Raw genomic sequence first — 68,840 nt, 5'->3', positions numbered from 1 at the left:
CCCCAGCCACTCTGGGCAACTTCCAGCATATATAAAAACATTGTAAAACATTAAGCCTTAAAGAGCTTCCCTATACATGGCTGCCTTCAGATGTTTCCTAAATGTTATGTTTTCACAGGGTGGACACCACTCCTGATAAGGTCCTGTGCCTGGTTATTCCTCTTGTTTAGTTGGAATCTCCTTCTTTGTCACTTGGTCAAGTCCTCCCCACGGGAGCAGCAAAACACAAGCTTGCTCCATCTCCAGATGATAGCCCTTCAGATATCTGAAGATGGCTTCCATATATCCTCTCAACTCTTCTGTTCTGCAGGATCAACATGCCCAACGCCCTCAACTGTTCCTCATAAGGCTTGGTTTCCAGACCCTGTATCATTCTGTGTGGGTCTGTTAGCACTACGAGTCTGCCTTATGTCCCCTGAGCCCCAAGGAGACACCTCTGCCACCAGACTCTGATGGATGATCCACGGACTCTTCAAAAGAGCCCTGAGGAGGGGTCTACACACCGACAACCCTACTACACTGAACACAAGAACAGCCTGCTGGATCAAGCTAATGGACCATCTAGACCAGCATCCAGGACCATGGATAGCACTCCTGCAGCAGAAGCCAAACATCCAAGTTGTCTCAGCAGAGTCTTGAGATATTAATTGATTGAGTTGTATCGGAGGGCTATAAAACCAGGTGCTCATGAGAAACCCTCAAGCAAAGTCAGAGCAGAAGAGCCTTTTCCCCTCCCACAATTTCAGAAGAAGGCATTGGCCCTTTCACTGGTGGTGGCGCTGTGGGTTAAACCACAGAGCCTAGGACTTGCCAATCAGAAGGTTGGCGGTTCGAATCCCCGCGACGGGGTGAGGTCCCGTTGCTCGGTCCCTGCTCCTGCCAACCTAGCAGTTTGAAAGTACATCAAAGTGCAAGTAGATAAATAGGTACCGCTCTGGCAGGAAGGTAAACGGTGTTTCCGTGCGCTGCTCAGAAGCGGCTTAGTCATGCTGGCCACATGACCCAGAAGCTGTACGCTGGCTCCCTTGGCCAATAAACCGAGATGAGCGCCGCAACCCCAGAGTCGGCCACGACTGGACCTCTTCCCATGCTCAAAATGGCTCAGCCACCCCCACCTTCCCTCTCCTGCAGCAGTGCCAAAAGGACACAGGGTGGCCGCTTGGCTGTGCTTGGGGTTTCCTCCGCCACCTCGGTCTCCCCGCAATCGGAGCCGTTTATAGCAAATGTGTTTGCTTTGTTGCCGAGTTGCTTGCGACGCCTGCCAGCAACCGACACACCAGCTGTTAATTAGAGCTTAGCTTTTATTGCCCGAGTCTGCTGTGTTGATACGGAAAATGGGAATAAAAAAGTCATTTTGCTCATTGTGATGTGAAAATAAACGATGCCTCGTTGGTTTGATTAAATAATCTACTTATCCGGCCTGTCAAATAGCCTGAGTGTAGGCAAGAGCGTTGGCTTTGTTTCCTGGCATGAAGGGTCAGAGAGAAGAAGAAGGACTCTGGGGCGGCAACATAGGGAACTCCTAAACCCACATCCAGAAGTACTTTTTGCCTAAAGCCCCTTGCCGGGCAGGATATGTCCAGTTTACAGCAACTCAACTGGATCAGAGAGAACAAGGGCATCAGAAGACACTGGCTTCTGCATCAGACCAAAGGGGGCCCATCTAGTTCAGTACTTTGTTTTCACCGTGGCCAACCAGCAGGACATTATGGTGGCATCACCCTCCCTATCTATGGGACTGCCTCTCCTGGTATGCCCCGCAGAGGACCTTAAGGTCCATGAATAACCAGAGTTTAGAGGTCCCAGGCCCTAAGGAAGTCAGACTATCCTCCCCCAGGACCAGGGCCTTTTCAGTGATGGCTCCGACCGGGTGGAATGCTCTGTCCTATGAGACTAGGGCCCTTCAGGATTTAACCTCCTTCTGTCTGGCCTGTAAGACAGAGCTATTCCTCCTGGCCTTTAATTTGAATTCAAACTGATCTTTTATTTCCCTTCTCTTCTCTTCCCTCCCCCTCGCCTTTTATGAAGATCACCTGCTCTGAGACCCCACAGCTAATTCTCCCCTGGCCTCCTCGCTGGCCCAAGTAGGACCAATTCAGCCAGCTAGCCCTGGGGATTATCTAATTGATTTTTGAATTTTATTGTTCTTCATGTTTTTATACTGTATTTTATGCTGCTTTTATAATTAAGTGTTTTAAAGTGTTGTTAGCCCGGTTTTTGAACTGGGAAGGGCGGGGTATAAATAAATTTTTTTTTTATTATTATTAGCAGTTCCAAACAACTGCACTTCTATTGCAAGCAATGCTTAGTTTGGGGAAGCTTTCAATGTTTGATGTTTTGCTGAGTTCCTTTATAGTCTGTGGGAAGCCCCCCCCAGAGTGGCTAGGGCAATCCAGTCTGATTGGCGGGGTACAAGAAAATTATTATTATTAACATTATAAACTATGGAACTCACTTCCACATGAGGCAGTGATGACCACCACCAACCTGGACGGCTTTACAAGAGGATTAGACGAATCCATGGAGGAGAGGACTATCAAAGGCTACTAGCCATGATGGCTGTGCTCTGCCTCCACAGTCAAAGCCACCAATGCTTCTGAATACAGTTGCTGGAAACCAGAGAGAGGAAGATTGTTCTTGTGCTTGAATCCTGCTTGCAAGCTTCCCACAGGCCTCTGGTTAGCCACTGTGAGAACAGGATGCTGGACTAGATGGGCCGTGGGCTTGATCCAGCAGGTTCTCCTATGTCCTTACATGTACCAGCAGTAGCACTCTCCCCACTTGCAATTTTCGCTGCCTCCACCACCACCATGGCTTAGTAGTCACTGACAACCTTGTCCTTGGTGAATTGGTACAATTTTTCTAAGTCATCCAAGCTGGTTGCCATCAGATATCCTTCAGGAGGGGGTCAGTCCATTGAAAGGACAAGCAAACCCTGAAGCCTTGGAGAACATCTTCCAGTGCACACTAGCTCCAGATTAATCAGAGTCAACCTCAACCATGGCTCTGGTGGGACATCATCTGAAGGGGAGGTAGTTGGATCCTGTAGAGCTACACCAGACCCTGTTGAAGAGACCCCCTTGCTTGCCTCCCCACCCGCCCAGCAACCCCATAGCCAGCAGCTGGATCTCACCCCAATTCCACACTCTTCCCCTTCACCCTGGAGGACCCTGAATGTGGTCTGTGCCAGCAGGTGAGGAGAAGAGAGGCTTTCATGAGGACATTCTGGGGAGGAGGAAAGCGAACTGAATGTGCCAACCTGAATTTAAAATTGGAAAATGGGGAATAGAATTAACAGATCCATCCACACCTGGTATCCCCTCTGTGATGATGATGATGATAAATAATAATAATTAATAATCAATAATAATAGTTGATAATTTATTATTCATTATTTATACCCCGCCCATCTGGCTGGGTTTCCCCAGCCACTCTGGGTGGCTCCCAGCAGAATATTAAAAACACGATAAAACATCAAACTTCAAAAAACTTCCCTAAACAGGGCTGCCTTCAGATGTCTTCTAAAAATCAGATCGTTATTTATTTTCTTGACATCTGATGGGAGGGCGTTCTACAGGGCAGCGGCACTACTGAGAAGGTCCTTTGCCTGGTTCCCTGTAACGTCACTTCTTGCAGGGAGGGCACCATCAGAAGGCCCTTGGAGCTGGATCTCAGTGTCTGGGCTGAATGATGGAGGTGGATACGCTCCTTCAGGTCTACTGGGGTCGAGGCTGTTTAGGGCTTTACACATATTGCCTCTTTAGCTCCCTTCATGCAGTTCATACACTTCTGCACCAGAAGATGTCAGTGTGGTTTTTCAAATGTGTGTTTGTGGCTAGTTCTCACAGTGGTTTCTTTTGGCCCTGCTTCCTTGAAGGCGAGGAGCAAATGAGGGCATTGATGCCTCCAGATCAGAGTTCACCAAGGGAGCGCCTGTGATTTGGCCAAGCACAAAAGTTGCCGTGTCTTTGCAAGGATCCTGGCAATGTGCTGATATTTATTGTTTATTTATTTCATTGTGTATCTATTCCACCTTTTCCTCCAAGGAGCCCAAGCTGGTATATGTGGTTCACCTCTCCTCATTTAATCCTCACAACAGCCCTGTGAGGTAGGTTAGGCTGAGAGGCAGTGACTGGCCCAAGGTCAGCCAGGGAGCTTCATGGTTGAGTGGGGATTTGAACCCTGGTCTCTCAGAACCCAGCGCACACTGTTTCAGTTTGTTGTGGGTTTGTTTGTTTTTAATGTACTTTAGGTTAATTGCATGCCACATTGGAAGGATTCATATCTTGGAAGGCAGGTGAGAATCAATTATAATAGGCAACAATAATAATTACTCAGTTTCCCCTTTTCCTTCCTTGTCCCTTGTTCTCATCTCACCGAGATCTTCTCCAGCTTTATTTGCATGATCACCTCCTAATGTGGAAATGTCATTTCTTTTATCATCCATCCATTAACTAATTTTTATACTGTACAATCCTGCACAATATCTGATATAAGGAAATTTTGTATTTTCAGCTCCAACATGGTTTGAGTGTTACACAGCCAGGAAAATCTTTTAAGAAAACCAAATGTGTTCTGGAGCTTGGACATTTTTCTCTTCCTTGCTTTCTCTCAGGCATACTTGCTGGGCAAAACCTCTAATGAAGATCTCCTTACGGTGACTTTGCCATTACTTACAGTCCTGCAAGTTGGACTTGTTTAGCTGTGATTCCTGCATTGCAGGGGGTTGGACTGGATGACCCTGTGGTTCCCTTCTATCTCTACAATTCTTTCATTCTGTGATTGTAAAAAAAAGGTAAAGGTCCCCTGACAGTTAAGTCCAGTCACAGACAACTCTGGGGTTGTGGCGCTCATCTCACTTTACAGGCCAAGGGAGCCGGCGTTTTTCCGCAGACAGTTTTTTTGGGTCATGTGGCCAGTATGACTAAGCCGCTTCTGCCACAACAGAAAACCGAAACCAGAGCAGCACACGGAAACGCCGTTTACCTTCCCACCAGGGCGGTACCTATTTATCTACTTGCCCTTTGACATGCTTTTGAACTGCTAGGTTGGCAGGAGCTGGGACTGAGTAACGGGAGCTCACCCCGTCATGGGGATTCGAACTGCCAACCTTCTGATCGGCAAGCCCAAGAGGCTCAGTGGTTTAGACCACAGCGCTACCTGCGTCCCTCTGTGATTTTAGGGACCAGCTAAAGGGCAGAGGCCTGGAGCCTGAGGTTTCATGGGTCCTGAGTCCTTTACAGAACTAGGATTTCTGAGGCCAACCAGCACCAAGAATGCCCATTTTAAAAACAATACAGTGGTACCTCGGGTTAAGAACTTAATTCGTTCCGGAGGTCCGTTCTTAACCTGAAACTGTTCTTAACCTGAAGCACCACTTTAGCTAATGGGGCCTCCTGCTGCTGCCACGCCGCTGCTGCGTGATTTCTGTTCTCATCCTGAAGCAACATTCTTAACCTGAGGTACTATTTCTGGGTTAGCAGAGTCTGTAACCGGAAGCATATGTAACCCAAGGTACCACTGTATTGAGGCTTTCTTCTCAGTTTGGGGGCATCTGTGAGCTCACATTGGATCCCTTGTCCTCTTGGCAAGCATTCTTCCTTGACATATCCTAGCGCTGCTCGTTCGGCACTCAATTTAAGTGAAAATTATTGTTTCCCCAAACTTGCTGCAAGGTGGGGCACCGACACCCAGTTAGACTTTTTTGCCTTCTGGTTTTGCTGATGAGAGTTTTATCTCACTGGAGATTTGAGACTTTGGCAGTTTATTATCAGGTGAAACATGCCTGATGCAACTAACAGATTAATAGAGAGGAGTTGGGGAGTGCATGGGGGGGGGATGTTTAGCAACTGACTGTGCATGTCAAATATTAATTATGTTTCATTTCATATGTAGATGAAGCAATCAGCTGTATAGTGCCGAGATAATGCTTGCGTCTGGACTTGTTTTTTGACCTTGAAAAGGCTGCATGGCTCAGAAATCAGAATTCATATCTTAATTATACTATGTGACCGGAGTTAACACGAATCCTTCCAGGAGATAACAGGGTCCGTGGTACTGTACAGACTTTGCCTTCAGATCATAGCTTTCCGCTGAGCACCCTGTAATCTGTTTGACCTCGGTGCTGACAACAGCAATGTTTTTCTCAGCCTCGTTTTTTTTAATAATGGGCGGGAGGAGAGCCAGGGCAACTTCATTAAAGTTGCACTTTGCATGCGGAAGGTCCCTGACTCCATCCCTGGCATTTCCAAGTGGGGGCTAGGAATGCCTCTTGCCTGAAACCCAGGAGAGCTAGAGTTGCTGCCAGTCAGTGTTGGAACACAGAAAGGAGATGTAGACCAAAACATCTGGAGAGCACCAGGTCAAGGAAGGCTAGCCTATGCAGTAGCAAGGTGGACCCAATGAAAAGTTTAATTATAGCTGATGCCCGCCCACTAGGTAATCCCACCACCCCTTTTGGGAACCACTGGTGGTAGAAAGTAGGGGCAGGGAATCTTTTTCCAGCCCAAGGACTGCATTCCAGAGCTAGGCGAGGCCAGAGGCAAAAAGGAGGTGGACATACCTTCCAACATTTCACAGACGAAAATAGGGACATTTCTCACTCCCCACAACTGATCCCCCCCCTTGACCCCCCATTTTTGGTCCCTCCCACCCGCAGAGCATTTCCTATCAGAAGAAGGGCAACCACAACACCATTTTCCAATATTACGTTCCGGTTGCCACATTTCCCCATTAGTTTGCTTTTTTCAAAACGTCCCCATGATTTTTTTTAATTTTAATTTTCTCACTTTGCAAATATTTTAACAAAAAAGCAAAGTCTTAACATAACCAATCTGCATTTCCCTCGACTTCCCTCCCCTCCTTTCTGGGGTTACTTAGTTTATATCTTTTTGTTACTGCATATCCAGTTCAAGCCTATTTACTAATTTCCCCTTCGTAGTCCCTTTAATTATTTCTTTCTGCGCATGTTTATATCAACCCTGGTAATGTTTTAAGTTGTTTACTGTACATCTTCAAATAGCCAATAAATTTTCCCCATTCTGTTTTTGAAAGTATCTCTTCTTGAAGTGGATCTACAAACAGGGAAAAAACGCTATAAATAAGTCAGAAATAAAATCATTACAACAAAAGAAAAAATGCTATGTAAAATTGCATGTAACACATTTAAAACACTGGTGTTTTTCTTACTAATGTATCTGAGTCCTTGGTTTCTTATTCTTCCAGTAAGTTTCGCCATTTCTGCTTACTCCATCAGTTTTAATTGCCACTCCTCCTTCGTTGGAACTGTTTCTTATTTCCATCTCTCGGCATACATCATTTAAGCAGCTGTAGTAGCGTACACAAATTATTATTTTCTTTTCTTTGGTTATCTCTCCACCAATTATACCCAAAAGAAAAGCTTCTGGTTTTTTTTAAAAAACAAAAGTTATCTTCAACATATTTTCTTCAACTCATTATAAATCATTTCCCAGAAAGCTTTTGCTATCTTACATGACCATCAGAATGTCCTCATGAAAGCCTCTTTTCTTTTCTATAGGGTAGGTAGAACTGGAGATGAGCTTCTGGAACCCAAGCCGGAGGCAGGGCTCAAAAAAGTTTGCAAATCTAGTCCAATGCTCTAACCATGACACCGCACTGGCTTAAAAGGGCAGTGCTGTATGAGGCATGGTAAGAGTCTGGCAGTCCTCCTTGCAGTTTAAAATAAAATATGAGGCCGAGGGTTTTGTGCATCTGCTTCCATCCTCACCGATAACATGGTGAGACCAGGTAATGCTTGCAAGAAGTCTGGGAGGTAACTTTACCCAGCAGGTCACGGGGATGGCGGCAATTCCAAGGCATAAGCTAAGCCTGCCTTTAATTACCTTGGAGAAAGCATCTTGATCCACGCACGATTAAATATTCATTCTGTATAACTAGACGATTTCGTTGGATGCAAAGCCATATGAAATTTAGCTGGCACAAAGCCCTACCACCCAACACATCTAATAAATTCTTTGCGAGGCCTTGTGGCTTCGAACCAATCTTCTTTCCCTCCCCCCCCACCCCCCGCTTCCAACCTACTTTCTCAATCTTATTTAATTTTGATAAATTTGTCCCCCCCCCCACTCTCTCTGTGCCTCCTTCACCTTTATGTCTGAACAATCAGGGCACATATGGGATTTTTTAGACAGGAGGAAATGACGGAATCTGGGCTAGGCCTGGGAAAAATAAACAACCAAATTGTTCAGCGAGGAATAGAGGCAAGAGGAAAATGTGATTCTCTCTCTCTCTCTCGTTTTCACAAGCGTTGCCAGCTAACTACTTTGGCAGCCAGAGCCACGGATAATAATAATCAAACCTCTTTTTAAAGTCAAGGCAGAGCTGAGGTAAATATTTGTATAATATTTTATTACAATCTGAATTTGTTCCTTGATTGAGAACATTTCCTATGGACGGGCCCACTGGAAAATCAAATTGATATGTAATCGAAGTTGCTGGCATTTGTATTTGTTTTTTAACAAGGGATTCTAGCTGGGCTGCCTACAGAATACTGGCCGAGCCAGTATCAGGAGAGATTTCAAATTGCACTGCTCTTGGAATGAGAGGCAAAGAGGTGGGGGGGGGGGAGCCCAGGTAGCTCAGCAGATGAAAATCTCATTTTATACTGTTGTGGGTTTGAGGGCTCAGTCTGGATGATGCCCCACGCCCCCTTCCAATTCTTGGGGTCCTGTACCCAGTGAGGCTTATAATTTAACTGAAGAGTCTATTGTTTGAACTAGTCAGTTTCTTTGTAAGACAGCGACCTGAGCTGGCCACATAAGTGTCCTCATCAGTATCCCAAAATAATTAGCTAGGCTGTGAGAGCTGTAACTGAGTGATGATGCCCTTCAGGCAAAAGGGTGGGCTTTCCTCTACCCTCTCACCTAGCTTCTAGGTAGAAGAACAAGAGCCAGAGTAGATGCGTGTGAGCTGGAAGACGGCTTGGAAGCTGGAGCCGTAGAGACCTGCCTGCTCTGTGCTCCTACACTGCAACTAATGGAGAAGCAAGTTCTGCTGGGGGGGGGGGTTAGTGCTATGAGCCCTTCCAGCTTATTCTCAAGTTGTATATATGAATAAGTAAAATCATATATCCTAAAGACACCACAGTCTCTGTTAAGTTGTGGCTGAACATATCAGACGACACAGGGATTCTTCAAACAGCTCTTGTTTATTCACAGGCCAGAACTGAACTGAACTGAAGGGTTCAGCCAGCCTGCTTATATAGAGCTCCACTACAACGCAACAGTAACCACTTTCTGTAACTATCCAATCACTGAACGTCACTTTCGATCCCTTATTTGCATATGTGGACCTGAGTGAAAACTATCTACAGTATCCACCTGCTGGCCCAGGGTGAGAACTTCAGTACATAACAGTCTCCTCATTCCAAGGAAACTGAACCTGGGTAAGTGGCTGGAGCCCCTGCGTTCTCTCGCCACTCGGAGATTGAGATGGCATGTACCAGTATAAGAAGGTCCCATCTCCGATGGCATCACAAGGTAGGACTAGGGAGGACCCATTGGAGAGCTACTGCCCAGTCGGTGTGGAACAGTACTGACCAATGGTCTGGCTCGGTATGCGGCAGCTTGTCCCTAAAGAGCCAGTGAGGAAAGACTGTGACGACACACTTGTTTTGCTTCTCTGTAGGAAATTATGTTCATGTAGGCTTTGCCTGACGTGACCTGGGTTTCGGGTGTAAAAATGGCGTCAGGAATTTTGCTGAATCGGCAAAATGTCAGGGGAAACCCGGATGTGTGGTGAAGTGATGGAAAAAGCAGTGGAAGCAGCTCAAAAAGCTTTGAATCACTATTTTTGGGATAGGTTTCCCCAAGGAAGCGCAACAAATTTGGGGGCTTCTTTAAAAAAAAAGTTCAGGAATTTTACTTTTTGTAAATATGGCAACCCTAGTTCATGGCAAAGCAAACCTCTCTGTTTTTGAAAAATTCTGCACAGGCAGAGACCCTGGGAGATGAAAGCTCAGTGGAATATCTCCATGTGACCTTGATCCTCTAAGGCACGGGTGTCAAACACAAGGCCCGCGGGCCGAATCCGGCCCACCAGACCTCTTCATGTGGCCCATGTAGCCGCCGCTGGCCACCAGCCTTCACCTTTTATTCTCGCTTTTTTTTTTTGACACAAGAAAGCCGCCTCTTCAGCGTATGCGCGGCAGCCTACAAGCCAGAGAACGTCTGCCCTCTAGCGGCGCCGGCCGTTCTACACAGGAAACCTCCACTTTACATGCATTCAGGAAACCTCCTACAGATACAACCGGCCCTTTGAGGGTGACCAAACTGCTGATGCGGCCCCCGATGAATTTTAGTTTGACACCCCTGCTCTAAGGCAATGAAGACACTTTCTTCTTCTTCTTCTTCACATTTCTATCCCACCTTTGGTTCTTCCCCTCCTCATTTAATCCTCACAGCAACCCTGTGAGGTAGATTAGGCTGAGAGGCAGTGACTGGCCCAAGGGTCACCCAATGAGCTTCAGGGCCAAGTGAGGATTTGAACCCTGGTCTCCGAGGTCCCTGTTCAAGACTCTAACCACTACGCTACACTGGCTCTCATCAATTCTGCCAGGAGGCTGCAGCGAGAATGATGGGCAGATTTCAGAGAGCTGACCTACAGAGTCTAGGCAGAATTCAGTCTTGGCAGATTAACTGTTGGGCCTGGGCTCTAGGCGTTATATGTAGGGCTGCCTTTGAAGATGGTTCTGAAACTGCAGAGGACCAAAGTGTTGTGACACCACTTCCAATGGTCCTCCTCTCCCCCATTTCATACTAACCAATCTAACCACTACACCACCACTGGCTCTCCTATGGCCTCTGGTTGGGTTTCTGGTGTGTGTTAATGAGTCTGCTTCATTTACATCTTCTGGTTGGCAGTGAGAGGTTCCTGTGAGCTCCTTCAAAAATAATTTGCTTTTCAGAGGGGTGGGAAGTGCTTGGGAAGCATTATATTTTTACTGGTGTGTGTGTGTGTGTGTGTGTCCGTCCCTTGGAAGTGAGCGCACACATCCACCTGAAGCAAAGAAGCTTCCTTTTGAATTTGCTTACGTGCAAATTGAGGCGCCCTTAATGAGGCAGCCAAGGCTGGCGGATAAAGCACAAAGCCAATTAGCTGTCTTGGAAAAAAAAAAAGAAAAAGAAGAAAACCCGACGTGTTCATTAGCATGAAAATAAAGCTAAACTTTTAGAAGATAATTGCATCTCCCTTAAAAAAAAAGAAAAGTATTCTTGATCTATGACAGTCTCATAAATATGCATTCTTATATAAATACTCTTCCCGAAGGCAGGAATATGCGCCCCAGAAATATTTGAACCATTTCAGACAGTGACAAAACCAAACCAAAAGGAATTCTTCTTCCTTTCCTAAGCCTCCCTCCCAATATGACAAAAATCATTGGCAACACAACCCTGTTCTTGAGTGCCAAGCACGGGGAAGGGCTGCAGTTTGGTGGGAGAGCATCGGCTTGATATGAAGAAGGTTCAATCCCTGATGCCATTTCTAGGTGGGGTTGGCAGAGATCCCTCGTCTCAAACCCTGGAGAGCCTCTGCCAGTCAGTGCAGGCAATACTGAGCTAGATAGGCCTGACTCCAGAGGACTCCGCAGCTTCCTATATACAGTGGTACCTCGGGTTACATACGCTTCAGGTTACATACGCTTCAGGTTACAGCCTGAAGCTAACTCAGAAATATTACCTCAGGTTAAGAACTTTGCTTCAGGATGAGAACACAAATCGTGCTCCAGCGGCACGACAGCAGCAGGGGGCCCCATTAGCTAAAGTGGTGCTTCAGGTTAAGAACAGTTTCAGGTTAAGAACGGACCTCCGGAAGGAATTAAGTACTTAACCTGAGGTACCACTGTATGCCCATTTTAGACTTCATACAGCACCCTCCAGGCTCTGCAGGAGAACCTGTGTGGTGGGCCTGGGAGACCTGGGTTCAAATTCCCCTCACAGCCACCAAGTCCACCCTGGGCTTCATGCTATCTCTAGCCCAGTCAGTAGAGTATGAGACTTTTAATCCCAGGTGTCATGAGTTTGAGCCACACATTGGGTGAAACATTCCTGCATTGCAGAGGGTTGGACTAGATGGACCCTCAAGGCCCCTTACAAGTCTACGGTTCTATGATTCTATTCTGTGCCTAATTTACCTCACAAAGTTGTTGTGCAGATACAGTAAATGGTTGAAGTGTGTACACGCTGCCTTGAGCTCCTTGGAGAAACGGTGGGATATGAATATAATACAGTGGTACCTCAGATTACATACGCTTCAGGTTACATACGCTTCAGGTTACAGACTCCACTAACCCAGAAATAGTACCTCGAGTTAAGAACTTTGCTTCAGGATGAGAACAGAAATCGTGCAGCAGCGGTGCAGCAGCAGCGGGAGGCCCCATTAGCTAAGGTGGTACCTCAGGTGAAGAACAGTTTCAGGTTAAGAACAGACCTCCAGAACGAATTAAGTACTTAACCCGAGGTACCACTGTAATAAATAAAACAAACCTTGTGCCTTCTATAGAGTGCCGTGGGCGGGCGGGCGTCTCACCCTGAGCCAAATTGGGCTGACTGTTTCCTCAACTCCCTCATGAAACAGTGCTGCATCCGGAAGGTCTTGAAAAAGAGAGGCAGTGTGTCTAGAATGTTGGAGACCAGGGTTCAAATCTTCCCACTGGGCCATGTAGCTCTCTGGGTGAGCTTGGGCCTCTCAGCCTGACCTACTTCACAGGGTTGTTGTGGGGATTAAATGTGTTGAACTGTGGAGGCCACCTTGAGGTCCTTGGAGGAGAAGGTGGGATATAAATGCTAAAAATGATTATGACGGTGATGTCAACAGAAGGGGGCTGATGGGAAATGAAGTCCAAAACATCTGTAAGATGCCAGGTGGGCAAATGTTTTCTTAGAGAGTAGCTGTTAAGATGTCTGGCTTGGTAGCCCATAATAAGACCCCCCTCTCCCAGCTTGTTTCCATTTCCCAGCCTCAATCTCATCTTTCAGCTGTGGGTGTCAACACCGCTTAAATAGACTTTCCAATGGAGGGGGTGGAAAGCCATCCTGCAGTTCTCTTTCCTCTTAAGGTGTTAAGTGCTGAATTCTCCGACTCCTTTGCAGAACCCAAACACTTAAAAGATTAAGCCGGGAGAAGATCTGGGCATGAGCAATTGACGGCTTCTGTTGTGAGTAGCACCACCAAGAAAAGAAAAGAAATAACTTAGCTTTCCCCTGGGGCTTTGGGCATGATGTGTGAGAGAATTGGCCTGTCAGGCACAGAGTGGGAGTGGGGTGAATATACCAACAGCAGGAAGAACCCTAAATGGATATTGGAATGGCTGCTTAGGAAATGCTAGAAGATGGGCATTTGCTTGCTGGAAACTGTGGCATAGGGATGGGAAGGGCAGAAATCATGGACTTGTAAAAAGGTAGGGTTGGGAGAGATCTGAGGGGTCATCTAGCCTGACCCCCTGCAATGCAGGAAGTCCCTTGTCTTAGACTTCATTGATGGGCATCTTTTCACCCCTTCGCTGTTGGCTTGCTCGCTGGCACTCTCCCCCCAAGTATTGTAGGGGGCGAAGTAGATGACCCTTTGAGCCCCCTTCAGCTCTACAATTCTGTGATGCTAAGTAGCGATGAGGATTGAGTCACAACATGTACATGTCTGCGGACAAGCGGGGCCTTCTTCGCTCAGGCCCCTTGCCACTTGGAAAGCATATGCCAACATTATCTCAGAAGCAGAGGTGAGAATACCCTGCCTGGTGCTCAAAACACAGCTGATCAACAGCCATATGTATGAACTGAGCAACCATTTCTTGCAAGGATCCCAGGCTGTGCACACACCATATGTCTAAAGTCCACATACCCAAGGATCCTGGGGACTGTACTTTGCCCCTCACAGAGCTACAATTCCCAGCACCCTTAAACTACAGTTTCCAGGATTCTCTGAGGCCAGTGGGAGTCTTTATTCCCTGCCTCTTTGGTGTTCAGGGTGCTGCCACTCTCTTCACAGACATAATTGGGTTTGGCAGCTAAATATAATAGCCAAGCACCTGTTCCCCGCAGCTGTCATGAAAGCCGCTGCTAATGGCACCAGAGAGAGGCCTGAGGGATTGGTTGCAAATACTCTTTGGGCAGCAATGGCCGGCCTGCTTGAGCACTCTGAAATACAAGCAGCTAATGGGTAACCCAGGACAAGGGAGATTGGAGGGCCTAATGGAGGGGATTATCAAGGACCCGGGTTGGGAAAGGCCACAGTCAGGCCTTCTTCTGAGGCTGTGACAGCCATTTTGGAAAGTGATCAAAGGCCGGTCTCTCTCTGACAAGGGTCTGTCATCAGGAAATCACTGTCCACAGCCTGCCAGCTGGGTGTTAGGGACTGTTCTTTATGGGTTAGGGATGGCAAGAGCTACTCAGAGCTCCACTCTCTCTCTCTCATGCACACACGCAAACACACATCTCTTGTCTCACGAATACATTATCTTTAAGCAGATTTATAGCAGAATTCTTTGAGTTTATGCATCTGAGCACAGAATGAACCTTTAACTTTTGGTGTGGAGAGAACAATCTGGCTCTTAATACGGCTAAGACCAAGGAATTGGTGGTGGATTACAGGAAAAAAAAGGCGGACATTCAGCCCTTGTATATCAACGGGGAACGGGTGGAGAGGGTGGCGGAATTCAGGTTTTTGGGAGTGACTATCGATCAGGGCATGACTTGGAGCGCAAATACCACTGCTCTGGTGAAGAAGGCCCAGCAGAGAATTTATTTCCTCAGACTTTTAAAGAAGAACAATCTGAGTGAGAGACTGCTGGTGTCCTTCTACCGAGGCTCCATAGAGAGCATTCTCACATACTGTATTTGTGCTTGGTTCTCCAGTTGTACAGCTAGGGAGAAGAAGGTGCTCCAGAAGGTCATAACCACAGCCCAAAGGATTATTGGTCATCCTCTCCCATCTTTGGAAGAACTGTACGGTTCCCGTTGTCTTAGGAAAGCAAACAACATCCTGCAGGATTCATCTCACCCGGGATACAGTCTGTTTGCACTACTGCCTTCTGGCAGGAGATATAGAAACATCAAGTCAAGGACAAATAGACTGAAAAATAGTTTCTATCCAAGAGCTGTGGCCTTTTTGAATGCTGTAACTCGATAGTGTGACCTGGGAGTTTGATGGGTGTGGGTGTGGGTGTGGCTGGAATGTGGTTTGTTTGGTTGTTGTTGTTGTTTTGCTTTTGTTGTTTTTTAAGGGATGGCATCCAATTTCGTTGCACTTGTGCAATGTTGCACTTGTGTAATGACAATAAAGAATCTATCTATCTATCTAACTGACAGAGCTCTAGCACTCTCCCACCCTGGCCCTGCTATCACAGTGGAGACTACCTCTGTACAGTGGTACCTCGGGTTAAGTACTTAATTCGTTCCGGAGGTCTGTTCTTAACCTGAAACTGTTCTTAACCTGAAGCACAACTTTATCTAATGCCGCTGAGCCGTGCGTCTACTGCGCGATTTCTGTTCTCATCCTGAAGCAAAGTTCTTAACCTGAGGTAATATTTCTGGGTTAGTGGAGTCTGTAACCTGAAGTCTATGTAACCCGAGGTACCACTGTGTTATTATTGGGCATTTGGAAAATGGTACATATCAAGCCCTATGCCTGGTGCTTCCCCATCATAATAACATAAGCATAGCCTGCTGGATCAGGCCAATAAACGGTAAGTTCTCATGGAAGTTATTCATTCTTTTAGCACGAATTTCTCCTGATTTGTATGCAATTTTGTTTACTGTGTGCATTTTTTGCAAAACAATTTCTCCTGGTATAGTGCATGCTGATATTTTCACTAATATGTATATGCGTTTTATTCTGGTAGATGCATTTCCCTACGCATTGTTTGACTGAAGAACTGCGTTGCAAAATTCAAAGAATTGTGACTTTTGAAGGAAGGTGTTTTGATTTGCATAATTAGGCAGATTAGATCACCTCTCATTTAAATGCAGACTTCATCAAACTTTGGTCTCACCCATCCTCACAACTCCTTCCTTGGTCACCTCAAAAGCAAGGTAAGCGTGAGGTACCCCACCGATGAGAATTTCACTGAAATGTTTTTTCCCTTTTGATCATTTTGGAAGGCAGTTTCTTTTCCCATTAATTGATGGAGAACAGTTTTTTTTTTAAAAAAAAAAACAACAAGAGGGATTTTTCAGAATGTTGTGCTTCTAAAGACAATATTCATAACAATATGTTAATGTAACGAATTTCTTAAGCGTCGTCCTCTTTTGCGTGAATACTCCCAGTCCCTGTTGCATCCTGCATTTATCTCTGTGCCTTTGAAAAGGAGATGGGAGGCTGGGAAACTGAGCTCGGGGAACACAGGGTGAACTCTGTTGCTCCGATATAAAGTGCCCTGTAATTCTATATGTGGACAGGATGTTGGCTTAACATCGTATCGGCAAGACGGGCCTTCCGGGGGGGCCGTGGCTTTTAACATGCTGCTGACAGAGAGCAAACAGGCTGCCCTCTTGATCCAGGAGGGCTTGGGTTTCTCCCCCATCCATCACTCCCATAATAGCCCCGAGGACAAAAAGGGTTCAAAGACACCCAATCCCCAAATCTTGGGATAAACTGCAGGCACAGGGGGATGAATTCCAAGATTTAAATGTTCCTTAAAAATGAGTGAAAGTGATCTCAAATCTGGAATTATAATGAATTCTGGTGACATTTAAGGGCTGGGGAATGAGTATTTACACCGTTGTTCCCTGAGGGTCTTCATCAGTTACCACAGCCTTAAAAAGATTCATAGGATATATTATGTAGCTTATTAAGAATCAGTGCCTGAATTTGTTTGTTTTTCTGTTCTTGGCATCTGTGAATTTCAGTTTCAACCAGTTTCCCATTTTTTCCCCACTGGGAAAAAAAAAGGAATATCGTGCAGATAAACAAACAAACCAAAGAGCATTGCAGGAGAGGGGAGGGAGTCTTTGCCAGCCATATCAGCAAAATCCAAAGGCTCCTTTCCACAGTAGCTGTAGTCAAGAGGTAAAGTGCCCAAGGCTGGACACAATGTGCTTAAAATGTCATTATCCCTCTTAACAGGAGTAACGGTGTTCTGTTGAGTAAACCGTCTGTTTGCTTTGGAGTCAATACAATGGCTGGCCGGCGGGTTTGATGAATGGTTCAACGTACATATAAGTCACTTATTAATCCACTGTGACAATGCAGACCGTGCTTTTCCCATGTTCATTGTCTAGGGGGCATCATGCTACCACGGAGCCTCTGTTTCCACTGACACACACACACTCTGCACACACATCTCCCACGGCATGTTTCATAAACAGATCCCTCGGATTACGATCAGATAATTTCAATTTGAATGCTATTTGGACAATGGGACCATGTGATGATATTGTATGCCTTCATCCATCTCGACTGGCTTTGACGGCATCTGAACCTGTCTGGCTTGTGCCTCCTAAGTTCGGGGCAGCGTGGGAGGGGTTGGTTAAGGAAGATCTTGCCCCACCCCCAAGAAACACTCGGAAGTGGCTGCTGGGACATGGGACCACACGGCAAAATACATTTGTCAGTCTTTAAGATCCGAGAACCGTAGTTGAGTTGGAAGGAACGTCAAGGCTCATCCAGTCCAATCTCCTCTACGATGCAATGAATTGCAGCTAAAGAATCCTTGACAGATGACTGTCTGACATTTGTTTAAAATCTTCCAATGCCATCATCGCATTCTTGGTTCTTCAAACATTATCTTGACCCGTTGTAATCTGTCCTTGTTTTAGCACCAAAACAAGAGCAATCTACCTGTGTTCTCATGAACCAGACCTTTGGATTTAGTAAGTTAAGCATTTAAAGCTTACTTAACAGTGTGTGGTCTGGTCATTACAAGAGGGGTAAAGGGAGAGAGACAAGAGCTTTAAAGCAGACTAAGTGGGATATGCAAACCTATTTTCCACTCTGAAAGTGATTTTTTACTCTGCTGGAGGCTCTCTCACCCGAGAGAGTGTGCAGAGCCCTGCCTTTTGAATCTATGTACCCACATTTTCTTATGTTAATTACACACATGTGGGTCAGATCTGTTTTCCACCTCCAGGGACCCTGCACCACTTTCCTAACAACACTCCTGCAAGCTATTGAATTTGTGTAATGTCGTTGTTGTTGTTTGAAGGGTGGGATTTGGCTGAAATCTGAAATTAGTTTAGTAGATTTCAATAAGGGACCACCTTCCTTCCTCCACTCCTCATTTCAGTAACTCTTTGAGAGGTGAAGAGCACACAATTAAACTATGGAACTCACTGCCACAGGAGGCAGTGATGGCCACCAACTTAGATGGCTTTAAAAGAGGATTAGACAAATTCATGGAAGAGAGGGCTATTGATGGCTACTCACCACAATGGCTATGCTCAGCCTCTACAGTAAGAGGCAGCAATGCTCCTGAGTCACAGGAAGGGAGAGGGTTCTTGTGCACAGATCCTGCTTGCAGGCTTCCCACAGGCATCTGGTCACAGCCCCCCCCCACTAGATGGGCCATTGGCCTGATCCAGCAGGCTCTTTTTGTACTGGCTCCTAGCCCTGAAAAAAAAGGAGACCTATCCACTATCTCAACGATTATTCATTTAAATGTTAACCTCTTGACTAATCTGCCTCATTCTCACTGGAGATCTCTTTCGCTATCTGCATTGCAATGTTTATCCCCTGCAATTTCTGAAAGGATAAGAGGACCATCAAGCTTTTCCTAGTTAAACGCAACCCTGACATTTCAGGTAATCCAGGCGCTGGCCTCAAGCTGCTCTTTGCCCGCTCTTCTCTCTTCCTCCCTCACAATGATTAACTTTGCTATCCACACAACAAGGCCCGGCTAATCTCTGCACTGCAAATACGGTTGTTAGCAAGAGCAAGCTATAATGAGCGCAAAATGCAACCCTTCCATTTAAAACGCAGCCTATCTGTAAGCTCAGGATGAAGACCAAGAATGTACGATGCCTTAAGAGGTCTTCTGAAAATGGAGATGCCAGCGATTGAAACTGCAACCTTCTATTCAGGACAGATAGATGCTCTACCCCTGAGCCATTCTCTTCCCAGAAAATGGGACTTTAAACTTACAGCCCCTGGCAATTTTCCTGCACGCGTGAGCTAATCCTAATGTCTGTAGTGCACCCCCTGCTCACTGTCACCACTGGTGTGCTGCATCCCCTGCTGGACTCGCTTCCCTTGGGTTGGGACTGCTGGGGCAGGTCTGCAGGGTCTGCTCAAATTTGAGTGGGTGGCAATTGGAAAGTAGCTTTTCTTAAGGACGTAAGAAGAACCTGATGTTTGTGGGGGTGGTCTTGGGCTACTTCTGTGATGTATGTATGATGTTTTGTGGGGTGGTCTTGGGCTACAGGGCAATTTGTTCTGGGTCCTCCTTTCTCCTGCGTGTTGCATCAGTTCAATAAAGATCAGGCTTACTAGCTGCTTTGCTTCTCAATATTCTCTGGTTGGCCTCTGTTATTTTCTCCTACCGATGGAAAACCTACAAGAAGAGGTTCCGACCTTGGAAGAATGGAGGACAAAATTAACAGATTATGCAGAACTGGACAAATTAACTGGGAAAATTAGATACCAAAAAGACCAAAGATTTTTTGAGGACTGGGGGAAATTTACGGAGTATTTGAAAAATATATGTGAGGATTGTACAACGCTAGTGTGTTTTAAAGAAGCTTTGTGAAAATATAAGGAAATATTACCAAAAGGCAAACAAGAATAGAAATAAAAAATTTAATGGAAATATTGAAATAAAGGAATGTGAAGATAGGATTTGAACTACGAATGATTGTCAGAGAAGTTGAGGGAGGTCCAAATAAGATAAATTATGTGATATGTAAATGGATATGTTTGGTGTTTTTAATGGAAAATTTCAATAAAAAATTTATCAAAAAACAAAACAAAACAAAGGACTCTATAAGGGCTCTTGTGTCCCCCAGAAGGGAATAAGGGCAGATTTTGTTTACAACAGGCACCTGGTTGGCCAATGTGAGAGCATGAAGCTGGACTAGATGGGACACTGGCCTGATCCAGCAGGCTCTTCTCATGTAGCTATGTTAACACCGAGATGACTCAGGGAGGTGGGGAGTCTCTCAGGAAGCCTCAGTTAATTTTTATTGCTTCATGGATTTAAGGATTTGGAGGAAGATAAATTCCACGGAGCCCTCCACTGCCAGCTCACCCGGATAACATTTGCATGCTCTGGGTGTTTGCTGCCTTACTGATCCCTCTCAAATTCCGCTCCCTGTTCAAACTTTTTCCCCCTCCACCTTGCGAAGGATCAGTGGCTACATCAAAGGTTACGTGAAGGTTGTCCACATTCCTTCCGAGCTGTTTGCACAGCCCTCTAGTTTGCTCTGCTAACACCCCAGGCAGCTCTCCTTGCAATCGCTCTGTTTGCCCAGCATTAGGCCCCTGTTTGCCCAAACACCTCAGAGAATCCGAGGGGGGCGGGGCGGCGGGCTTTCTAAACATTGGGTCCCATCTGTCAATCAATAACACCAATCAGTTTCCTGATACAAACAGCAAACTCTGCCAAAGCCAATATTTGCCCAACTTTTACTAACTCTTTGTGTGTCATTGGGTTTGGCGTGGGTTTTTTTTAAAGCGTAAAATGCATCTGAGCAGACGTTTTGTACACAGAATTGTCCTCGCTTAATGGTTAACTCTGGGCAAACAGAATGTATGATTTCAGTTAACGGAAGGGGCAAAAAAAAAGAAGAAGGGGAAAAAACAACCCGCATTTTTATTGCCACCTTTTAAAGAGGAGAAGAAAGGACTGGGGGAGGTGATTTGCATAAATACAGGGGTTGTTATCTGTTACCATAGGCAATAATGAAAAAGGGCAAGAAAAAGGACTCCATTGAGTCAGCCATGTACACACCCAACCCCACAGGCTCACCTTTGCCTGATGTTTGTTTCAGGTGATGTTTATGCAGGCTACAGACCCATAAACCCACTGATGTCATTACTGTGGAATGGGAACAGCACGACACTACAAGACCCATGCACACATCTTGCAAGGGACAAAGTGCTCCATGGTCTGCCTTGGGAGTCCAGGGGTGCCAACTTGAATAAAATATTGGGGGGGGGGAGAGTTCCAGGTAAGCCTTGCCCTACATAATCAATCACAAGATGATTCATTGGAGGTGGTGTCCACCTGTCAGGAATTCTTGACTTGTGATTCCTGCATTGCAGGGGGTTGGACTAGATGACTCCTGGGTGTCCCTTTCAACTCCACAGTTCTATGATTCCATGACTTGTTTACAGGCTGTGCTTCAGTCTTCGGCTTTCTTCCTCCTTGCCCCCTTTTAAGTTCTTAACATTTCTTCCGTGCCTTTTCAATATCCCTCCTGGAGCTCGGCTTGCGTCAAAGCGATTATATCTCACAGCCCCCCTAAGGATGACAATACTGCTTGTCTTGTAAAGGTATTTCTTTATTATATCATTTTTTTTATTTTTGCTGGAGGTTTGTTCAGAGAGAGAGAGAGAGAGAGAGAGAGCGTGCTTCTAGCAGCTCAGTTCATGTTTAATTCATTATGTTTTGCCAAGAAAAGGAAAACCCAGGAAGAACTGGGCCAGATAATGATCTGCCAAGAGGTGTGTGTATGTGTGTGTGTTTAATATATCACGTTTTGGTAATCAAATAAATCTCCTTTTGAGATAAATGTCAGAAGTATTTTAAAAGCTTTTCTTCACAGGGAAGGAGCCTTTCGCTGAAAGGGGCATCAAACAGTCATTTTCACAAGGAAAAGATCCCTTAATTGGGTCTGACACGGATGGAGAGAGGAAAGAAGGGATACCTGAACAGTAGCCTCCCCCAAGCTGGTGCTCGCCAGATGTTTTGGGCTGAGGCTTCCATCAGTCCCAGCCAGCTGTTTTCTTCCCCTCGTGTCTAAATGCCAGAACTTGAACTGCTCTGTGATCACCCTCTTAAATTTTGTAGGGAAGGTAAAATCAGCAGGAGGCAAACAGGTTGAATCATAGAACTGCAGAGACACCAGGGGTTGTTTAACGCCCCGCAATGCAGGGGTTTTAACTAAAGCATCCATGACAGAACAGCTATCCAACCTCCAGCTGAAAAACCTCCAGTGAAGGAGAGTCCACCACCTTCTGAGGGAGTCTGCTTCACTGTCAAGGAGTTCTTACCATCATAAAGTTATTTAGTCCAGTGTTTCCTAAACTTAGGTCTCCAGCTACTTTTGGACTGCAACTCCCATCATCCCTAGTTACAGGACCAGTGGTCAGGGATGATGGGAACTGTAGTCCAAAAAAATCTATATTATACAGTGGTACTTCGGGTTACAGACGCTTCAGGTTACAGACTCCGCTAACCCAGAAATAGTACCTCGGGTTAAGAACTTTGCTTCAGGATGAGAACAGCAGTGGCACAATGGCAGCAGGAGGCCCCATTAGCTAAAGTGGTGCTTCAGGTTAAGAACAGTTTCAGGTTAAGAACGGACCTCCAGAACGAATTAAGTTCTTAGCCCGAGGTACCACTGTATTACATTTATATTCAACCTTCTCCTCAAAGAGCCCAAGATGGCAAACATAACTTCCCCTCCTCCTCATTTTATCCTTACAACAGCCATGTGAGGTAGGTTAGACTAAGAGACAGCAATTGGCCCAAGCTCACACAATGAACTACACAGCTCATTCAATTGTCCCAGGGTGGGGGTTATAACCATTTTAGAACACAGTGGGCAGTATCCAGCTAGTGTATCCCATCATCTCAAGGATTTCTGCTTGTGCAATGGAACTTCCCCTTCTCCTCCCCCTGTGCCCTTCCCAGATTTGCTCTGGAGGTTTGGGGGAACCCCTAGAATAAATTTAGTCGGCGCATGGGAGGAGGGGCGGGAAGAATATGTGCAAATTCTTGTGTTGAGGAGACATGATAGTTGTTCAATATTCTATTAGAATGGGACTCAGTGCTGCCGCTGCGACCAAAAATTGGCCAGGAGGGGACCAGCAGGCGCTCACACCTCACTGGTAAAACTGTGGAGATTCTCTTGGTCCCCCCAAAAGCCAATACTTAAATTCAAACAGAAGGTGGCGCTAGATGAAAAATGATGGCTTTTTGCCCTCCCCACCCCCAGCTTCATGCTCCTTCTTTATTGGAAGAAAAGATTGTTGTACTTCTGATAGCATCAGAATGGTTCGCGTGGAGGGGGTTGGGGATCTGCAGTGATAGGAAGAAGAATATGTGTACAGTGAACATCTCCCCATCCACCAACTTAGAGTGGTGGGCCATTATTTATTCCAGCCATGCCCTTTCCAAATGCTGGCAAGCACATTTATTTATTAGAATCGTAGAGTTGAGAGGCGCCCCAAGGGCCATTTAGTCCAGCCCCTTGCAACACAGGAATCCCGGCTATCTGTTTACTCGACCTATTTCTTAGCAATGCCCCTCATTCCCCCTGAAGCCAGGAAATGTTGCCACTGCTGGGCGATCCAAATAAATAAGGAAGCCCAGAGGCTCCCAAAATCTTACTAGGTTTTATGGCAGTCCAAATGTATTGCTTATTTATTCAGAAGTGAACCCTGTTTAAATCAGCGGGGCTTTCAGCCATGAAATATTGAAGTGCACAAACATTATTGACAGGCCCAGTGCCGTCAAATGAATCCAAATAGAGTAATGCAGTGATTGCTACTTTGCCGCTAAATAACCTACAAATATGTGGTCTCTAATCTACAGTGCTTGGGAAGGGAGATTCTCTTCTCTCCGTCCATGGAGCCTCTGCTTTGCATGGAGAACATCCCAGATTTGGTTCCTGGCATCTCCAGGGAAAGTGGCTGGGAAAAGCATCCAATGGAAATCCTGGAAAGCCACTCCCAGCTGGTGTCAACATTGTTGGTTGACATTCATCTGTCTCGGGAGACAGCGGAGGAGCGAGCCTTTGGAACTGTATATATTTTGTTAAGAATTACATAACATACCCTCCAATATTTCTCTGATGAAAATAGAGATGTTGATGATGATGGTGATGATGATACTATTTATACCCCCCATGTGACTGCATTGGCCCAGCCACTCTGGGTGGCTTCCAACATGTACAAAAACATAATAAAACATTAAATGTTAAAAGAACCTTCCCTATACATTGGTACCTTGGGTTACAGACGCTTCAGGTTACAGACGCTTCAGGTTACAGACTCTGCTAACCCAGAAATAGTACCTTGGGTTAAGAACTTTGCTTCAGGATGAGAACAGAAATTGTGCTCCGGCGGCGCGGTGGCAGCAGGAGGCCCCATTAGCTGAAGTGGTGCTTCAGGTTAAGAACAGTTTTGGGTCAAGAATGGACCTCCGGAACGAATTAAGTTCTTAACCCAAGGTACCACTGTATAGGGCTGCCTTCAGATGGCTCAGGAGTCAGATAACTCTATACCCTCCAACATTTCTCCGATGAAAATAGGACGCAGTAAGGTAATGTGGGACATTCCTGGATCAAATCAAAAACTGGGATGGCTTCTGTAAATCTGGGACTGTCCCTGGAAAATAGGGACACTTGGAAGGTCTGAAAGCATATAGAAGGTCTTGGGGTTCAAAGCCTCCTTCTGGACTGCTTGTTCCAGTAATCTGTACTGTCTGTCTCCCCACCCACACCCTCCCCGTCATCGGCCCTGAGGATAGATATTGGTTGTGGCTAATAGTGTGTGTCGATTTCTGGTTGTTTGTGTTGCTTGGGTAAGCAGGGTGTCACCACAACCTGTGGTTGTTTGAACTAGCGGGGAGCATCCATGCCAGCATGAAACCCAACAACTATACTTGAGCAAGTCCCATCCCCATGCTGTACCGCTCTCACCCCCCCCCCATCCTAAGGACCATTATGGCACCATATCCTACATGGGCCTGATGGATTGGTTTCCCTGTTGTGCTCTGTGTTATCGCAGCCCTGTTCTAATGCTAGTCAAACATCATGGTGAATAGCCCAACTCAATGGCAGCCGTGTTGGACTGGAGAGTCAATATTAGCTGAGCAAACAGCGCAAACAAAGAGTTGCTATTTGCGTAGCTATGAGGAGCTGTGTGCTTTTGTCACCAGACAGGCCACTTGGAAATTTCGTGAAAAGGGAAGCTCAGAATTCTCTTGCTCAGCAAATGCTCTCTGTCAGGGTTAAAAACAGGCTGTGTTTTTTGTTGTTGTTAAGCAAGTATATTTAAGATCAAGACTGGTTCCCATGCTTTCATAAGAGCCTGCAGGATCAGGCCAACGGGCATCTTGTCCAGCATCCTGTTCTCACAGTGGTCAACCAGATGCCTGTGGGAAACCCGAAACCAGGATTCGAACACAAGAACCCTCTCCCCTGTTGCGGTTTCCAGCAACTGTTAATCAGGAGCATCGCTTGCTTGGTAGAACACGAGACTCTGAATCTCAGGGTTGTGGGTTCGAGCCCCACATCGGGCAAAAGATTCCTGTATTTCAGGGGGTTGGACTAGATGACCTTCATGGTCCCTTCCAACTCGAAAAATCTATGATTCCATGATTCCAACTGTGGAGGAAGAGCCTGGGCATCATGGCCAGTACCAACAGAAACAAATGACAAGAAAGGAGATTCCAACTAAGCATTAGGAAGAGCTGTTTGACAGTGGAGTCACCTCTTCGTTGGAAGTTTTTAAACAGAGTTTAGATGGGGATTCTTGAGCTGTGATTCCTGCATTGCAGGGGGTTAGACTAGATGTCCTTTGGGGGTCCCTTCCAACTCCACATGTCTATGATTCTATGCCCATCTGACACATTGTTCCCTGGGTCCCCATATGGGTGGCAGAAGGGCTGCCAAGCTTCCCGATATTCAGTCTTACACACACGTGTGTGAATCAGCAGCTCTACAAATGTACACATTTCAGCTTCAGAATTCCAGCGCGGTGGCCTTGTCACCGAGGAAGCTCATTTACGGTGCAATTATGGCAGGAGTCGGAGGCTGTTTGGAATAACGAAGCCCCTGTGGCAGACGCCGTTGCATTAATTTTATTTATCTCGAGTGGGTGAGTGGGAACGAGTGGCAGAGGCAGAAAAATAATTGTTTTGCTTCTAGGTCACTGGGATTGCTTATCGGGAGGGATCTCGGAGGTGCTGCTTTCCCCGGCAGAGAGGAGCGCGATATGAAATGCAGGAGGCACAGCCGCGGTGCATAAATAGGAACATAATTTCTGAAAAATGGAATTAATGAGGCAATGAGGTTGTCTTAATGAGTGCAAGGTCTGCTGTAAATGTCACCGCGCCAATGTCTTCATTGTAAATTACCGTATGAATTTCTGAACACCATTTCGAGAGGCAGAAATGAGTCGTGGGTTGGGAAAGAGGAAAGAGAGGCTGCGAGCGCATTGGGGTCAGTTTCCAGGAGAGGGACAGACAAATGTGCTGTGAAATTGGGCTTGCTCCCGGGCCCAGCAGGATGGCAGGTACAGGGCGGCTGTGTGTGCTGTGTGTAGTTAAAGGTAAAGGGACCCCTGACCATTAGGTCCAGTTGTGGCCTACTCTGGGGTTTATTGGCAGAGGGAGCCGGCGTACAGCTTCCGGGTCATGTGGCCAGCATGACTAAGCCGCTTCTGGCGAACCAGAGCAGCGCACGGAAACGCCATTTACCTTCCCGCTGGAGCGGTACATATTTATCTACTTGCACTTTGTGCTTTCAAACTGCTAGGTTGGCAGGAGCAGGGACCGAGCAATGGGAGCTCACCCCGTCGCGGGGATTCGAACCGTCGACCTTCTGATTGGCAAGTCCTAGGCTCCATGGTTTAACCCACAGTGCCCCAAGCAGACACGACACATAAGGAAAAAGGGATGGGGAGGGAGAAGGGGGGAAATGCAAGCTTAGGCACTGGTTCTTAAAAGTTACAGTTCTTCTTAGGAGCAGCTGGGATGGAAATGGTTTGTGTAACCTATGTTTCTATGGCTTTTCATTCTGAATTTTAAATTTTAACCTGTCCTGGGACCTGCTGGTGAAGGGTGAGTAATAAATTTAAGGATGATGATAATGCTGCCTGGTGGGGTGACAGGCAGTCAGGAGATGCTTGCAGAGCTGCGGTGAGCTTCCGCTTTCCACCCAAATGTCGGGGATGGAGGATGCAGGATCAGGGCGAGGTGAGGTGGAGTCTACGGCTAGGAAGCGCACACCTTCTACTTGTTCAGTGGTAGCTCATTTCCTTGCATGGGAGCTGTTGGATAGGGGTCAAGGGGTATCACCTGGTTTGCTGTGACTTATTGGGATAAAGAGGAATACCTAGGTGCATAGCCTACATTGGGCCAGAACCATGGGTGCCAGATCGAGAGCAGTTGCAGGCATTTTTTCCCCATTTCATTTATTGCATTTGCTATACAGTGGTACCTCGGGTTAAGAACTTAATTCGTTCTGGAGGTCCGTTCTTAACCTGAAACTGCTCTTAACCTGAGGTACCACTTTAGCTAATGGGGCCTCCTGCTGCTGCCGCGCCGCCAGAGCACGATTTGTGTTCTCATCCTGAAGCAAAGTTCTTAACCCGAGGTGCTATTTCTGGGTTAGCGGAGTCTGTAACCTGAAGTGTCTGTAACCTGAAGCGTCTGTAACCTGAGGTACCACTGTATTAATATCCCACCTTTCCTTCAAGTAGCTCAAGGTGGTTGCATGGTTCTCCCTTGCCCCGTTTTATCATCACAACAACCTTGCGAAGTAGGCTAGGCTGAGGCTAGGCTGAGAGTGACTGGCCATTTATCTCATTGTAGCAATCCACTATTTGTGGATTGGAAGCAACAACCATCCAGTCTTTACTGGGCTGATTTCCATTCTGGATGGGGGACGAATAAGCGAATATTGACAATTTCTGTTCCCATTTCTGTTTTCACTGAATTCTCCAGCATTTCTCCTTGAGGAGTCTCATGGGGAGAGAGGGCATTCTGCAGAGCAGCGTAGATTAAGTTTGCTTGCCCTATTGATCTGAACTAAAACTCCCATTTTCCAAAGCCAGTCCCATGCCTATTCAAGGACCCGATACAACTTGACTTGGGGGAGGACAGCACCAGTTGCTGCATCTGAATTCACACTCGCCTCTCCAGTTAGCATTCCAAAGGAGCATGTGCTCATTTGACTGATGCTCTCTATATCTGGAGCTGCTCCTGCGAACAGTGGCTGTGCTTCTAAGGAAGTCAAAATCTTCCTTTGGGTGCCAAAACCTTCTTTGATGCAGCTATAAAACAAACAAGGCTCCTTGGGCTCTCTCCTCCTCTTACCCATTCAACAAACAGCCTGAGTCAATGCTGGCGCTTTTGCCACCTTCAGATGCATAAGATGGCTGTAGCTTCCTCTTCGGATAGAAAGGGCGCCCGTCAACGCCCTGGAAACAAGCCAGGAAGATGACAATTCTTTTCTTTTTCCCAGGCAGGTGTGGTCTAATCAAAACATGTAACTGTTTAATTCCTCTCATTCAGTTGAAGAAGGCAAATGGCAGGCCTGGCACACTGCTCCTCCTCTGCTCCAACAAGCCCAGTGAATTCCCACTGTGCTTCCAGTGAGTGACTGGCCATTTCTGGGTTCCCTAAGCAGAAGGAGGGGCTGATGGCTCTGGGCAGCTAAAGCACTGCCCTGCATTCAATTGACGCGCTTCTATTATTATTATTATTATTATTATTATTATTATTATTATTTACACCGCCCATCTGGCTGGGTTTCCCCAGCCACTCTGGGCGGCTCACAGAATACATAGATGTTACATACTAAAACATCAAACATTAAAAACTTCCCGATACAGGGCTGCCTTCAAATGTCTGATCCCTATGGATTAGGGATGCCTGAATCTGTCCAATTTGAGTTTTCTCTATTTCTCATTTTTCTGACTTCAAATTCAGGTCCTCACATTGCCAAATAGTTAATTTTTTTTTAAAAAAGATCCCCATTAAAAACCAGTGTTTTAGTGCAAATTTCATAAAATCATAAAGTTGTAGAGTTGGAAGGGACCTCAGGGGTCATCTTGACCAACCCCTGCAATATTTGAATGTACATGCTATTCTGCCTAATAGATACATTTTTTTTTTATTTTGCAAAGCATATTGGGTGAAATTCAACTCAGCTTTACTCAGAGCAGACTCGTTGAAATTAATGGACCTAACTTATTTAAGACCTTAATTGAGTCTATGCTAAGTAAAGCTTAGTTGAATATCACCCAATTTCTCCTAAAATAATGCATTTTTGTATATTATCTTCACAATTATATGTATTTTTATGCACACTTTAAGTAAGAGTATGCATTTTTGCACGCATTACTTGACTAGAGAAATGCATTGCAAAACACAGAGCACTGGGGCTGTTAAAGGATAGCTGTGTTTCCATTTTAATATTGCATACATGCAAATTAGATAGTTTCCTCTTCACAAGCAAACTTGTGAATTTCTCCCCCATCCAGGTGTTGCTGGACTACAACTCCCATCATCCATGGAGACTGACCATGCTGGCTGAGGCTGATGGGAATTAGAGTCCAACAACATGGGAATGCACTAGAAGCCTGAAATAACATCATGGGGTGGTGGGGATTTCCTTCACCACATTCATCGTCAAAAAAAGAAATGCTTCTTTGACATTTATTCATTCATTTTATCTAACAGAATTTGCATGCTGCTTAAATTGTAAAAAGCTCTGAGCAGTTGACATAAAATACACCCGAAACCTATAGATAAAAGTCAGAAATTAAAAACAAGATAAAATCAGCCTTGAGGTTTTTAAACTGCTTTGAGGTTAAAGTTATCGTTGTTATTTAATAAACAAATCATGCATATGAGGTTTCACTTTTCCTGAAGATGCTTTTTAAAAAAACAACAACCACCAGCAAGGAACTTCTGTTGCTTGCAAACAAAGGTTTTGCAACTTCCAGACATCCCTCTGTGGCCTCCCTTCTCTTAGGCCAATTAGGAGGTGCCATCTGCCCAGCATCTGTTTGCTTTCTGAAGAAGGAAATGGGGTAAAAAAAATCGACAAAGGACGCTCTCTCCCCCATCAAGAAGTGTCAGCCTTTTGTGAAGATGTTTGCACTCAGCTTACATGTCAACAAACTCTTAATCTGCCTGGTCTGGCAGAGGGAAAGACAAATATTGATTCTCCAGGCTCACAAGATGGCCTCGCCATTGTTTTCATGTCAGCGTGATCTCAGGAGGTTCAGGAATGATTTTGGAGGTTCTCTGGTTTGGGCTTGTAGCCAACCAACCAAGTTCTACGCAGAGAAGTCCCATAGGGTAGAATCAAAAAATCACTAGGGTCCACTAGGGTCATCTTGTCCTGTCTCATGCAATGCAAGAATCTTTTATAAAAGAAGACAAAGTTCCACCCAGAGAGGAATGGCTGATGAAGATGATGGACTATGCCGAAATGGCGAAACTGACTAGGAAAATCAGAAACCAGGAAGAGAAGAATTTTAAGAAGGACGTTGTGCATCTCTACACATCTTCCAGCGCCTGAACTCCAGGGATGGTGGCTGCAAGCACAGCTCACCCTGGCATCATCTCGCCTCGCAGAACTGGCTTGGCAATGATGCCAACCCCACAGCTGCCAAGTTGGGACTTGATGGGCAGGAGCAGCACGAGTGCCTGCTGAGAGAGAAACTTGGCAGCGGGCGAGAGGCCTTCTGAGTGGCGTCTCTCGGGTATGTTTAGCCTCCCTGCCTGAGAAAGTGAAGAAGCCCCAAGTCGGCAAATGTGCAATCTTTCCTGGAGCTATTTATAGAAGGAGATGATGAGAGACAAGCATCATTCAAGGAGTGAGGGTGCCGGTAGGCGGGGGTGGGGGGGCGGAGAGAGAAAGAGAAACAGAAGGGGAGGGAGGAGTGTGAAAGGCTGGCAGCTTCCTTATGGCTCAGCCCAAGTTGCCATCAGCCATCAAGGCATCTCAGCTGTCAATCTGCATCTGCAATCTGGCTGCATGTGGGCCCCATTCACAGGAAGCAGGGGGGGGGGGGGCTTCTGAGATTGGCATGGAATGAATTTAAATATAAGTATGAATATGAATTTAAATTTAAATAAATATTTATTTATTTATTTTAGAAAGGAAATGTGCTTCAATGACACACATGAAAAAAGAAAGAAAGAAAGAAAGAAAGAAAGAAAGAAAGAAAGAAAGAAAGAAAGAAAGAAAGAAAGAAAGAAAAAGAAAATGCAGATTTGGGTTGTTTTGGTCACAATTCCTGAAAGAATTATGATTATTGGTATTGGGGGCAGGGGTAGCATACCCTCCAAGTGTCCCAATTTTCCAGGGACAATACCGGAATTACGAAAGCCATTCCAACTTCTGATTTGATCCTGGGGTGTCCCTGTTTCCTCTGCCAGCGCCATAAGTGCTGAGCTCAGGGAGGAGGATGAGCCAGCGCTTGTCCCAAGCGACGATGACAGCAGTGGCAGAGGCTGCCAGGAAGCATCCCGTTCTCTCTCTCAAATGACAAGTAAGGAAATCCCGGCAAAATCTCAGGAAGAACTTTCTGGAGGCAAGAGCCGTTCGACAGCGGAATGGACTACATCAGAAGGTGGTGGACTTTGTCACCTTGAAGGTTTTCCAACAGAGGTTGAGTGCTCATCTGCCAGGGATTCTTTAGAAGTGATTCCTGTGTTGTTGTTGTTGGGGGGTTGGACTAGATTGGAGTCCCTTCAAAATCTATGATTCTATGAAAGCTGGCTTTTGCTTATGAAATGCCCTCTCTGACGTCACAGCCTGACTCGCAAGACAAACAACTCACATTCCATGGTGGGAAAAGACTTCAGATGCAATAATTGCGGCCTAGAGTTGGCTGTTGAGATGTGGAGTTTGGGAGGGGAAGATAGGCAGAACATGTGAAAGCTATTGATCTCAGAGCATCCGTGAACACGCTCTTATTAACCAACAGTAAATCTCAGCTGCTTTATAATTAGGTTGCTTCCTTCCCTTTGAACTCTCATTGCAAAGAGCCATTACTTAATTTGGCTGCTGTGATTTATATCTGAGAGGAAATACTAGGTTTGCTGGCATCACCGCTTACGCATGAAAGGGTGTTCACGTTTGTTGGGGTTTTCTTCCCCAGGGAATTGTGTTTCTCTCTGAAGCTTTTGTTGTGTAACCTGTGTGGGATCACACAAACATATCCATCACTGTCCCGGGGGCTATATATTGTCAGTAGTGGTTGCCTTTGGTGGAACAGAACACTGTCTCCCAGGATCAGAGCTGTGATCCAGGGCACGTCTACTCTGCAAATACGAACCGGTTTCAGATGTGTATCGCTATCATATCAGTGCCATCGGAACAAACTGCAATCATGTTAATGTTTGCATTGCAGTAAGATACAGATCGCTCCTTTCTGCCTATGTTGGATTTCTGGCAATATGGCTGAAATCAGGGGTTGCCAGAATTGGATGTGGTGGTGAGGAAGCTGAGGCTCATTTGGGTAAAAGAGTTGCAAAGGTATATGAGGGTAGGACGGAAAGGCAGTGTGGTGTAGTGGTTAGAGTCTTGGCGTCGGAAGTGGGAGAGCCAGGTTCAAATCCCCACTTGGACATGAAGCTCACTGGGTGACTTTGGTCCAGACCCTCCCTCTCTCAGCCTAACTTACTTCACAGGGCCATTGTGGACATTAACTGAGGAGGGGGAGAATCAGGTGTGCTACCTTGAGCTCCTTGGAGGAAAAGGTGGGATATGAATACATAAATAAGGTGGGGAAAGAAAGCCTTCTTCTTCACACCAGAATGGTCAAAGGGCTGAAGCAAGTCCCCCATGAAGAAAGAGCACAACCTTTGGGCCTTTGTAGCTTGGGCAGGGGAAGTCAACAGCAGCAGCAGCAGCAGCAACAACAACATTAATAATAATTTATATGCTGGCCATCTGACTGGGTTGCCCCAGCCAGTCTAGGCAGCTTCCAGTCAAGTAAGGAGGGGACATGATAAAGATGTCTAAATTATGTGGAGACTTCCTGTGGGCATCTGGCTGGTCACTGTGGCTACATTCACACTACACACTTAAAGCATCACTTTGAACAGTCATGGCTTCCAACCAAGGAATTCTGGGAACTGCAATTTGTTAAGTTGTCAGGAGGCCCCCTATTCTTCCTCCCAGTGCTACAATTCCCAGAGTTCCCAGTGAAGAGGAAACAAATGTTGAACCACTCTGTGGAATTGGGGTTCCTGACAACTCTCAGCACTCTTATTTGTTATTTATTTATTTATTTATTTATTTATTTATTTACTTATTTATTTATTTATTTAACACCCCACTTCTCTCCCCCCCAAACACCCCAAGGAGCTCAAGGTGATGTTCATGAATCTTTCCCTCATTTAATCCCCTCAACAACCCTGTGAGGTAGGCTAGGCTGAGAGTAAATGACTGGCCCAAGGGGAGCTCCGTGCTTGAGTGGGGTTTGAACCCTCGACTGTCCCAGGTCCTAGTCTGAAAGTCAGGAGGCACTTCTTTTGGTGTCACACTCTCACAGGAGGCCGTTGACTCGTGTGAGAGCATGGCACCATAGCAAACTCCAGTGCCAGCTGCTCCTCTTCCCCAAGTTTGGCAGTGAAGGCGGTGCTGGAGGGGGGGGGGTGGAATGGGACATTCTGGGATCCAATCAGAAGCCAGAATGGCTTCTGCAATTCCTGGGTGTGCCAGGGAAATCGGGATGGTTGAGGAGTATGCACCACACTAGCCCTGACAGTTCCCAGAATCCTTTGGGGGAAAGCCATGACTGTTCAAAGTGGTACCATAGTCCTTTAAATGTATCGTGCGAATGGGGCCACTGTGAGACTAGGATGCTTGACTAAAAGGGGTTCTGTTTAGATCCTGCAGCCAGGTCTCTCTCCTCCTCTTATCCATGCACTTGCAAACAGAACTGATATGAGTTTGGGGAGGGTTTGAGATCATGGGCTTGCTGGGGAAAAGTTCAAATGGATCATCTCCCGAGCCAGGCGTGACTGGCTGGGGGCCTCCCGCAGCTCTTCACACATTGAAGAAGAGAGCCTCAGGCCTGGCTGGCTCCAGGAGTCTCTCTAATGTTTGTTTTGAAATTTCAACGCTGCCTTTTCCACTTCAGTCGAGATGCTCATGGAAACTAAGGGATGGGTTTAGAACAAAATTCAGAGTAAAAAAAAAAGTAACATAAACAATAAAACAGAGCTGGTGCAGTGTAGGAGTTAAAGTGTCAAACTAGGGCCTAGGAAAGACCAGGGTTCAAATCCCCACTTGACCAGGAAGCTTGCTGTGTGACTTTGGGCCAGTCACTGTCCCTTGCAGCCTAACCTACCTTGCAGGGCTGTTGTGGAGATAAAATAAAGCATACCCTTCAACATTTCTCCAATGAAAATAGGGACGTCCCCTTCCATCATGATAATTTTACTATTTATACCCCACCCATATAGCACAGCCACTCTGGGCAGCTTCCAACATATAGAAAAACATAATAAAACAGTAAACATTTAGAAACTTCCCCGTACAGGATTGCCCTCAGATGGCTCAGGGGTCAGATAACTCCATACCCTCCAACATTTCTCCATTGAAAATAGGGACGTCCTAAGGAAAAGCGGGACATTCCGGGATCAAATCAGAAACCGTGACGTTCCTGGAAAATAAGGACACTGGGAGGGTCTGATGAAGGAGGCATGAGAGGACTATGTCCGCCACTTTGAGCTCCTTGGAAGAAAGGAGGAATATATTGTAGGTGGGAAATAAATGCAATAAAATGAAATGAAAGTAAATAAATTATGACTCTAACCAGACCACCCAAGCCTCTTGACACCCCTAATCTTCCCTCCATCTTAACCAGGATTATTTTTTCTTCCTTGTGAGAATTTAATAGTGTGTGTGTGTGTGTGTGTGTTTGGTTGTAATAGACCTCGGTTGCCCTTGGCAACTTTGTCGGAGTTCACTTGTCTGTTCACTTCTCTCTAAATCTTCCTTTTTCTCCCCTTCGGGCTCTTTCCTGTCAGGTCGCAGCCGAGGAAAAAGTCAACAGAAAAGAGAAAGAACAACAACCCTGTAGCTGACACAAGAAGGGCTTGGTTTCCCCAGGTGCCCATGAGGATTCTCGCATCACCTCTGCTGTTGACAGATGGCTTTTGCTTTTCGCTTTTGAATTTTGTGTCAATGACTTTCCAGTGACTGGAATACATTATGTTCTCGGGTCCCGCCCTGGCTCTCGAGATGCTTTTAATTTGTAGGTTTAAGCTTAAATTCCTCGACGGATGCCAACTTTTCTGTTTGTTTTCCTCGGGAGCGCTTTGCACTATGGGTTTCTGTAACTGTTAACCGTTGGGGGGCATTAATTGCAGCTCCCGAGGTCATCTTTCAGAGCTGACTTATATTTCTGTCGACACTGGAGTTGCTCCTCGATGACCTGTCTTTCTGCTGTGGCGCAGCTTTTTTTGACTCCTGTAATTACCCTCTGAATTTAAGCTGATTATGTCGACTTTGGAGGCTGCGTGTTTGTTTAATTCATCCATTGCTGGGTGTTTGCACAGCAGCTCCACGAGTAAACACAAAACTGATTGCGCATCTCTCAGGAAAAAAAAGGGTTTGCCTGATGGCTGTTTCCCCAAAGATACAGTCAAGTAAACAAGATGAGTTTCTCCAGAGCTGGCTGGTATCTGCTCTCTTTCACAGCCGTGTGAAATGTCAAATCATGCAGGCGTTCTGCAAATGTTTCCAAATGGAATCACCTAAAAACCAGCTACTGCCTCCAATGAGCCACCTCCTGCTGTTGACCAAACCGCTTTTGATGCCAAGGAATATTGTTTGATGGAGGAAGGAGCCGGGCTCGGAATGTTGGCAAACAGTTCGGCTTCTGTGTGTGAAGTGAAAGGTCCATTTGGGGAAAAAATGCCTTCAAACAGGGCTGTGCTGAAACAGGACCTCTCATTTCTCGATATTTTTGCTCCCCTGAGAAAGAAGCTTCTGCTTTTTCTCCTCCTTCTCAGAGACTTTGAAAATGTCTCATATCCCAACATTTATCTGATGAAAATAGGGACATCCTGCTTAATAATAATGATAATGATAAATTTTATTATTTATACCCCACCCACTCTGGGCAGCTTCCAACTTATATAAAACATAACAAAACATTAAACATTTTAAAACTTCCCTATACAGGACTGCCTTCAGATTTATTCTAAAGTTTGTGTGGTTCCTTATCTCCCTGGCTTGGGGGTCGCATAAAAGCTCTTTACATGCAGGGTAACCCCAAGCAGACCTGGCACAAGAAGAGCTTTTGTCTCCACCTTGCTTGGATTTAACTTACTCAATTTCAACCAGCCCGCTTTCAACCACATATGGTTGAAATCACACAATTAAGTCGCACATAAGCTGTAATCATACTGGATATTATTTAAGACTATCAAATACTCAAAAAGTAATCATCAGTTTGGTCCAATGATCATCAGTTGGGAAATGCCTGGGCCAAGAAGGAGATGTGTTTAGTAACTTTCTGAAACATGCTATATAGGTAAAACCTCATGAATGCCAGAGCAGAGAACATTCCAGAGATAGGGGGCCACCACAGAGAAAGCCCTGCTTCCATATTGCCTGCAGGGAACAGCCTGCATGCCGTAGCAAGGTCAGCAGAGCCTCCTCGGATTATCTCGGTGATTGCACAGGTATGTATCAGGGAAGGGAATCTGCTAGAAGGTACCTATTCTGTGCAATTGGTATCTCTCTCTGTGTGGGCGATATGATTTTGCCCCTTCCTCTGGGTTGATGTCTGTCTCCCTGGAGGGGGTTATGGCACACCGGCAGTGCATCATAAGGACGCCACAGGTTTGAAGTCCTGTAATAGCACCTCTGCAAGCAAACTCAACAAAGCTTTGATGTATTGTGATGATGCATTATTGGGACAATGGCAGTTTGATGCATTGCATTAAAGCATCATCAGAACAAAGGCACTTTGATATATTGTGGAAGCGTCTTGGCGTATTATCTTCCTCTGCTGCCGACGGGATGGCCTCTTAATGTATTTTCAATAATACATCATTATAGAGACAGACAGTGCTTAATTTCTACGAGAGCGGCTGGAATTGAGTCTCCTGGAACAGAGTCGAATAGTGTTCTCCAAAATAATGCTCCTCTGATTCATTTCAGAGACACTTGTGCAAGAGGACTTTCTGATGGTTTTGCCCCCTTAATAAAGGGGTGGGGGACCTTTTGGCTCTGGGGGGCAGTTCTTTATCTGCCCCCGCCCTGTGCACCAACTTTTACTTATAAAGTCCTAAATGGCTTGCACCCAGGCTCCCTGAAATTTCATATCTCCCTATACAAACCTGCCCAGGTGTTAAGAGCCCCAGGTGAGCACCTTCTCTTGGTCCCATCACCATCAGAGGCATGGTTGGTGGTGACATGAGAGAGGGCCTTTTCTGTGTCTGCTCCTATGTTATGGAACTGAAGGAGCATACCTGAAGGAGTGTCTCCACCCCCATCGTTCTGCCCGAACGCTGAGGTCCAGCGCCAAGGGCCTTCTGGCGGTTCCCTCATTGCGAGAAGCAAAGCTACATGGAACCAGGCAGAGGGCCTTCTCGGTAGTGGCGCCCGCCCTGTGGAACGCCCTCCCATCAGATGTCAAAGCGATACACAACTACCTGACATTCAGAAGACATCTTAAGGCAGCCTTGTTCAGGGAAGTTTATAATGTGTGATATTTTAGTGTATTTTTGGTTTCTATGGAAGCCGCCCAGAGTGGCTGGGGAAACCCAGCCAGATGGGCGGGGTACAAATAATAAATTATTATTATTATAACTGTAGAGTTGGAAGGGACCTTGGGGGACATCTAGTCCAACCCCCTGCATGGTAGAAATCAAAACTAAACAATCCTTGCCCATCCAACCTTCAGTGAAGGAGAGTCCTTCCTAAGTCGCCCTTTCCACAGCTGAACAGCTCTGACACCAGAAAGTTCTTCCTAATGTTTGGGCTTCAGGCACAGCCCTCTGGAACATGAAGCACAGATAATTTGTGTGTTGTGGGTCTCTCTCTGAAAAGGTCTAGCGTGGCCTGGGAGGTTATCAGAATTGATGGGACCTGTCAAGGAGGTTCCAGAGAGCCCCTGCTCCTCAAAAGTGGCAAAATGCAAAGTCACTGCTGAAATCCAGTTCAAACTGGACCTATCTGACTGGGATCTGCTGCTGTAGAGTGTAGACACTCCAAGGTCTTTTGGACACCCTTTGCCAGCTTGGTACCCTCAAGATGACTTTGTAGGGTTTTTCCAAAAGTTGTTGAACTTTTTTGGGCAAAATCGCAAGAAATGGAAGTTTTGGGGCTTTATGAGTTCAATTAAAAGTGCTGGTGCTGACCTTTAAAGCCCTAAATGGCCTCGGCCCAGTATACCTGAAGGAGCGTCTCCACCCCCATTGTTCATCCCGGACACTGAGGTCCAGCTCCGAGGGCCTTCTAGTGGTTCCCTCACTGCAAGAAGTGAGGTTACAGGGAACCAGGCAGAGGGCCTTCTCGGTACTGGCACCTGCCCTGTGGAACGCCCTCCCATTAGATGTCAAGACAATAAACAACTATGGTATTTTTCGCTCTATAAGACACACTTTTTCCCTCCTAAAAAGTAAAAGGAAATGTGTGTATATCTTATGGAGCAAATGCAGGCTGCGCAGCTATCCCAGAAGCCAGAACAGCAAGAGGGATTGTTGCTTTCGCTGTGCAACGATCCCTCTTGCTGTTCTGGCTTCTGGGATTCAGAATATTTTTTTTCTTGTTTTCCTCCTCTGAAAACTAGAAGCGTCTTATAGTCTGGTGCGAAAAATACGGTATCTGACTTTTAGAAGACATCCGAAGGCAGTCCTGTTTAGGGAAGTTCTTAATGTTTGATGTTTTATCCTGTTTTTAATATTCTGTTGGTAAACGCCCAGAGTGGCTGGGCAAACCCAGCCAGATGGGTGGGGAATGAATGAATATTATTAAATCACCAAAAATGGCACTGCCTACATGGGTTGCCATGTGTCCGGGTTTTCCTGGACATATTTTTTGGGAGGCCGATTTCCACCCGGACATGGTTTCCGACAGCAGTATACTGGGTATGTCCGGGAAAATCAGGGCCTATGGCAACCTTCATTTTTGACTACAATTCCCATCAGCCCCTGTTCTCCAAAAACACTTGGAGGGCACCAGGCTGGCGACTTCTGCTCCTGCAGAGCTCATGCCAAGCCCATAAATATATGCCTGATTTTCTCCAAACAAATTCAGAGACCGAAAGTGAGGCAAAGCTGCTACGAAGGGCTGCCAAGAGGAATCTATCTCAGAAGAGGCGCTGTGGGAGCGGCGCTAATACTTTTGGAGATTGAAATGCCGCCCATGAAATTACAGATCATTTATCATCGCCAAGCGCTTTATGGAGAAAAATGGTTATTGCTTTTTAAACACTGGTGATTGCAGAGAAATTCTATCTAATCTTGCCTCTTTAATATGCATCTTATGAAAATGTCCGCAAGAGTGAGAGTGGGGTAGCAGCAGCAGAGGTTTTCAATGTGTGTTTAAATGCAAATATTTGCTTTATACAATTTATTCCACTGAAACCTTGAAACTGTCCGGTGTCAGAATTTAATCCAAACTCCATTCTTGCCGCTGAAATAGTTTTCTGCTGTTCTGTTGGGAGGGAGGTGTGATGTGCTTAGAGTGCCAAAACTTCCACTCGAAACGTTCATGGTATTTTTTTCAGGTCAGTGGCCACACTGCCTTGTGGCTAAGCTTCTGGCGGCCATAGAATCATAGAGATGGAAGGGACCCTGAGGGTCATCTAGTCCAACCCCCTGTAATGCAGGAATTTATTGCCCAACAGGGGCTTGAACCCATGACCTTGAGATTAAGAATCTCATGTTTTGCCAACTGAGCCATCTCAGCCAGCCATGTGCCAGCAGTGGGTGGAGCCAGAGCCTCAAGTGGGTGGAGCAAGATATGAATTTCTCCACCTCCAATGCAAAGAATCAAGTCCAGGGACTTATTCAAGCAAAGACAAAAGGCCTTGATGATGGGATGGAGCAGTGCTGGTGAGGGGTGTGGCCATGGAAGGGTTCATGGCCTAGGGAGAGTCCTGAGGGCCAGATTGAAGTCTAGACAGACATTTGTCTCCCAGGCCTAAAGTTTCCTAGGGTAAAGGTAAAGGGGACCCCTGACCATTAGGTCCAGTCGCGGCTGACTCTTGGGTTGCGGCGCTCATCTCGCTTTATTGGCCGAGGGAGCCGGCGTACAGCTTCTGGGTCATGTGGCCAGCATGACTAAGCCGCTTCTGGCGAACCAGAGCAGTGCATGGATACGCCGTTTACCTTCCCGCCAGAGCGGTACCTATTTATCTACTTGCACTTTGACGTGCTTTCGATCTGCTAGGTTGGCAGGAGCAGGGACCAAGCAACGGGAGCTCACCCTGTCGCGGGGATTTGAACCACCAACCTTCTGATCGGCAAGTCCTAGTCTCTGTGGTTTAACCCACAGCGCCACCCGCGTCCCAAAGTTTCCTACCCTGGTGCAAAAGACTCGTGGGAGGAAATATCTACTGAACATGTGCAGAGTGCTTTTCTCTCATCACTTCCTGTCCCAGGGTCTGCACATCTAGGTGTTCAGGAGGTTGGGGCCTTCCAAAGTACAAAAGTGAGGGTATATAACAGACTTCTATCTAGTCTAGAAATTGATAATTTTCTTAGGTCAAACTGAGCTAATTCCCACCTTGTTGGGAAAAAGCACACCCATCCATCAGATTTCAATCTTCACTGAAATTTGCAATATACTTTTTGACTCAAAAATGAACCCAAAGTGTGTGTTTCAGGATAAAATAAATTTAGAAATACATACGTTGAGATAAAATATGTATTTGTCAGTTGTCCTGCCACGTTCTAACAGCCCCATGGAACTCCAGAACATCAAGAAGTCTCCCTTATCTTCAGAGCCCCTCTCTCCCTTCCACTGATTTTGGGACTCTGGTGGGCTCCAGTTTGGGGAAGCGAGGGCTTAGATTAAACTGGGGGCAAATGGGCTGGAGAGAGGAGCACCTGGATTTCTCACCTGATACCCCAAAGTGCCTTCGGCTGGTGCTAAAGTGTGTTCCTCTGGGCTGCAAAAAGAAACATGAGAAATTCCTTCCACTGCAGCGTTCTCTCCATCAGTTTATTTCCTGCAATCAGTAAACAAGGATCTCCCACAAGCGAAAGTTTGGAGGTGTCATCATCCATCAGAGGCATTGAACTTGGAAGAAAATGCATTAGGCTTTTCCTTTTTAAAGGATAACAACAGCAAAAAGGTGTTGTTGTTTTGTAGGGTTGGTTTCTCTCTCTCTCTCTCTCTCTCTCTCTCTTGGCTTGGGTGGAGGAAGAAATCAACTCTGGAAAAATGCTTCTCAAAATGACAGCAGCCCCAAGCGCCCTTTGATGGGATGGATAGCAAATTTGCATAGTTAAACTATGGAACTCTCTGCCACAAGAGGCAGTGTTGACCACCAAGTTAGGTGGCTTTCAAAGAGATTGAGCAATTTATGGAGAAAAGGGCTTTTGACGGCTGCTAGCCATGATGGCTATTGTTGTAAACAAAAAATCTGCCCCTTTTCCCTGATGGGGTATCCAAGAGCCCATATAGAGTCCTTACGTAGGTTCCCTATTGGTAAGAGAAAATAACAGAGGCCAACCAGAGAATATTGAGAAGCAAAGCAGCTAGTAAGCCTGATCTTTATTGATCTGTTGCAACAGGGTCCTCACTCACCATACGCAGGAGGGAGGAGGAACCCAGAACAATGGCACACAAGGCCTTATATATGCATTTTAAATTCCCTGCCCTGGAGCTCAAGACCACCCCTCCATACATCATACATACATCACAGAAGGGGTGTAACCTAAGACCACCCCCCAGATACATCATACCTACATTACAGAAAAGGCGGTTTATAGCAGAAATCTGAGTGACTTGTTTATCTAGTCTGACAGGTTACCTGTTTAATGGTCACTTGATTGGATTGCCTGGGGAGCCTGGCCAGTCTTTTGTAATGATAAATACTTAGTTCCTGAGCCTGGTCACAGGCTCACACCCTATTCATATCTTAGGGTAAAGGGACATCTGACCATTAGGTGGCCGACTCTGGGGTTGCGACGCTCATCTCACTTTACTGGCCGAGGGAGCTGGTGTACAGCTTCTGGATCATGTGGCCAGCATGACAAAACCACTTCCGGCAAACCAGAGCAGCACACAGAAACGCCGTTTACCTTCCCGCCAGAGCGGTACCTATTTATCTACTTGCACTTTTGATGTGCTTTCAAACTTCTAGGTTGGCAGGAATTCATATCTTAGATGTGCCCTTAAGACAGGATTTGGGAAGGAAAAAGGCAATGGGGAGGTTCCCACTTTGACCTTGCAGAGAAATAATTGAGGTCAATTTGTTCAGGACTTTTTTTCTGTGGGGTTTTCAGACATGTGGTTTATATATTTATGTACGTGTTTGCTTGGTACATTTATGAACATATATTACATATCTAAGACCTTAAAATTCTTATCACACTATTCTCTACCTCTACAGTTGGAGGCAACAATGCTTCTGAATACTAGCTGCTGGAAACCCAGGAGGGGAGAGGGCTCTAGTGCTTGAATAATGCTTGCAGTTTTGCCAGAGGCACCAGTTCAGTCAGTGTGAGGAACAGGGTGCTGGACGAGATGGGCGACTGATGATCCAGCAGCCGCTCTTATAGTCTTGGCAAATCCTGCCACAGGTGTTAGAGGCCAACTGCTGGCTGGGAAGGATCCCTCCCACCCGCCCCCCCATCGTCTGCCACCCCAAAGAAACAACATTTGTTGCTCTCTTCTCCCCACAGCGCCACCCCCACCCCTCGCCGTGTTCCCTGGCACATCATGCAATGCGACAATGAATATATATTGACCTTATTATAGCAGCCGGCTGCTGGTGCCAGAAGCAGGCAGGCATACTTTGCTCAAATTAAAGCTGTCAGCCTGTAATTTATGGTTCGTTGCAGGAGAGGAGCTCTGAAGGGAGAGCTGGGGAGCTGGGGAACAGGCAGGCAGGTAGGAAGATGAACCCTGGGGGGAGGTGGGGGAAAGATCTCGCTAATGATGCCATGCTGGCGTTCAAGTGTCATCTCTCTCCTGCTTTTGCACATCTTTCAAAGTGGCTCTGTTTGCCGGAGGTGATGTCTTGCTCCCCTCTTGCCCGCCTCTCCTTGCCTTGGGATTGTTTCTCCCCCCAGAGTTAAATTACTGGTTGTACCTGAAAAGGATGAAGTAGGTGTGATAACAGAGGGCTAGACAGAAGTTGTCTGAAGACAATGGGGTAGCTTTGTGTCTTCCAGCCTCATAATATGGTATCATTTTCCTAACAGAGCTAACAGGCTTGTCAGATTAAGACTCTGTGGGTGGGTGAGTGAGAGAGAGAGAGAGAGAGAGAGAGAGAGAGAGCGCAGTCTTGCTCAACCTGTACAAAAGGAAAAGTCAAGTCTGTTCCTCCACCTACTTTTGCATGTGGCCCTGTCAACCCTCGCACACAGCTCCTGACAGGGGGAGCATAGCCCCATGGCTGACAATGTCCCCCCTGTGGGGGAATTAATAAAAGACTTGGCTGGATCCCTAGATCCTAAGCACAGGGCTAACCACACTCTCCAGCAAGACAGAGCCCCCAGCTGAGTATTAAAATCCTAGAATCATGCAGCACAGTGACGCAAAATGGAATACAGGCTGTTAGACCTTTTAAACACCCCATTTAGTCTGCTTACAGAGCTTCCCCTCTCCACCTTTCTCACAATGAACAGACCACACCGTTAGCAAGTTTAAATGCTTTACTTACAAACTCCGAAGGTCAGATTTGTGTATTATTCCATGCAGCAGCAAGAAGAAATCTTGGGTTTACAAAATACAGAAAAATATTTCTGAGCGCGTGGTCTGGGCTTGAAGGAGTCAAGCCCAGACATGTTGCCTGGTCAGCATCACATGGTGGAAGGGAACGAAGTAAGAAGCTTCGCTTGCTTCTTCCCTGGAAGTGAGGGGGCAAGACCTGCCTGAGTCCAGGAATACAGATCTGTGGTCCTAACCCCTTCATGCATTAACTAGCCCTAAGCTAGTGGGTGGGGGGAATTTGACTGCAATTTCCCCACCCCCACCCTTCGTCTCCTGGCAGATAAAGGCCCCCAGTGAGAATTTCAGGGATTCCTTGGGAATGATATGTTAATTCCAGCTGTTCTCTTATGATGAGCCCAGCTGTGCACTGACGGTCAGCTCTGCTGGCAAGGGGCCTTTCTGAAGGGTATCTCCATGGCTACCTATGAAAGGATTACAAGAAACATTAGCATTATTTATTTTTAGGTCACCCTTCCCCCAACTTAGTGCCCTCCAGCTGTGCTGCCTAGAGTTCATTGGCAGAGCCAAGGGGGGGGGCAGGGAGGGGCAGCTGCCCCCTAAATCAGTAAAAATCAATAAAAATACATAGCAAACTGAGGTTCTGCCCCCCCCAACAAAAGGTCTGCCCCTCCCAACAAAAATCCTGGCTACACCTATGCTGGGGTTAATGGGAGTTATAGTGCACAACATCTGGAGGTTGAGGAAGGGCATTCCTTGATGGGTAAGGTAAAGGTAAAGGACCCCTGGACAATTAAGTCCTGTCAAAGGTAACTATGGGATGCAGCATTCATCTCGCTTCAGGCCGAGGGAGCCGGTTTTTGTCTGCAGAGTACATTCTAAAGCACAGCTGAGTACAACTGGTATGGCACAGACATTCTATGCTTGAGCCAGACCCCCAAATTCTTATGCAATGTGCAATACTGAACATGATTTCTGAAAAGGATGGAGGTTTGCTTGGGTTCCACCGCAGCACCCCTGCAACGAAACTGCTAGCACGGTGGGCCGACTCCTGTGGGTTGACCTCAAAGGGATGCCATCAAAGTGTTTTTAGCCTTTGGGAAGCATAACTTTGGGAGTCACCTCAAGGGTGAGGATGCTACCTTCATAGACCTTGTTTATGCCCCCCCCCCCAGCTTGGGTGAATATGATGCTTGGTGGAAGGAAAGCTTCTCGGCGCGAGAACTGTACTGCCAAATCTACTTGGGTTTTGAAGGATGGCGGTGTTTCGGTTTGTGGATTCCTTCAACAGTTATGAATGAGGTAAGGTAAAGGGACCCCTGACCGTTAGGTCCAGTCGTGGACGACTCTGGGGTTGCGGCGCTCATCTCGCTTTATTGGCTCTGGGAGCCGGCATACAGCTTCCGGGTCATGTGGCCAGCTTGACTAAGCCGCTTTTGGTGAACCAGAGCAGCGCACGGAAATGCCGTTTACCTTCCCGCCAGAGTGGTACCTACTTATCTACTTGCACTTTGACATGCTTTTGAAGTGCTAGGTTGGCAGAAGCAGGGACCGTCGTGGGGATTCGAACTGCTGACCTTCCGATTGGCAAGCCCTGGGCTCTGTGCCTATAAATGTGGAACGAATCAGGTTTCTCTCTCAACCCTACAACACGCCAAGCATCTACAGTAGGCGTAGCAAGATGGAGATGGCTTTCTAGAGGAGGAGAAGTCAGCCTGGACTCCAGCAGAGTCAAGCAGGGCTGCTTTCCTTTCCCTCATTTGTTAATAGGCTGAAACAAGCATTTGTTTTGCTCATTGAGGGATAGCGTGAGATGGCGCGGACAGTGGCGGCAGCAGCAGCAGCAAGGAGCTGAATGACCTCAGCATGGAAGCATTTTTATTTTCTCCTTCCCCTAGATTTAGGACAGCGTTCTTTTTTTGCGATTAGCACCTCTGAGCAGGAAGGTGGCTGGGCCAGCTGATGGTGGCTGAGTGGAACAAAAGAGATCCAGGAAGCAAACTGAGGCCACACAGTCTTCTTGACAGGAATCGGTGGCCCAAATACCTGTGACTGGAGGCCTGGAATAGCGTGAAGGATGGAGTGGAAGCAGACATCCTCAGCACATTGCACGCTGGAGAAGCAGACGAGACAACCATGGGGAAGGGCAGGCTCTGGCATTCTAGAGCATCGAGGAAAATTGGGTGGTGGGGTATTGCCATGATCCCTGCAACAGCAGTATAAGATGGCTGTTTCACACATTACACAGAGGCTAGGGTGGGTTGACTGCAAGAGTGCATGCCACAAGTGCCTGCAGCCCACCCTGGCTGTGTGTTGTTGACAGAGTTTGGGGAAAGGGTGGTAGCTCAGCGGGAGAGCATCTGCTTTGTGTGCAGGAGGTCGCAGGTTCCATCCCTAGCATCTCAAGGTAAGGTGGGGAATGTTCTGTTATAAGAAAAAACTGCTCCTTTCCCCTTATGGGGTATCCTAGAGCCTGTATAGAGTCTTTAAGTGGCTTCCCTATCGGTAGGAGAAACTGACCAGAGAATATTGAGAAACAAAGCAGCTAGTAAGCCTGATTTTTATTAAACTGTTGCAACAGGGTCCTCACTCATCACATGCAGGAGGGAGGAGGAACACAGAACAATGTTGCGCAAGCCCTTATATAGACTTTTGAAATTGCTCGCCCTGTAGCCCAAGACCACCCCACAAAACATCATACATACATCACAGAAGGAGGCAGTCTACAGCAGAGGACACAGAAGGAGGTGGTCTACAGCAGAAATCCTGTTTTGCCAGGATACCTGACAATGGTCACTGATTGCTTTACCTGGGCAGTCTGGCCATTCTTTTGTGATGGTTAATAGTTTAGTTCCTGAAACCAGGTCACAGGCTCACCCTATTCATACACAAATATGGATTTGTAAGCAAAAGACAATGGGGGAAGGCTTTCCCATTTCCTTTCTCCTTGCAGAGAAATATTTGAGGTCAATTTGGGAGAGTCAAAATGGTTTGGGAGAGTCAAAATGGCTTCAGGATTGCTCTCCTGTACTATTTCAGACACATGGTTTATATACTTACGTATGTGTTTGCCTTGTAAATTTATGGACATTTAATTTATATATTTGAGACCTTAAATTCTTATAACAGTTCCTTTCCTGACACCCCAGGGAGTCACTGCTATGTAGACCAGTGGTTCCCAAACCGTTTTGGGTCTCTGCCCCCTTGGTTCCATAAACTCACCCCCCCTGCCCTATAAAAGGCATTATTCAGAATAGCAATTTGCACAACCCACTAAGGAAGGTAATAGCGCAATAAAATTCAAAACAGCAACAATGCATTGCACATTTATTCAAAATCCAATTTAATTCAACAAAATGGACAAACCTGATCCAGCGATAGCAGCTTTTCAAAGTCCGATACACCTCCAGCAAGCTTCCTTAACTTGCAAAATGCTGCAAGGTTGCCACAGGTTTGGAGGGGATTCCAGATTTCGGGGCTTGCAGTTAACGAAGCTCTTCCAGCACCCCCTGCTGCCTCTTAGCACCCCCTAGGTGATCCCACTGCCCCCATGGGGTTTTCCCATGCATTTTGGGGACTTGCTAGCATAGACAATTCTGGGCTAGATGTTCTCTGTATAAGGCAAACTACCTTTGTTCCCTCTGTTGCTCCCTACTGAACAGCCTTCCCTAGCCTGGTGCTTTCCAGATGTTTTGGACCACAAAGCCAAAGGCAACATCTGGAAAGCACCAGGTTGGGGAATGCTGTTGAGGAAGATGTTAGCTTGCAAGCTCTGGTTTGATAAGTTTGTCTGGTTGCATTTTTAGGTGAGCACTGAAAACAGGCCTGCCTAATGGAACTCAGGCAGCCGCCTTACCCAGAGTCAGATCACGGGTCCATTTAGCTCAGCATTGTCTGCACTGGTTGGCAGCAGCTCTCTGGGGTTTGGGGCAAGAGTCTCTTCCTAGCCCTGCCCGGAATGCTGTTGGGGATGGATCCTGGGATCTTCTGCATGAAAGCCAAGGGCTGTACCACTCAGCGATGGCCAGACCCTAATGGTGGGGTCAGCTCTGCAAGCCATCAAGGGGGGAGCATTTCTGCATGCATAAGCCACCCCCCCCTTTATTTTGGGTGGAAGGCGTACAGATTGTATCTGTGTGCTTTATTTCCCTTAAAAACAGCCCAAGCCTTGATGCTCCTTCCTTGGCTCCTCAGTGGCCCGATTCCCTCCCCAGCGTCGTAAGGCAATTTGACAGATTTGGCAGGGTGGGGTCAGCAGCTAAATAAAGCTGCCATTCTAGCAGCATTGGATAAATGCACCCTTTGCTCTCCCCAGGAAGCTATTTGCAAGTCAAAATGTGGCACAGGGTGATCTCGAGCTGTCAGCAGCAGAGGTTTTTTTTGTTTTGTTTTTTGAGACTGCAGCTCATGGCCAGCTCAGCAACATGCTCAAGCCCTGAACCTAAAAATAAGGAGGCAGCAGCGCCAGGCTGTGGTTTGTGGCAATGGGGGTGGGACAAAGAGCAAGCTGCGATTCACAGGTGCCTGAGCAAAGCTGCCTTCAGGTCCTTCTTCAGAAGCACAACAACTGAGTGTCTTCCTTCTAGGTTGCAATTATTGCTTCCATTACCTTCGTTTTAAAAATATCCTTCGTGTTTGCAGATGTTCACACACTTTCACATCATACGCCTGCGGTGTGGGGAGTAACAGATGGGCACACAGAAAAGTGGGTCCGGCAAATCCTTTTGGTTGCAAAGAGATTTAGCCATCACTGCTGCTTGCCCCATGAGTAGAACCTGTTGCTCAGGGGACACCTTCAGAAATATGAACAGGCACCTCCTTGAGTTCAGGTGGGCTGTGCTAGTGTGGGATTTTCACAATAAGCTAAACAAGCTATAGCTTAGGGCCCCACTCTCTTGGGGGCCCCCAAAAAAAATTGAAGGAAAAAACCTGGATGTACATTTCCAAAATATATGATAAAAAACAAATAAAACCTACATACAGCAACAGTGTTTTGTGTTGTGTAGGCTCCTATGATGTAAGTAAGGGGCCCCGCCTGCTAGCCTGCTCCCTAAAATATCACTGATTTGTTCATTAATTGATAAAATACATATTTTGTTATCTGCAAATGGCTTTAGATACCTATTAAGTCCATAATTTACCATATAGCATATATTCAATGCAAAAAAACAGTGACAATTTGTTGTTGACAAAGGACAAAGCTCCACATATAAAGGGCCCCATTACCTTCAGTAGCTTAGGGCCTCATCAAACCTAAATCCGGCCCTGGGCTGTGCATTTACTTGTGGCAGGGCACCCCTACAGACGCATGAATTTGCATGCTCTTACCATGTGCAGGGAAGTGGTGACTTGGTTTTCTTTTCTTTTTCTTTTAAACTACCAGCCTGAAGTGACATTGTCCCTGCTTGGCACCTAATCATGCAAGCCCACTTTCCCGCTTGGGGGTGCATTACAGACATTCAAGTCTCCTCTCTACCATGCAAGAAAAATCAGCTAAAAATATGCCCAGGGAGGCAAGCTGCACGAAACCGCCTTTGCTCTTCGATTAGGGGCTGTTGTCTGTGTCATTATTACCTGCTCCAAAGGCTGCTCTTGCACACTGTGGTGTCTTTCTCATTCCAGAGAAAGCTTTCCCATTCCTTGCCTTCTCCCTCTTTCTGCACAGGCTACCAAGGCCTTAATAGGGTGGCCTCGATGCTCTGCAGTGATTTACAGGGGAGCAATTCCATAAATGGTTTCAAACTCCCACCGCCCCCAAGATTTATTTGCTTTCCAGCTAAAAGCCATCCAAGCTGGTCCACCACGTATGCTGCTTAGGTTAATGATGCTATTTATACGTAAGATAAATTGTTTAATGGGCAGGATGCCAGGGTTGCTGTTTAGTTTGACGCTAATGTCTCCTAGCAGATTTTGCTATATATGTTATAGATATATAATCCTGCTGAAAGTTTGCTCTCCCTGCACAGAATATCAAGAGTGGGGAAGGTTTCCCCGAGCTAGACAGTGCCCTACTTCAGAGTACTTTGCACTACCAGGAGATGCCTCTAATTCCTTATTAATAATTCCCTTTGCTTCTTCTTCAGCCCGGTTCTCAAAGGGAGGAAGAGGAGAGTGAGGCACAAAACAGAATGTCTACGTCCGTTTTCCAAAGCGTGTTTCCTCACAAACACTTCCTTTTCAACCTGCTTCCTTTGAGGATTTCAGCCCATTTTCCTCAGTCCTTCAATTCTCTTGGTGCCTTTTGGATATCTCCACCACCCCCACCCCCCTTTCCACGGAGAATTTTGCACCCGTTTTTGTTTTCATTGCATTGGCATTTTGCCACTGGGGTATTCCCCGCCCATGCCCCGACTCCTTCTTTAGAATATAAGAGCCCAGCTGCTGGAACAGGCCAAAGGGGGACACATCCAGTCCTGTATCCTGTTCTCACAGTGGCCAATCAACAACAACAACAACAACAATTTGTTATTTATACCCCACCCATCGGGACGCAGGTGGCGCTGTGGGTTAAAGCCTCAGCGCCTAGGACTTGCCGATCGAAAGGTCGGCGGTTCGAATCCCTGCGGCGGGGTGCGCTCCCGCTGCTCGGTCCCAGCGCCTGCCAACCTAGCAGTTCGAAAGCACCTCTGGGTGCAAGTAGATAAATAGGGACCGCTTACCAGCGGGAAGGTAAACGGCGTTTCCTTGTGCGGCTCTGGCTCGCCAGATGCAGCTTTGTCACGCTGGCCACGTGACCCGGAAGTGTCTGCGGACAGCGCTGGCCCCTGGCCTCTTAAGTGAGATGGGCGCACAACCCCAGAGTCTGTCAAGACTGGCCCGTACGGGCAGGGGTACCTTTACCTTTACCTTTACCCATCTGGCTGGGTCTCCTTAGCCACTCTGGGCAACTTCCAACAAAGTATTAAAATACAGTGGTCTGTAAAACATTAAAAGCTTCCCTAAAGAGGGCTGCCTTCAGATGTCTTCTAAAAGTCTGGTAGTTGTTCTTCTCTTTGACATCTGATGGGAGGGTGTTCCACAGGGTGGGTGCCACTACCAAGAAGGCTCTCTGCCTGTTTCCCTGTAACTTGGCTTCTCGCAATGAGGGAACTGCCAGAAGGTCCTCAGGGCTAGACCTAAATGTCTGGGCAGAACGATGGGGGTGGAGACACTCCTTCAGTGTACTCTCCCTTTCTGTCATTTCCAGCACCTGGTATTTCCGCCTCTGACCATGGACGCAGAGCGTACCTATCATGGCTAGTAGCCATGGCTAGTGCCCTCTCCCATGAATTTGCCCAATTTTTTTTCAAAGCCATCCAAGTTGGTGGAGACGCTGCCTCCATGTCATGAACTGGCTGGATGCAGAGGGGCGTGGGGTGGGAGGCACCAGCTGGGGAACTCCCAAGGGAAGAAGACTCAGAGCTGGGGGATTGGTGGTGGGATGACAATGAGTGGTAAGAGGAAACATGAGGCGTTCTGGGCTGCAGTCGCATAGCCGGGGGTGGGTGGGGATGCGTCCGGGGAGACAGGGGCAATTGGCAGGCCCCCAGCTGGCTCCAGCCCACTGTCCAGCAGCCGGGCAAACTCCAGTTCTCGGAACTGTCTAAAACTGCGACTCAAGCCTCAGAAACCTTTAGAGACTGAGCATGCAAGCCAGCAGAGATAAGAACTCTTTGCAATGGAAGTAGCCGACAGAGGCATATGTAAGCATATTTACAAGCATTTATTCAGCATCAGGACAAAGGAAAAAACATGCCTGCTTCCCTTCGTGTCCAAGCAAAAACAGCATAGGCAAAAGCTAGATACAACGGAAGTTCTGTGCTGGAAGTAAACAGACGTGTGACATACAACAACTCCACATGCCTGTTCTAAAGGTGGAAGGGAACTATATTCTAACAGGGGGCACACTGGGTATCTTGTGTCAGGCGGCAGAGGAACCAACCCCCACGGTAGGTTGCCAGGAATGGATAAGACAAGGAAAAGTCCTTACCACCTGCTTCTAAGGCTCGCCGGGTTCTGGGAGATGGTGGGTCTGGAATGTTTTCTAGTGATAACTTGTCAGCCAGCTGCTCCTGCTCTGCCTCCTTCATCTCTCTCTCTCTATTCCCCACCTCTCCCCCTCATCTTCCTCTGAGCTGTGATCTCCCTCAACCCCCTGTTGTAATTCTGAACTGTCTTCTTCTTCTCTGGAAGGGTCAGGCTAGGGAGGCGGTCTCCGCCATTCCTCCTCTGCCCAGTCCCTGGCATCTTGGGGGCAACACGCTGTGCCCAGGGTGATGCCCAAGTCCAGGAGCCCCAGAGCACGGTGTGCCACTCCTAAAAGCAGCACGGCCCAGGGCTGTGCTCTCAGGGCACCAAGAGGGCAGCTGAGAAAGACTCTTCTGGGAGTGATGCGGTGGGCTCTAGCGCCTGCAGGCACCACTCTGCCCGAAAAAGGAGCCTGGGGGTGCCACTGTCTGTCACCTCCCCCTCACCCGCCCTCCAGCTAAGGGGTGGTGGGCAGGCTCCCTGCAGCCTCCCTGCTGCTCAAAAAAGCAATGCGGGCCTGCAGGGCATCCGAGAAGATCGCGGCAGCTCGGATGATGGGATTCCAGCAGCGTGCCCTGCTGATGGGATTCTGCGCACCACCCCGGGCACCCAAGCAGCTAGCTACACCACTGCTGGGCTGGAGGGTTCCTTTAATGTAAGTTTCATTCATTTCATTTATGCCATTTATGCACTGCTTAATATGTACTGCTTAATATACCTGAAGGAGCGTCTCCACCCCTATCGTTCAGCCCGGATACTGAGGTCCAGCTCCGAGGGCCTTCTGGCTGTTCCCTCAGGGCAAGAAGTGAGGTTACAGGGAACCAAGCAGAGGGCCTTCTCGGTAGTGGTGCTCACCCTGTGGAACACCCTTCCATAAGATGTCAAGGAAATAAACAACTATCTGGCTTTTAGAAGATATCTGAAGGCAGCCCTGTTTAGGGAAGTTTTAAATGTTTGATCGTGTTTTTAATATTCTGTTGGGAGCCGCCCGGAGTGGCTGGGGAAATCCAGCCAGATGGATGGGGTATAAATAATAAATTATTATTATTATTATGCAAAATCCCTAAGTGGTTTACATAAAACACAATAAGATCATTTTTTAAAAAAAGAAAGAAAAATCTGCATTGTATCCAAAGCCACTCATCAGTAAAAACAGAGAAACCCTATCAATAAAACATTTGGTTAAATATCCATAAATAATAAAACAGAGCAGTGTGATGAATCTTATGACTAAACATTCAGAGGAAGTTTCTGACAAGAAGAGCTGTTCAAGAGTGGAACAGGCTCCCTCGGAAGGTGGGTGGACTCTCTTTCCCTGGAGGTTTTTTAAACGGAAGTTGGATGGCCAACTGTCATGGATGTCATAGTTGAGATTCCTGCATTGCAGGGGGTTGGACTAGATGACCCTTGGGGTTCCCTCCCAACTCTACAATTCTATGATTTCCCAAGGAAGGCGGCTGGGGGGGGGAATTTGATTAGGTCTGCACAGAAAGGCGAACCCACTTAGGTGACCCTTCCCCCCCCAAAAAAATACGCAAACCGAAACAAAACCATCCTTTGAAATTTTTGTAAACTACTTTGAGGTTTCATTACAACCAAGTGGTACAGAAATGGTGTGAAAGAAATAAAAAAGTCAGGCTGCATTCTCTCCCCCCCCTCCCAAGTAATGATGCAGGAGATACTGAGGTCCGACTCTTGCAACCACCCCTTTCCTGTTGGCCACTGGAATTTGTACTGTCTTCCAGCCTGAGGTTTGCACCAAGAGCTGTGGGTTTAGGGCTGTAGCTCAGATATAGCGCATCTCCTTTGTGTGCAGAAGGTCCCAGGCTGAATCCCAGATATATCCAGGTAGGGCTAGGAAAGACAGCTGAAAACCTTGGAGAGCCACTGCCAGCCAATGCAGACAATACTGAGCTAAATGGATCAATGATCTGATCATAGCTGTCAAGTGTCCCTTATTTGAAGGGACAGTCCCTTATTCCAGCGCCATGTCCCGCTGCTGTCCCTTATTGATGGATGTCCCTTAAATGTCCCTTAAATGATGTCCCTTAAATTTCAAAGGAAGCAGCTCCTTTCCCTCCCTCCCTGCTGGCCGGGGAGGAGGGAGGCTCCAACTGTGTTGCTTGGCTGTGTTGCTCACCCAATAAGAAGTCTAAGAACGACTGGGGGGTGGAGCTTGCATGCCTTGTGTGTGGCTAGTTAATGCAAGCTGAGGGGGTTTTTGAATGCTGGACACCATTTTGTTGCACGTGCTGCTGCAAACTTTGCAGTGCAAAGCCAGGCCGGGGAGCCATCTTAAGTTGAGGCTGCATAGGTCTTGTGGTGCATGGGTTTCAGATTCTATTTACAAAGTTGGTTGGACAGTGTTCTCAAAGCTACCAGCATGAGTTTGACCAGACTGCAGGAGGACAGGAAGACTGGAGTGCCTGGAACAAGTGAGGCTGCAGGTCCCTTATTTTGGCTGCTGGTCCCTTATTTTGGCTGCTGGTCCCTTATTTTCAAGGCTGCTGGTCCCTTATTTTCAAATCTGTAAGTTGACAGCTATGGATCTGATGTGGTATCAAACAATTCCCTATCAAACTCTCCCCCCCCCCATTTTTTATTCGTTTTCCACATTTATAACAATTATAACATATAAAACACACAAAACAAAACACATTACAATACTAAAAAATAAAAAACAAAAACACATATTCCTTTTATATTCCATTGTTAAGTGACTTCCTCAAATCCCCCCTAACTGAATTTCATTATATCACCTTGTAAAATTTCTCCCAAACATCTTTCTAAATAATTAGTTCCTTCAATTAACTATATTCAACTCTTTTCTTATTGTCGTAAATCCATATTCCTATACCACATTCTTATTGCTGTCCTAGGCCTGTTTAGTACTTTCAAGAACCTTCTCAATTATCTTATATTACAATATTAAGCTAAATAGTCTTTAAATTTCACCCAGTCTTCTTGGTATTCCTCCTTTTTCTGTAATTCCCTATCAAACTCTTAATTCAGCACCATGTTTGACTGGAATATTGCCACAGCTCTAGATAAGAGTTTCTGCTAGGCATGCAGAAGTCCCTGGTTCAGAAGTCCCCCCACCTACCCACCCATCAGCATCTCCAGGTAGGGCTGAAGACCCCAGAGGGCTGCTGCCAGTCATGTAGACAACACAGTTATTTGGGCCTTCTGACACAGGCCCATTTTAAACTTGAATTCCTTATTGCCCCAAAGCCAGCTCTCTCCGGGACCCTTCAGGCTGTGAACATTCGCTACGAGCTGGCTGGCATCTCGCCCTGAGCCAAATTCAGCAGGCTGATTCCTTGACTCTCTCACAAAAACAGCATTTCATCCGGCAGGTCTTGAAAAAAAAAAAATCTTCTGAAGGCCTGGGAGGAAGTGGGCTTGTGTGAGTACATTCCAGGCCTTGAGCTCTTCCCAAGCTGTGGTTTCCAAGGCTGCACCAGAAAGGATGACTAGGCTGGCTCCGAATCCCTCGGCTCAGACCACAGAAACCCAAATCTCAGTGTTGTTTTAATGCAAGGTTCAATTTGATACTAATTAAGCCAAGATCAAAATATTATCTTAAGGGTTACCACCGCATAAAGCTTGCAGAGGTGGAAACACTCTGCAATGGAGCCTTTTTGTACCAACTTTTTATTGCATCTTTGAGAAGCAGGCCAGAAACAAGCCTGTTGCAAAGATTTATTTGTGGGTTAAGAGGCTGGATTTTTAAATATGACATCTTTGGTATGCTAGCTGCTTGTTTCCTATAAATCTTAGCTAGTATTTCTTAGAAAGCCTTTCATGCCAACAACTTTTTGGCATCCTAAAGCTTTCCTTAGCAGCTGTCTTTCAAGAGATTGAAGTGTTTCAAGGTTTGAGGTGGAAGATGATGAGGCAAACTTTTAAGATGTTTCATAATGATGGGTGGTTTTAAAAAAACCCAACAACTGCCAAATCATACACTTTTCTAGTGTATTAAGGAAGAGCTTCCAGCCATCTGCTTGCTGTCAACCAATGTTTGTCTGGCACGGGATTTTACGGCATTTTCCCCATCTAACACTCCCATTTTTACAAGTCGTTGACTGAACTTCATAAATGTCAACTTTCTCTGTAAAATTGCAAGGAAATACTGATTTAGGAGATTTCGTCAACAGTGAGTCGCCCTTTTTCTTTAATCAACTGGAAATGGAGATCCAAAACAAACAAACAAACACAAATAAACTTGAACTGAAAAGCCGTTATTTGAAATATCCTAGGAGGAACCGGAGCGTGTTTTCCTAACATAATTATTCCCAGGCACGATCAAACTTCTTCGAGCCTGAGTCAAGCCCCAGCTCAAATTAAGACCAGCTAAATTGGAAAAAGATGGATTATGGAATGGTTATTTATCCAGGGCAGAAATAGTGTTGCAAAGTCAAGGTGTCCATAATTCCTCCTGGCAGTTGAGGCTGGAGAAACATTCCACTTGTTTCCTGTTTCCCCCCCCCCCCAAAACATCCTTTGAACTGAAATGCCTGGTTTGTTTGATTTGATTAGGAATAGTGGACATTTTGATTCCAGAGCGTGAGCTAGCCTGTGCAGGAGATTCAAAATGGCACCAGTGTGTGTGTGTGTGATGCTCATGGGGAAATGGCTGTGTGTTGAGGCTAGGTCCATGGGTTGCTGAACTCAAATCTGGGCAAGGGCCTCCAGCTCCAGGTCTGTGATGGGGTGGAGAGACACAGACCCAGGGCCCAAAATGGCTCTTCATGCATCTCTAACCAGCCCTTGCGAGTCTCCCCAGACCATTGCTGCTGTCTTCCTCAAGTGCTTTTGCCCTTGAAATGGGGTGCTGCTTCTTGCTTGCCAAGATGGAGGTATGTGTGTAGAGAGAAACCTTTCACTTCTGTCTGGTATCTCGCCTACAGTATAAAGGTGAAAACTGTGGGATAACCAACTTCATGTAACCAACATGCTTAAGTCTAATTAATGCATGAAGGGGTTAATACCATAGAGTAAGCTGTTCTGCAAGGCTTGGTGTGGTCACTTCCCCTTACCTTCTGAGGAAATGGACAATCAAGCCTATTGTTCACCCTCTGGCCTACCAGAAAAGCTCAATATATGAGGTCTGAGTTGGTTCTGCAGCTCAGATGGCATGACTCTTACAAGCCACTCTTGAGTTCCCATACCAATAACTGAGGAACAATTTAGGGTAAATATCTGCATGCCCTTCTGTGGTAAGAGGCTGTAAGGTCTGGGCTCCTAAGGGGATTGGAGGATCCCATCAGGAATGCAAACGGGAGTAGACATTGCCACAATTTGCGTGTTTGTGCAAGGTCAGGAACAGAAGTCAAGCGAATTCAAGCAGTATTCACTATCATTGGTTTTTTAACCCGCAAATATCATGTAAATAATCACATTCTTTTCTGCATTGTTTTTGATATTTCTCTTCCACTGGAATTAGCCATGTTGTGTATATATTTACGTTTTCTTATGTACCATATATAGTTATGTTATGTATATGAATTAGTTATTGTGTTAGCTTTGGCCATTGTGGATGACAAGACAAATGTTATCCACTGGTGCAGTCAAATGCAACAGGCAGGGGGACATCCAGTCAGTGTAACTTCCTGTTCCGCTGGTCTGGAGCTCCTCCCCCTGCATGTGACCTGGGAGATGGGCGTGGCCCTGGCTCACGCCATAAAAGAGTCGAGTCATGCAGCCATTTTCTCAGTATGTCTTGATCATGGATAGGCAAACGAAGGCCTGGGGGCTGGATGGTCTGGGAATCATCATGTTTTTACATGAGTAGAATGTGTGCTTTTATTTAAAATGCATCTCTGGGTTGTTTGTGGGGCATAGGAATTTGTTCATATATTTTTTCTTCAAAATATAGTCTGGCCCCCCACGAGGTCTGAGGGACAGTGGACCAGTCCCTGCTGGAAAAGTCTGCTGACCTCTGGTCTTGATCTCTCTCTTGTCTTGTTCTTTTGCTGCCATGCTGCTCCCCTGCCACCATTTTGTTATCTTAATGTCATTTTGCTGTCTGCTGGCTCTCAGCCAGCAGCACATGAGTTCAGTCTCCCTATGAGATAAACTCACAGTTTCTTTGTGTAACTACCAAGTAAAGTCTGCCTTTCAGGGATCATATTGTGAACTGAAATGTGAGTAAATGCTTTGTTACTTTACTCAGAAAGACTGTTGTGTCTTTATTCTTTTAGGAGGGATCAAAGGGGACACCAGGAAATAATATTAAGTAAGAGATTCAAATGAATCTGCAAACTGCTTCCAGCTATATTGAGGGGAATTTGCTCTGCTATATCACTTCACTAGTGTGAATGAAGGAAGGATAATACTTATTCAATATATCCTTTCCTACTATCCTTAACATTCACACAAGTAAGAGCTGTTCAAGCGTGGAAGAGACTCCCTTTGAAGGTAGCACTCTCTCCTTCCTTGGAGATTTTTAAGCAGAGGTTGGGTGGCCATCTGCCAGAGATTCTTTAGCTATGATTATTTCACTACAGGGAGTTGTACTAGGTGACCCTTGTGGTCTCTTCTAACCATACGGTTCTATGATTGGTTTGAGTCCTGGAGTCCCTGTCAGGTTGGAGGAAAGGGTCAAGTGCTAAGGGGGGAGATCATAGAAGCTGCACCCCATTACTGGGTAGCAAGAATGTCATGAGACACACATTCATGGTTCCGGCCCCAAATTCCCCAGAGCTGAACCCAACCCATCTCCACTGTTCACGGCCCACTTGTGATTCGGTTCCTGTCTAAGCATTCCAGATCACAGCCTGCTCATTCCTCAAGGCCTAATTATCTATCATTTCATGTCTAGGCCTAGGAGGCTTTTTAAGCTGTGTGGAAAATGTCAGTCATCCTGGTGGAAACGTAACGATCCCAGTATCCGTTTCATTTTGGCAAGGCTTGGCGACGGCGGACACGACTGGAATGGCGCGTTAATGATCCGAGCCGTGCGGCGCAGCTAGTGTGGGGCCCTGAAAACCAAATTAATTGGGGTTACAGCTGGAGCAATACCCTTCGGAATAATTAAGAAGTCAAACCAAACTTGGAGCGAGTTGGGCGGCTGCACACAGGTGCCTAATTGCACTCTGGAGTGTGCTTGCACACCATCTCAAAAGGTAGCAAGCGGAAGAAAGGAGGAGAGAGAGAGAGAAGAGAGAACATAGATGTCTGTACATACGTTTAATAAAGGGATCGGAGGAACCAATGCAGAGATTGCTGGCTCATTTCTATAGATCACTAGGGATGAACATAGACCACTGACCTGTTTCCAGTGTGGGATTCTGGCCTGAAGCAGCAAGCAACAGAGGGTGTGTCATAAGGAAAACGAATGGATATTGATTTATATATATTTGTAATTTTTCTATATTTTAGTAATTTTGTATTACTGTGACATTTTTATATGCAACTGTATGTAAGACTTTGTTTAAATTGTTTCATGTTTCATTTTTCTGTACACCACTTAAAGACATCTTAAATATAGAAATTAAATAATCAATCAACATAAGATGCAGGTAGAGCAAGAAATGTTGGTTTACTCAATGCACCCCTTTCTGACTTCCATCCAGATGAGTTAAAAGCACCATCAGAGATCAAGGACTACTCCTAGCCAGTTAAAAAGCGCGTCAAGAACAAGCATAATTTTGTTCCAAGGGAGTGGAGGGGGAAATGTCAGCGGGTTCTTCCACTGTTAGGTACTCCCAGCATGCCTCTGATGGGCACCATTATTTATTTACTCTCCAGGAAACCAGAAGCTGGCAAACATTTCCTGTTTGGAGGGTCTTTCTTCTGCCCCGAGCCCAGTCTTTGTGGCACCAGAGCTTGCAACATGCACTCCACATTCTGCTAGTTCTACTCTATAAAAATGCTTTCTGAATCCAAGGAAATGGATTTTTAAGAAGAAAAGGAAAAAGCCTCCGGGATGTGTGTGTGTTTTCACAGGTTCCCTTCTTTATTTGTCCCTAATCCATCCCACTTACGATGCCTCATGTATCCTAAGCTCAACATCTGGTTACCATCACACCTTCTGTCGACTCAAAAGGGAATAAAAGACCCAAGATGGCTCCCAGATGCGGAAGGCTTTCAGCATCCCATAAGGGTCCCGGTTGAAGGCAGGAGGGAGGGAGGCCAAAGAGAGACTGCCTGTCCCAAACTAAGAGGGCTCTGCGGGCATCACATCTTCTCAGTTAAGGCTTATGTATCAGGGTGTTCCCAATGGGCTCCTGGGGAACTGTCTTTTTCTCATTGGCTGTAACCTCACATGGAGCAAACAAACTCTTCTCCAAGGGCAACGATAAATAAGCAAACTTATTTCACAGGCTGTACGTGCCCGTATGTCACATCTCAAGATAAAACTGCTCTCGGAACGCTCCGATTTTTTGAAAGTCAATATTTAGAGTCTACAAATGGATAGAGTCTACTGTGGAAATGATCAGAGAGTTGGTGGCCTACAAAAAACAACAACACAGAGCTGATAATTCTGCTCCAGGCTAGAAACAATCATTGGTAGTGAAGCAGGAGAGTCCAGGCTTGGTTGGGGAGTGAGCACTTATCCTTACACCATCTCTCCAGGTTTTAAAAATGTGAAGGACCTATTTGACCACTAATGCAGAGAGTGGACAGGAAGAGCTTTTCTTCCCCGTCTCACAATGTTAGAACTTGGAGACATCAAATGAGTGAAGCTGAACATCTTAAAATTTGGGACGAATGAGAGAACTTCTTCACGTAGCAGCACAAAATGAAACGGTGGCTTTTGCTCTCACAGGAGGTAGTGAACAATATATTATTTTTCATAATAGTTTTATTATTTACACCCCGCCCATCTGACTGGGTTGCCCCAGCCACTCTGGGCGGCTTCCAACACATATAGAAACATAATAAAACATTAAAAACTTCCTGATACAGGTGATGGCCAGCAACTCGGATGGTCTGAAAAGAGGATTGGACAAATTCGTGGAGGAGAAGGCTACCAATGGCTATGATATTGGAGGCAGTATGCCTCTGAATACCTGTTGCTGGAAACTACAGGAGAGGAGATAGCTGTTGTGCTCAGATCTTTCCTGCGAGCATCCCATTAAGGCACCTGGTTGGCCACTTTGAGAAAAAGATGTTGGACCTTTGGTGTGATCCAATAGGGATCTTCTTTTGTACTTTTGTTCCTGTTGTGAGATATGGGGCTAGACTAGAAGACCCTTCAAGATCCTTTCCAATTCTACAATTCTATGGTTCTACCAGAAGTAAGCTCCTGTGCTGTGAGAGAGGAAGCTGCCTTTACCAAACCGTCTTCTGAACTACTGCTTGCCAACAACCCATTTTGCCCAGGGCTGCCACTGAGAAGGTTTTCCTTGCATCAGTTCTAGATGTAGCCTCCAACCTGCTATTTGACTCAGGCAGATTCCTGGGGATGTTTGAGCTGATATTTCCACTCCTAACGCCGTTCCATTGTGTTGAGGGGATTGTGAGCATCATGTCACTGTCACACTGGCAAAACCTCCAGTTTCGAAGTCCTTTGATATTTCCACTTGTACCCCAACCCCCCTCCCTGTTCATCTCTTTGGCATTGATATAAATGCATTTATCTGAAAGGAGAATCTGATTTCCATGGTTGCGTGCAAGACGTTCATTGTCTCCTGACAATGAGATAAAAATCCACCGATCATGGGCTGTTGTAAAGTTCTTCTTTGACAGAGAAAGAGAGAGAGCTTTCTCTTCAGATGCCCACTGCCATATATATATGTGTGTGTGTGTGTTTGTGTGTGTGTGTCAGATGAAACGGCTCTGTTTGCCTCGGGCCACTTCAGTCCACAGCAGGCAGACTCAGAGAGCGAAAGGGAAATATCACAGAGTGCAGAGATCCTCTCCAAGGCAAATGAATCTGTTTTCATCTCAAGTCTTCCTTTGATGTGTCAAGATGTTAAAGGCCTCCAGTCTTCTTTTCATACCTCTGTCCTTGTCAAGGAGCTCCTTTTGGTCTCTGGATCTTTCCAACGCAGCCGCTGGAGAGATCTTGATGAAAGTGTACAAGCTTCCCCTCCCTGCCTCCCGCCAGGCCTTCATGCTCCTCAAACCTGGGCATGCGGTTATGAAAGAGGAAGAGACTTTCCAGGAAGGATGTTTTCCCCTTCTTAAAAAGAGAGAGAGAAAGAAATGCATCCTGTCAGGTGATTTACATAGTGACTTGAGGCATTTGGAGGCACAAACAGGACTTGCAAAGAGATGGCGGGCAGCTGAGATTTATCAACCGGGGCCATCAAGTGGCTGGGACATTTGCCTAGAGCTTTATTTCCCAGCCAGGGGGAAGGTCCCAAGGATATTCCAAGGGCAGCACAGGTGAAAATTGCATAAATGGGGGGCCAGGATGCCGGCCTGGCCAGGACAGCTTTCCTTTTATACCATCTGAGCTCGATGAGGCATGTCACCCTCACCTGCCCCGAGTCTACTCCAGCTGAGGAATCACACCTCCTCCCCGAACTAGCGAGCCCCACCTGGGCTGTGGGTCATAGAATAGAATAGAATAGAATAGAATCATAGAGTTGGAAGAGACCACAAGGGCCATCGAATCCAACCTCCTGCCAAGCAGGAAACACCATCAGAGCACTCCTGACATATGGTTGTCAAGCCTCTGCTTAAAGACCCCCAAAGAAGGAGACTCCACCTTGCCTGCCTTCCCTCGGAACTGAAAACTGTAAGATCTGGAATCCAGGGGTCAGGGGTGGTAGGTCCCGTTTTGCCACTTGAGACAAAACAGGAAGTGCCACCCTCCTCTGCCACACACACACCCCAGTGTGGCTGGTGTCCTAGCCAGGCCAGCGTCATCAAGCACAAGGGTCACATTGATCGAGAAATACTTGCGTTATTTTTTAAAAATGTGATTGTATTTTTTATAAATTATAAAAATTATAAATAAAACATGTTCTGTTTACCTTTCTACTGGTAGGACAGGGGGAGTCACATGAAGGAAGGAAGGTCGGAAAGGGGCCATGGCCGGGAAAAGGTTGAGAAACACTGGTCTAGACCAGGCATGTCCAACAGGTAGATTGTGAACTACCTGGTAGATCACTGGACATCTGTGGTAGATCACTGGCTCTCCCCCCCCCAAAGAAGCTCAACATCTTTGGCTCCCCTAAAAAAACCCAGGGCTTTCCCTCCTAAGAAAAACTCAACAACTTTGATCTGAACCCCACAAATGTGGTAGATCACTGCCAGTTTTTAACTCTGTAAGTAGATCACAGTCTCTTGAGAGTTGGCCACCCCTGGTCTAGACCAACCATCGCCAACCTAGTGCCCTCTGCCCCCGGCTGCTTTGGTCTACAACTGGGTGCTGGCTGGGACTGATGGGAGTTGTAGTCCAAAGCAGCTGTGCAGGGGAGGGGGAGGGACACATCAACCTGGCAAAGAGGTGGTGGTAGACGGTCTTTCCCCATGGGTGCAGCCAGGATTTTTTTAAGGGGGGCAGTTTTTGTTAGTGGAGCAGGCTTTTTCTCCTCCCTCCCCATCCCCTTTTCCTTCTTTGCTCTGTAAGCATGAAAGCAAGGATTATCTTTTTAAATAAATAAAAATTAAAAATAAATGATGCTTTAGCCACTCTGGCAGCCTTTTGTACTGAAAAGCAGGGTGATTTTCCTTTATTTCCTTTGATACAGGAATAAATGATGGGTTAGCCAGGCAGTGTGGCAAACCAGTAAGATCAGAGTGGTAACCTATGTTATTGGGCTAACGGTTTATTTTATTTGATGTAATTTCCTAAAGATATTACAAGCCAAAGAGCTCCAAAGGGAAACGAGCCTTTGAGGCCAAGCCTTCCATCCCAGCTGCTTCTCATTATTCCGGGGTGACCACATTTTCCTACTTTACATTACCCATGTACGGCGCATTCTGCCGCCTTCAGGATTTGCTGCCTTTTGTAAACACTGACTCCCCCTCCCCCCCAAAAAACCCTTTTTTGTGGCTGCCTCATTAAAAAACAACAACACAAAACTTTAGATCTTGGAGGCAGGCAGTGCCTATTTGCATATGTATAAACTTTAATTTCCCCAAAACATGCTGGCTACCAGATGGGGAAGCAGAGAGGCCTCTGACGTTTATCTGAAAGCGGAGACATTTTCCTGTGTTCTTAACCTCAAAGGAAACTTGGTGGTTTCTAACCAGGCTGCCAGATCCTAACCTTAGCAGGGTGTTGTTGTTGGTTTTTTTAAAAAAAGGTTTTTTGGGTTTTTTTGACAGACAAATGTGGAGGGGAGGGGGATGTAGAGGAAAGCTTTTCTCTCTCTTCCTTCAAACCAGATGGTGGAATGGAGTCATGAAAAGGCAGCCCTCCACATCTGTTTGCGCTGAATAAAAGGGGCAAGATTACCTACCAATTGCAAATAGCACTGTGGGAAGGGGGGAGGGGCTTGTAATGACAAGGATCACAGGGAAGGGGTGGAATTTAACCCTTTCCTCCACACTGCAGATCTGAGATCTGTTCTGCACCATCTTGCAAGTGGGCCTTTAGTGCAGCAGCAAGCTCCCAGTCTTTGGAACTCCCTCCCACTGCATAGTAGGCACGTGCCTTCTCTGCTGCCTGCTAAAGATGTTCTTCTTTCAACAAACCTTCAAAAATATTTACCCTGCCTTGGATTTGAAGTGATTGGACAAGAACGTAAGAAGACCCATGGCCCATCTCGTCCAGCATCTGGTTCCCACAGTATCTGAACAGATGTGAATGGTAAGAAACCAGGGAGCAAGATTTGACCACAAAAGCCCTCTCCTCTCCTGTGGTCTCCACCATCTGGAATTCAGAAGCATTGCTTCCTCTAACTGTGGAGCTAGAACATAGCCATTCTGGCTAGTAGCCATCGGTATCCCTCTCCTCCGTGAATTTGTCTAATCCTCTTTTAATGCCACCCAACTTGGTGGCCATCATTGCCTCCTGAGGGAGGGAGTTCCATAGGTTAACTATGTGCTGCATGAATTGCTTTCTTCTATCTGTCCCGAATCTTCTAATGTTCAACTTCATTGGATGCCCGTGAGTTCTTCTACTATTACGTGCTGCTGTTGTTTTTGAACTGCTTTTGTAATTGTTATTATTTTGTAAATTGCTTTGGGAAGCGATTCATAAATAACAACAAGCACAGCTCCTACTAGATCCTATTGCAAGTGGCTGGTTGAAAGTAGGCATGGGCTGAGCAGGATAATTCCGTCCTGTTTTTGCATCTCAGTAGATCTACCCCAATTTCCATAAGGAGGATTGTCTAAAAGACAATCCCCCAAAGTCCACATTTAAATTGAATGCACCACGTACACAGTTGGTGTAGTGGTTAAGAGCAGTAGTCTCGTAATCTGGTGAACCAGGTTCACTTCCCCGCTTCTCCACATGCAGCTGCTGGGTGACCTTGGGCCAGTCACACTTCTCTGAAGTCACTCAGCCTCACTGACTTCACAGAGTGTTTGTTTTAGGGGAGGAAGAGAAAGGAGATTGTTAGCTGCTTTGAGACTCCTTAAAAAGGTAAAGGGACCCCTGACCATTAGGTCCAGTTGTGACCGACTCTGGGGTTGCGGCACTCATCTCGCTTTACTGGCCGAGGGAGCGGGCGTACAGCTTCCGGGTCATGTGGCCAGCATGACTAAGCCGCTTCTGGCAAACCAGAGCAGCGCATGGAAACGCCGTTTACCTTCCCGCTAGAGTGGTACCTGTTTATCTACTTGCACTTTGACGTGCTTTCGAACTGCTAGGTTGGCAGGAGCAGAGACCGAGCAACGGGAGCTCACCCTGTCGTGGAGATTCGAACCGCCGACCTTCTGATCGGCAGGTCCTAGGCTCTGTGGTTTAACCCACAGCGCCACCTGCATCCCTTGAGACTCCTTAGGGGTAGTGATAAAGCAGGATATCAAATCCAAACTCTTCTTCCTCCTCCTCATAAAACATGCACTTTTCAGTGCCTCTCCCTGTGAAATATGCATTTGTAAAAGTGCAACATAGTATTTTTGTGCTTTTTGTGGACCAGCAGCCAGAGAAGTGTGTAAAGCAACTGACAGTTGAGTTCTGACACACAGGCAGGTTCAGGAACAGTGGATCAGGTTAGTACATTGCAAAAAGCAGACCAGACCAGACCTTCCTCCAATCCTACTTGAAAGTTCCATCCATGTTCTTCTTTTTGTGTGATGGTGAGAGCAAAAATAGAAGAAGAAGCAGACACAGGTTTCAGTTAAAAATAAAAAAGACGGCTTCTAATCCTTCTCGTAAATTAGTCTGTTGGGTGAAAGACGCTGATTAACTGAGAATGCTTCCCCATGGGTGATTATTATGGGATAGGTGCACCTCATGCATGCACACAACATGCACAGGACATTGCTGGCAGCAGTGGTCCCTGTCCCACCCATTTAATACAATATAAGGTTTTTTTTAATTATTAAAAAAAAACCTATTTGCAACATCTCAATTTTGCAAATTAAGCACCTTGAATTTCCCCCCAGAGAACACAAAAATATAATTGCCTTTTATTTGTTTCCAGTAAAGGGGAAAATATGCTTAGGATTTACAGGGCCGCCGAATGCATTGCCATCAGTTTGCAAACATGCAAGCCCAGTTCATCCCTCCCTTTCAGTACATGCAGCCAATTTCCCCCATGTAGCCTCCCTCGAAAACATGAGCTCCCATTATGAACAAAAAAATCTGTCCTCCATTAATTCATTAGAAGCTGACAAAAGGAGCTTTGATCAGGCCTGTTTAAAGGCTTCTCGATGACACATAGCAGTAAACCTCAGCTCTTGCACCGGAAATGTCGCCATAACTCTTCCTGCTAAATTTGACGATAGGCCGCCCCCCTCCTCGGATATTAATTGGCGCTTGAGTGCTCACACATGGTCTCCAGGCATGCTTTCGATCTGCTGTTTGAACTCTGGAGCTCGCAGAAGAACAGGAAATCTTGTACTTGTTCCGTGAATGAGGAAAGCCAACACTGGTGTGTGTGTGTTTTTTCATCCCAGGGATCAAAGGTTATGGAAAGCAAGGAGGTAAATTAAGACTGTTTGGGCATCTACCAGCCGATGGGCTGGCTTTACAGACAAAGTGAGTGTAGTAATGTCTAAATATATATCATTTCCCACAGATAGCCAGTGTTATGTAGTGGTTATATTGTTAGACTAGGACCTCGATAGACCAGGGTTCAAATTCTGCACTCAGCCCTGAAACTGAGTGACCTTGAGCCACTCACTGCCTCTCAAGCTAACCTACCTCACCTGGTTGTTGTGGGGATTAAAGGAGGATTAGTACCTGGGCTGCATCAATAGAAGTCTAGTGTCCAGGGAAGTAATAGTACTACTCTATTCTGCCTCGGTCAGACCACACCTGGAATACTGTGTCCAATTCTGGGTACCACACTTTAAGAAGGATGTTGACAAGCTGGAACGTCTGCAAGATGATCAAGGAGCGAGCTTTCCAAACTTTTCATGTTGGTGACACACTTTTTAGACATGCATCATTTTGCAACACAGAAATTCAGTTTTACTAGCACAGCAGAGGTTAAACCACGGGTCAGCAAGCTTTTTCAGCAGGGGGCCGGTCCACTGTCCCTCATACCTTGTGGGGGGGCCGGACTATATTTTTTTTGGGGGGGAATAATAATGAACAAATTCCTGTGCCCCACAAATAACCCAGAGATGCATTTTAAATAAAAGCACACATTCTACTCATGTAAAAACACGCTAATTCCCAGACCATCCGTGAGCTGGATTTAGAAAGCGATTGGGCCAGATCCAGCCCACAGGCCTTAGGTTGTCTACCCATGGGTTAAACTAACTCCTTTCCTGTCTAAGGAGGAGCTCAGGGAGTGTTCAGGCAACACACCTACACACTACAGCCAATACACTAACATGTCGTGACACACAGTTTTGAAAGCTAAAGAAGGGAAGAACCATGTACACAGCCTTGGGGTCCTTGGAGAAAAAGGTGTGCATTAATGCAATAAATATTAATGTGCTGCAGCCTAGAAAACCTTATTTGTTCATCTTTCGTTCTTCAATATTTCTGACCCCCATCCCAGGACAGCAAGCTTACAGGACAGCCTTAAAATGACCAGGGGCCAGAAACAAGGGGAAATGGCTACCAAAGGTAACAAGGAATTTATTAAACACTCCAAATGGAACCTGCTCGATCCCACTGTGCACAAAACGTAATGGCATTGGGTAGCTTTAAATTGGCTGGCCCGTTTAATATCACAAATATGCAGGGGAAGAACATTTCAATGCCGCCATTGTTGCTCGCTCTGCCCTCTCGCCGTTTGCGTGCACGAAGTCTGCATTCCGTTTGCACCCACACACACGTCAGAGAGCCCGACAATCAGCCATTATGAGTGCAGAATACAGAATACCTCCATTGTACGAAAAGGGAAAGTGTTGGGCCTGTTTATTTTTCTGCCTCCCCATCCTGGACCAGCCCTTCTGCTGGCCTGCTGGGCTTGGCGGGGTGGGGGGCAGGGAGAGGAAGTGGGGCCAATACCTTTGAAAGAAACCCCGCCATTCCAGGCAGTGTGCATGCTTTGCACGCAGTGTCAGATCTCAGGATCCAACCCTAGGATCCCTACCGAGGGAACGTGATTGTTTTAATTGTTTCTAGAAGGTATTGTGATTGAGGCTGGAGGTTTGGGTACAGCTTGCCTGAGAGGAGTTTTTATGGGGTTACGACAGACAGAGGGAGGGACCTCTGCATTCCCAGACAATCCTTATACCTTTAACCTCTCCGCTTACTTCTTTATCTGCTAGTTTATTTAGATGGATACATCTTAGGTTGTGTCGCATTTACAGCCTCCTTCATCTCCTCCTCACACCTCTCCTGTACCCCAAGATGAGAGGTAGTCTTTAACTATTCTCTGGGAGAATGAAGGATTCAAGCATGGCTTCCTTGCTCTTCTCTAGACTATTTACATGAGAACTAGAAACCTTTTCTATCCAGGCTATGTATTTCCTGCAATAAACAGCTGCACTTTGGAACTCCCTGCCTTAGGCAGACACCTTTGGTGTACTGCTGCCCAGCGTAGATGAGGTAACCCAGTCAGATGTATGGGGTACAAAAAAGCAGCATCTTAAATTGGGCTT

The 68,840-nt window shown here is 46.3% G+C and overlaps 2 long non-coding RNA genes across 4 annotated transcripts in view; both read left to right on the top strand.

Moving 5' to 3' along the window:
* Positions 1 to 9,410: 9,410 nt before the first annotated feature.
* On the top strand, positions 9,411 to 35,998 carry LOC309356966. Of its 3 annotated transcripts, XR_014162971.1 has the most exons (4): positions 9,411 to 9,518; positions 13,131 to 13,195; positions 28,383 to 28,512; positions 34,919 to 35,998. It is a non-coding gene; the product is annotated as an uncharacterized lncRNA (long non-coding RNA). The 3 variants fall into 3 exon arrangements; XR_014162972.1 differs by lacking the exons at positions 9,411 to 9,518; positions 13,131 to 13,195 and adding an exon at positions 15,882 to 16,064; XR_014162973.1 differs by lacking the exons at positions 9,411 to 9,518; positions 13,131 to 13,195 and adding an exon at positions 21,188 to 21,459.
* Positions 35,999 to 44,519: 8,521 nt separating this feature from the next.
* The window catches only part of LOC309356999, a 401,715-nt gene continuing 377,394 nt past the window's right edge, over positions 44,520 to 68,840 (top strand). Inside the window, exon 1 of the long non-coding RNA XR_014163005.1 lies at positions 44,520 to 44,560. This is a non-coding gene — a long non-coding RNA (uncharacterized lncRNA). The remainder of the gene's footprint in view (positions 44,561 to 68,840) is intronic.

The sequence above is a fragment of the Podarcis melisellensis genome (genome assembly GCF_964234715.1).
Source record: "Podarcis melisellensis genome assembly, chromosome: 14".
NCBI lineage: Eukaryota > Metazoa > Chordata > Lepidosauria > Squamata > Lacertidae > Podarcis > Podarcis melisellensis.
Note: the sequence above shows the minus strand (reverse complement) of the source record. Positions and strands in the feature narration are given on the sequence as shown.